At 34.7% G+C, this 72089-nt stretch overlaps 1 protein-coding gene across 1 annotated transcript; it reads left to right on the top strand.

The window, feature by feature from the left end:
* The first annotated feature begins 40130 nt into the window (after positions 1–40130).
* On the top strand, positions 40131–44705 carry LOC141717653 (uncharacterized). Its single transcript, XM_074519820.1, has 5 exons — positions 40131–40302; positions 40350–41118; positions 41328–41549; positions 42558–43101; positions 44667–44705. The coding sequence occupies exons 1-5, from the start codon at positions 40131–40133 to the stop codon at positions 44703–44705; spliced, it is 1746 nt and encodes a 581-aa protein (XP_074375921.1).
* The last annotated feature ends 27384 nt before the right edge of the window (positions 44706–72089 follow it).

Raw genomic sequence — 72089 nt, 5'->3', positions numbered from 1 at the left:
ACTTTCATAGATGTTTGCTTCTGTACCATTTTGCTCCCTTAGTCTGTAAATATATCTGGTTCATTCAGTCATACAAATTCCCATTAAGATATATATATTACACATGATAACAAAAATATTCAACCATTAATAAAAGACTATATAATACACAAAGCTACATCATCAGTCAATAACGACATTAGGTGCAGGGGTTTTAGTAGCAGCATTTTTAATCCAAATTCCCTCAACATTAGGTCCAGCAGTATGAGCGACATCATCAATAGTGACATTAGTTGCATGATTTTAGTGCAGAATGGTGGATGTTCAATGGTCGTGTCTCCTAAGTCATCTTCATTATACAATTCTTGGTAGTCTCGAGTTGTGGAGGATAGTACAACAGACCAGGTAGCATCAACGGGATCTTCAAGGTAAAACACTTGCTTGACTTGATCAACAGAAACATATTTCTCTTTTTTGTGACCTTGTCGACTAAAATCCATAAGTGTGAACCCAGGATTATCAACCCTTATTCCATTATCATTACTTGCCCATTTACACAAAAACAAGGGAGCTTTGAATGCATGGTAGTCTAATTCCTATATCTCTAGTATGATACCGTAAAATGTCAAATTACTTTCTACGGGGTTCAAGTCCTTGGGACTAGACACCTGGACCGCTTTAGCAATCACAGACACCCCGCTGTTTTGAATAACGCGTATGTTATCTCGTTCTATTGTAAAATATCACACTCCGTTCACTAGATAACCTTGATGAATTAGTACTGAAAATGATGGCTTGGCAGCGAGCCATCTTATCGTATCTAAAACACCTTTGTTGTTCTCCCTTAGTTCATCATTCACCTATAAATATGATAAAATTTTAAATCCTAAATAGCTAATAGTCGTCATTACACTAAAGATCAAAGAACCTAATACAACACTGACATTGTTTTGAAACCAATCAGCAAAGAGCCGATTGTGCTCTCTCATGAGCCACTGTAAGCTTTTCATTTTCCCTCGGTGAATTTTTTCAAGATATTCCTTATGCATTCTCAAAAATGCATATGGAATGATATATTAAACACACATTACCGGACTAATTACTAGATAATGAGGAATTGAAAACAACAAAGTGAATAAGCTCACAGAATATAGGGAAATACTTCAGAGTTGTTTATAAGGACATGTAGATGTGCTTCGTCTCGCTCCTTCTCTTCCAATGATTTTATTATTATAACGGATAATGGAACTGATATCTTATTATCTTGGTCCTTTGGAAGATTGGTAGTGGAGTAATTCTGACTAAGAAACTCGGTGTAGAATTCTACGGACTCTTCTCCAAGGTAACTCTCTGCCATAAAATCTTTGGGTTAATAATGGTTTCGAACATAACTCTTTAGTACTTTAATAAACCGTTCAAATGCATACATCCACCTATAAAATACTGTTCCACATAAGCGTAGTTCCTGAACCAATTGGACTACTATATGTACCATTACATAAAAAAAAGACGTATGGAAAACCTTTTCTAGATCGCACAAGGTTAGTATGACATCTGACTGCAGCTTATCCAGTTTTGACACGTCTACTACTTTGTTGCACAAAGCATTAAAAACGAAACACAATCTAATAATTGTGACCCTAACATGCTTCGGAAGAACGAAGCGTATTGCAACCAGGAGTAATTGTTGGAGAAGGATGTGGAAATCATGTGATTTCAACCCGTAAATATTCAAATCAGGCATGGAAACACAATTTTTTATGTTCAATGCATGACCGTATGGAAGTTTCATCGACATTAATGATGACAAGAAAGTCCTTTTTTCTGCCTTTGACAGAGTAAAGGGAGAAGGAGGCAAATAGGATTTCTTTACTCCTACTCGGGGATCCAAATCAGATCTAACTCCCATTTCCATCATATCATGACGGGCTGCCACACTATCTTTTGTCTTATGGCCTATATTTAGTAATGTGCCAATCAGACTATAACATACATTCTTGTCGACATGCATGATATCAATACAGTGCCTAACATGGTGAAATTTCCAGTATTCTAACTCAAAAAATATTGACTTTTTCTTCTATGGACTTTCAACCTTCTTTGCCTTCTTCATTTTCTTCCCAAATACAAATTTGATTTGTTCTTTCTCTGCTAACACTTCTTCTCCGGATAGGGTTCGACACGGCTGCCCAAACTCTTGTTGTCCATTAAAAGCGTCTTTTTGCCTTCTATAAGGATGATATAGAGTCAAATATCAGCGATGCCCTTGGTAGCACATTTTCCTACTATTAGTCAAATATTTAGTTACGGTGTCATCTCCACAAACTGGACAACACTTATAACCCTTATTGACGCAGTCGGATAAATTTCCGTAAGCAGGGAAGTCATTTATCGTCAACATTAAAACCGCTTTTAAAGTGAAAAATGATTTGTTATATGTGTCATACACATTTAGTTCCCCTTCCTCCCAAGATTTTTCAAATCATCAATCATCGGTTGTAAGTAGATGTCGATGTTATTACCAGGCTCATGCGGGCCAGGGACCAATATCGACAACATCATAAATTTTCTTTTCATACATAACCAGGGAGGAAGATTGTAAGTCACCAATATGACTGGCCAACAACTATATCTATTAGATAAGCCATTATTGTTAGGGTTTACACCATACGACGACAAAGCAAAATGAAGGTTTCTCAGTTCACTACCAAAGAAGGGCCACCTATAATCTATATTTTTCCAAGATGGAAAGTCGGCTGGATGTCGCATTTTACCATCTTGGGTCTGCTATTGCGCATGCCAACACATTAGTTCAGCGGTGGAAGGAGATTTAAATATACGTTTAAATCTAGGAATTATTGGAAAATACCACATGACTTTGGCTGGAAGATTAACCCTCTCTGCACCTTTCTTTGTCAACTTCCACCGAGAAACTCGACACTTAGGACACTTGGTTGCATCAGCATGTACACCCATGTATAGTACACAGTCATTCAGACATGAATGGAACTTTATATACTATAGACCTAAATTGAAGAGGTTTTTTTTTGCTTCACATGCATTATAAGGTAACACATTATCTTTGGGAAGTATAGACCCAACAGAAGGAAGGAGGTCAGTGAAGGCACTATTGGTAATACCAAACCTAGATTTCAAGTTATGCAACTTCAACATCGACTCTAACTTAGTACAATCACTACCCTCATATAGAGGTTGCTCATCATCGGCTACGAACCTCCTAAACTAATATGAATAATTACCATATTGACCTGAATTATATGCCGCTTCACAAACATCAACAGTTTCTGAAGCAGCGACATGCTCCTGATCTTGCCCTGACGCTTCATCAGAGGCTTGCTCAAGAGGTGGATCTGGAGCTTGCTCTTCAGGTGGACAACTAGCACTTGAAGATTTAGGACCCGTAGAAGCAGTCTCGCTATACCAAACCCAATGCACATAACCTATACAAAAGCCATTGTCATAGATATGGCCCCTGATTATTTTTACAAAGATTTTTTTAAAATTGGCGCATCGTCCACAAGGGCAAGGAATTTTTTTACGATCTTCAGAATTTTTATCAGCATATATCAAGAAGTTTTCCACCTCCATTTCAAATGCTAAAGAATCCATATCTTGAAAAATCCATGTCTTATCCATCAAATTTACCTACCTGATAGCCACTTTAAATATTAAAAATCTAACACGTACCTATTTATAATTATAATTATTTAATAAAAGGTATATCAAATATGTGTTGGTTATTGTAGGGATTAATTATATAAACTTAGAAAGGTGTAAATACCTTGATATCCTAATAATTTATAGTACTAATTCATTACTCTAAGATCCTACACATATACCCATTTAATTACAAAACTAGACTAAATTTAAAAACTAGACTAAATTAAACCAAGATATTTAAAATAAATTAAACCAAGATATTTGAAAATATCATATAATTAAAAACAAATATTTCCAAAATTCACAGCCCAAACAATTGTTAAATTTCCTTCACATAAATAAAACCCAGTGAGAACTTGAGTATTGAAACAAATTCAGCTAATAAATAAATAAATTAAAACTATCTCTTACTTGTTGTGTCTGTGAGAAGGATAATTATACAAAACAATGATTATTATACAATACAAGTAATAGATAGTTCATGGCTGCCATTGAAAACAATGATTATTATACAAAACAAGAAATGTAGACACTTGTTCATATCAAAATCAGTATTAAATCATATCATAGACTTAGCAGCATATCAAAATCATCATCATTATCAAAGATTTGTTCAAATGTAGCACCCAAAATCCCCCCAAAACACAGTACTATGTATGAACAACCCCATAAAACACATAATTAAAAACACAACAGATAAACAGGATATAAAACAGGATATAAAACCCCCAAAAAGAAATAATCATAAACCCCCCCAAAACATAAAACATTTACATGCACAGAGAAGATAAACAAGATATAAAACGTAAAAAAGAGGGAGATAACCCGTAAAGAATAATATACCTCCAGATACTCTTCAATGTTCCAAAACTCGAGATGCTCCAAAACCTCAATGCTCCAACCTCCAGATGCTCCAAAATGTCTAGCTCCAGATGCTCCAATTTCAAGCTTAATTTTCTCTAATTTGAAGCTCCAAATCTAGAATTAGAATTGGGGCTAAAATTAGGGTTTCGGCGAAAATGAGAGAAAGAGACGGTGAGAAGATGAGAGATGAGATGAGAGGTAAGAAGACTAAGAGAGAAAGAAGGGAGAGATGAGAGAGATATGAGAGGTGAGAGAGATGAGAAAGACGAGAGAGATGAGGGTCGTGGGAGAGATGAGGGTCGCGGGAGAGTTATTTTGGAAAAGGGGGGAATAAGGACAAGTGAAATTTTTGTTAAAATTAAAGGGGGAAAGTGTACTGAAACCGGGGGGGGAAAGACAAGTAATTTTTATTATTTTTTAAAAGGCCATAGACAACGGTTAACAAAATCAACCGATGTCAAAGTTAAAAGCATATTTGTGGCCTTTTTAATTTCTGAACATAGACAACGCCTATTAAGTGAAACCGATGTCAGTATTTGTATTTAACATCGCTTTTTACTAAACCGATATTAAACTGCATTTTAACATCGGGTGCATTACATGCCGATGTCTAAGCACCAATGTTGTATCTACTATTTCTAGTAGTGCAATCAAGTAAAATATGAGAACTTCTTCAAATGATAGCATACATTCCTTCTCTAAGGGCGTGATAAAAGCTTAAGTAATAGTTTGAAGGATTCCTCAACTAAGGGGAGAAATAGCAGGCAGAAGGAAAAAGGTAAAGCACATGTACACCACCTATCAGAAGAAGTGGATTGGTTCATCACTATTCTTCATAAGGGGAGAAGTTGTTTTCCAAAAGGGGAGTACTATTGTTTTTTATCTGCAGATCCTATTGTACGGGAGAGGTGGTAAACGAATGTGATCTCTTTAAGCAGTTGATTCTCATAGGGGGAAGCAAGAGAGATATGTGCTTCTCAGCAGGAAATGTGGTTGTATAAAAGAAGCTGTTAATGATTACTTCAAGACTGAGAAATATTATTTAACAGAGATTTGAAAAATCAAAGAAATGAAGATGAAACTACTTGAAGATCAGTTCAGTGCTAGAGGAACAAGCATCTTTCATTTAAGTTACTCAAGAAATCTGGAAATGCAGAATTTGATCCAAAAAACCAGTAGCATTATTTACAAGTCCTGGTACTTTACTTGTTCCAAGTTGTCAGTTGAGGTATCCTCTCTATTTAATTTGTTTGTTAGGTTTAAAAATCAAATAGGGGAAATTGTTTGTGAGACTGCGTAGCTGTAAGTACAGTTACGTGATAACTCAACACGAGAAAAACACTAGAACAGGACAGGTTATTAATACTACGACTACACAAGAAATCAGAAGAAATGAAGACAAGGCAAATACAAGGAATCAGAAGATTAGAAGAAGGCTTGAAGTCTGTTTATAGGTCACTGAAAGAAGTTCATTAATATGATCATGCCTCAGTGAATAAAAAAGGTTAAAGACTTTCAGGGTTTCAGAAATGATGAAGATTTAGTGTAGTAGTGCCACCGGAAGATTTCAATGTATTGGCATTGATTGAAGAGAGACAGTGTTTGAAGCACATGAATATGAAAATTGAATACAGGGCAAAAGACAAAGGTTAAAGAAGACGGTTGTAGTCTTGAAGTTAAACTCACTGACAGAAGTTCATTTATATGATAAAGCGTCGGTGAAGAACAAAAAATGAAGTATTCAAGATTGTAGTAGCAATGAAGACGTTGTCTAAAGTACCAGAAAGGATTCGAGTGAAAGTATAGTTATTTATTGACAGTCTGTGTTTGAAGCGATAAAGTTGTTGCAAGTTTAACAATGTAATAAAGGCTATAATACGAAGACCTGAATCGGAGTTAGTCGTCTGTAAACCAGACTAGTTGTACTATGCGTCAATAGCTCATGAAAAGAATCTGGGTATTATTTTAGAAGAATTTTTAAGTTGAGTAACGTACTTGAATTGAACGTTTATCTTTTAAAGTACGAGAAGAAGTGCGCAGGGTATGCAGCTAAACAACTAGAGGTAGTGGCCTAGTTTAAAGTTTAATTGTTAAATTAAATAAATTTATCTAATGGAATTTAATATAATTTATTTAATAAAATTAAAATGATTTATTATATAAACTTTAAATAAATTTATTTTATAAATCTAAATTAGTTTATTTATATAAGTTATATTTTAGTTTATTTTATAAATTATTTTAGATACAATTTAAACTTAAAAAGAAAAGAAATTAAAAAAAAAGAAAACAAAATAAAAACAAAACAAAACAAAACAAAAAGAAAACAAAAAGAAAACAATAGAAAGAAAAAGAATAGGAAACAAAGGAAATGGACTCAGGGGTCGCAAGTAAGTTAAATTTGCAAAATAAACTAAGGAAAAGTTCCCCCCTCCCACTGGTCGCAAGGGCCAAAATTAACTAAGTACAAATGAACTTGTACTAGTGTATACAGGGGGTCGCAAGTAATTCGGGACCTAACAAACTGGCATTGTCTGCATTTCTTTGCATATTGATGTGCATCGGCCCGTAGGGTTGGCCAGTAGAAGCATTGTGAGAGAATCTTGAAGGCCAAAGACCTTCCGATAAGGTGTTCTCCACAGATGCCCTCATGGATTATCTCTAGAGCGAGTTTCTGCTCTTCCGTATGAAGAAGTCAGAGAAGTGGGGATGAGGTCGACCTTCTGTAATGTTTTCCATTTATGATGGTATAGCTGGCTGCTCTGTATATGACTTTATGTGCCATTTTTTTACTGAGGGGCAACGTTCCCTTTTTAAGAAGGCCAAAATCGATGTAATCCAAGTTACCACTTGATGAATTTCCATACACTATTTTTTGTCGATCAAAGGGGACCTCACTTTGGTTAGGTAAATAGAAATCGTGAGACTTTGAGTCTCTGCTGATGCCGGACGGGATAGCGTATCGGCTTTGTCGTTGTTTTCCCTAGAAATTTGGCTTAATTTGAACAACTGGAAGGAAAAAGATAGTTCTTTTACCTTGGCGGAATAGGCTCGGGTTCTTGGATCCTTTTTCTCATATTCTCCCGAGAAATATTTCACTACCAACATGGATTCACTGAACGCCCTTAAATGTTTTACTTCTAGGTTCTTCGCCAAGCTCATCCCAGCCAGCAAGGCTTCGTCTTCAGCCTTGTTGTTGGTGAGGGGGAAGGTGAACCGAATGTCCTGACATATCTCAAATTTATTTGGAGATGATAAGATAAGGCATGTCCCACATTTTAACCCTGCTACTGACCCGTCAACAAAAAGTTTCAATTTTCCCATTTTTCGGATATACTGCTCTTCAAGCATTAGGTCCCTTTGCTCCGAGAAGGTGCATTCTACCATGAAATCGGCTAATGTTTGTGCTTTAATGGAAGTTCTCGGAACATATTCCAAATCATATTCCCCCAATTTAATTGACTAGGCGACCACTCACCCTGAGGCTTCGGGTATGGTCAAAATTTTCTTAAGTCGCTGATCGGTCACAAACTGCACTGTTCTCCCTTGAAAGCAGTGTCACATTTTTTGGGTAGCCATGACCAAACCATATGTGAATTTTTCAGCATTGGGGTACCTTGTTTCGACATCTTTTAGCATATGGGACACATAAAAAATAGGATATTGATTACCCTCATGCTCTTTCACCTACACCGCTCCCAAAGTTCCATCTGACACTACGAGGTAGAGTTGTAGTGTTTCTTTTGGGTCCGGCCTCATCAACAGAGGGGCCTTTGTCAGATAATCCTTTACTTGATCAAAAGCCGCTTGTCATTCGGGCCCCCACTCAAAAATTTTCGAGCTTTTCAGCATGGTGAAAAAGTTCAGTGCATTTTCGGCTGACCTCGATATAAAGTGTCGAAGTGCAACCAACTCGGAGGTTAGCTTCTAAATGTCTCTAATGCACTTCGGGGGTTACATGTCTATTACCGCCTTTATCTTTTTTGGGTTGGCTTCTATGCCTCGTTCACTTAACATATAACCCCGAAACTTTCCACTGGCCACGCCGAACGTAAACTTGCTCGGATTGATCTTCATATTGTTCCTTCTCAAAATTTTAAAACACTTTCTGAGATCTTCAGCATGATCTCCAAAGAGCGACTTGACAATCATGCCATCTACATAAAACTCCATGTTCCATTTGATTTGTTCTTTTAAGATTTTGTTGACCATACGCTGAAAGGTCACCCCCGCAATTTTCAGGCCGAAGGTCATTTTGATATAGGAATAAGTTCCCTTCGGCATGATAAAAGCTATCTTCAGGATGTCTTCCGTATTCATGGCTCTTTGATGGTACCTCGAAAAAGCATTGAGTAAGCTAAGATCTTGATAGCCTGTCGTGGCGTCTATCAGCTGGTCAATGCTCGGCAAAGGGGTAGTGTTCCTTCGGACAAGCTTTATTGACGTCGGTGTAATCCACACACATCCTCCATTTGTTATTTGCTTTCTTGACCACCACTACGTTGGCAAGCCAATATGGATACTCAATCTCTTCAACAAACTTAGCTTTTAACAGCTTCTCAACCTCGGCTTCAACAAACTTTTGTCGCTCTGCAGTAAAGGTCCTCTTTCTCTGTCTGACGGGCTTTGCCTCGGGCTTCATATTTAGAAAATGTTTAGTTGTCTTTGGATGTAGCCCTGTCATGACTTAGGGACCACATGCGAAGATGTCATAGTACTGTCTCACTACAACAATAACTTTCTCTTTCATGTCATGTTCCATATTCTTCCCTATACGAACCATCTTTCTGGAACATCGTGCATACAGTTCGGCCTCTTCGACTTAGGTCGCAGGCTCAACAATTGGGCATGATAAGTCAACCCCAAATTTCTCCAACTCAATATTCAGCAATTGTTTGTTCACACTTAGTTCGGCTTCCGAACTCTTTCTTTTCCCATTCGAGTCATTCTCCTCATACTCTTTATCTCTGTCGAGGTCCTCAAGCATAATTATTCTTGCTATTTTCTAGTCACCCCTCATTTCTCCTACCCCATTTTCCATGGGAAAATTAAACTTAAGGTGAGGTTTGGACTCCACATCTTGAAAGGCATACAAGAAAGGTCAGCCGAGGAGTGCATTATACTAGTTATCAACTCTCACAATGTAGAATTTGACCTATTTTTTAGCAATATATGGCATTTTACCGATTAGAATAGGTAAACTGATTGTACCTTAACAAGGGATATGATGTTCGTCGAAGGCCTCGAGAGGTGCCTCACGACACAACTCCATTTCCTGTCCTGCCAAGTTCATCCGGGTGTATCTCCGATGGAATATTATGTTTGTTGAGCTGCCTCCATCCACCATCATCTTCCATATCTTGTTTTTCGCGATTATGGGGTTGATTACCAAGGGATCCTCATGAGGTAATATGACATCCTCATAATCCTCTTCGGTAAAGGAGAGGGGCATCCCCTATCTGGTAGGGCTGAATCGAAACAAGTTGTAAACATGGAGAATATATCTCTTCATGGGGTTCTTACTGTCAAGACCAAGGGCACTTCCTCCCGAGATGGTCTTTACTTCTCCCCGATACCGCTCTTTGGGCCTCGACTTTCCCATGTCAGTCTTTTCCAACTTGTCCCTTAGGTCCCTTACAAACTCATTCAGCTCCCCCGCTTTGATCATTTTCTCTATCAATTTCTTCAAATAGAAACATTCATCGGTGCTATATCCTTTATCCCGGTGATAGTCATAGTACTTATCCGCGTTCTTTTAATTATCATCCATTTTTATTTTTGCAGGGTGGACGAAAGCTGGCTTGCCTTTAATCTCATGGAGAATCTTGGAGATCGGCGCTTTGAGAGGTGTAACGCAGTTAAATCTCCATCCCTTCGCTTTTATATGCCCCTGTCATTCTGCTTTTTACCATCATTCCTATGTTCATCCCTTCGGTCACGGTTGGACCCTCGGGAATACTCATATTGTCCGGCTACCTGTTTCGATCCTCTCTTCGGGGTTCTCTATACCCACCAGGATCTCCATCTTTCTTCGGATGTTCTCACCCTTTCAGATATATATCATTATGGGACTTGGAGGGATAATCATACAGTGAAGATATGAGTTTCTTACCTTTGATCGGATCCATTCCAGTAGTTAAGTATCCCATAGCCTTTGTTTTGTTCATATTGGTGACCATGCATGCTTCCTCTTTGAACCTGGCTAGGTAGTCGCCCAATGACTCGTTTTCCCTTTATCGGTAGTGGATGAGAGTCTCAGTATCCTTCTTTCTTCGGCACAGATGTGAGTAGTGCCTTATGAATTTTCCCTTCAATTATTCATAGAAATGGATCGACCGTGGCCGAAGTGACTTGTACCACATCGAAGCCGTTTCTTTTAAGTATGTCTTGAACATCTTACACAACATCGTCTGGCTGTGACCCATGTCAGTCATTAACAGTTCATATTTTTCACAATGGTCATTGGGATCCCCCTCCCATTGAACTCTGTCACTTTCGGGAACTGTTTATCTTCCCCCGGGAGAGGCGTATATGCCTCTATCTCTTCAGTCACGACTGGTTCGCGGTTGAATTTCCTGTCCGCAAACATGGATTTTTCTAGCCTGGATAACCTAGTGCCGGACACGTCGTCTTCCACATCTCGATTAGAGTCCAATGTCAAAATGAACTTCATTCTCCTCCTACTGTGGTGTGAGTCAGGGCCCTTGGACTCATCTTCCTCAACATAGACAGTTCTCTTCTCGAGAGCCTTTTACCCCTTCGGTTTCCTCAAGCGATGCCCTAAGCGCCTTCTCTTCCAATTTTAACTCCTCCATTCTCAACTTAATAGCCTTAAATTTCAGCACGTCGGCTTCCCGTTTCAGAGCCCTCACCTGTTCAGCCTCATCACCCTCTTTGGATTTTCCCTTTTCCTTGGCCACTTTCTCATCCCTCAGTTTCCTCAATATTGCTTGTTTCTCAGGAGTTGGGATTATTTCAGCTTCCTCATCGAAATCCGTCTCCAGATTCTGAGAGGTGATAACAGATTATAAAGTGTGATTGGATTTTGGATTGATGAAGCCCGGAGGGCCGTGTTCATCATTGTCGTTGGTCATCATTTCAGATCTCAGTACTTAATCTCGTATTTCAACAGACGGTGCCAAATGTTATAACCAAATTCTTGTCGACCTCATCTTCGCCCAGATGAATAGACTTCGGCCTACAAAAAGAAGAATGCGAGGGATGATCCCCCCGATTTACCTCCGGTGTGAGAATAAGTTAATAGGTTTTTGGTATGGATAATTTGGGATACGAGATAGTACTGTAAACTGTGTGTGTTTGGACGTGTATCGGCCGGTGTATATATAACCTGTACATTACCCTTATGTCCCCGGAGTCTTCGGTCAGTTGCGTCTAAGATGGAAGGTGGACGTTGTGATCGACTAGCCACGTCCTCGTTCTAATTGGGCTTAGTTTATGGCATGATTTGGCCCATAACATCCAGCAGTTGTTTATCGGCCCAGATCAGTAAAATGGGTCTGGCGAGTCGGGCCTCCAACAGATACCACAAGAAAAATATCAATAGGCATCAGTTAAAAACCGATATCTATGAAGAAAAAAAGCCTATGTCTTGGTGGGTGACGTTAAAGACCCCCCATTAAACATCGGTTTTAAACTAATGTGAGAGACGATATATAACATGGTTTTTAAAAGAACCTTATATCTATTTCTTGATATTTAATTTTTAATGTATCAAACATTTATATATTGTCATAATATGATATTTTAATCAATTTTTTCCTTCTCACCAGTATAATTTAGTTAAAACCGATGTTACTACTACCTTTGATATCGGCCTGTTTTTATAATAAAATGATGTTACTAATAGTTTTAACAGCAGTTTTATGGAATAAACCGTTATCTAATTTACTCTTTAACATCAGTTCTAAGATCTAAAGCCTTTGTCTATTGTGGTATTTAATATCAATTTTTCTGTACTAATGATGTATATATTAATTTTGACATCAATGTTTAACTAATGTAAATATACTACTGATGTATATGTAGCTCTCCGGACTTCACTTAGTTGTAGGTCTCTGTTCGGTGGCATTTATGACACTTTATAACGCTCTATTAAGCTTTGCATTGGTGTTTTTGTACTCAAGATGTTGGTCTTTTAATGTGTTTTTTAGTATTTTTGCATTTCAGGCATTAATCCGGAATTCATGTGAATTAGCATTGATTTGATGCTAATATGTTGTTAGGATGATTTCCAAGGAATAAAGCTCGTGAAGACCAGCTCATTACAGCAAGAAAAGAAGAAAAAGTAGATTTTCCAGAAGGTCGGCGCGCCTGCGATGTCATAGCGCGCGCCCGCGCCCGAAGTACAGAGACACAGCGCGCCCGAGGTGATCAAGTGCGAGGCCGCGCCGGGTTGGGAAATTTAAATCCTGATTCTATTGAGCTTCTGATTGGAGGAATTCTACTACGCATGGGGCTGCTAGATATAGATAAATAAAGGTCGTTTTTCATAAGGAGCCGTACCGGAGCACAAGGAGAAGCCGTAAGTAGACCGTTTTAGCACAATTCAACGAAGGCGAAGAAGACCTAGTTTATACTTGCGATTCTTTCCTTAAGTTGTAACTTTGAATGCTAATTTTCTTATTCGTGAACCTATACTCTTGTTTTGTACTTGGTTTATTAATTATTCAGTATAAAGACTACGTTGATTATACCATGCTTTCATCGGAATCCACGTTGATGATGAATCCAATTATGGGCTAATCATTATCATGGGGTTCTAGCGGATTTATTTATGGATTTTTTAGTTAATTTATTTCGATGCCTTAGTGTGTGGTGATTGTACGATAACCCAGTATTAGTTGTGCTTATTCATCTTATGAGCGTCGTGAACTTATAAGATGGTGTGTTAATTCTTAATGAAGCGAAAGTGAATTTAAGGGTTTAGAACTTGCCATGCTAGCATAGGTTCATGTATTATTTTTATGCATAATTCGTAGGTAATTTTAACCATCTTACTTTTCCTATGTAATCATGATTAGATAACTTGTGCACTGAACCGTTATGTTGTCAAATTTTATAGACATATATGGTCTGAATATAATTGGTGTCTATTCAGATTCTATCTCTTTTGTGGATGTCTAGTTGTATGTTATCCGTACAACGAAAGTTGGCGTTTAGCAGTTTCGTATTGTCTGATTAGTGTCATCACCACTACATGCTAAGGTTAAGAACGAAAAGGCTATTGAATGAAGTATTTAATGAAGTTAGAATCTCATGTTTGTGTCATTTATTATTCAACTCTCTTCAATTTCTTAGTTAATGTTCTCTAGTATAATTCTCAATAGTTAATTGTAGTATAATTAAAACTCAATTGTTATTCATCTTATCATTGAATAATGGCCATATCATTGTTGCATAAGTGCATAAATCACATAGTTAATTTAACCGGTCTCTGTGGGAACGAACTAGAAATAATTCTATATTACTTACGATCGCATATACTTGCGTGAATTAATACCGCGTGCTTAGCGATTAACAGTCTCATTACCTATTTATTGATGTGCATTTTAAAATATATATGCCAAAAATTTGCCAAATCAATTAATTAATAATACCAATTGTCTATGGACTCTAAACATCAAGTACAATATGTATATCTAATCTGACATTAACTACTAAGATATTAACATGCAATCAAAACATAGAAATTATGCCAATTATGCCAAGATACGGAACCACATCATAATACTCAAAAGGAAAAATGAATTTTTTCGTCACCCAACTAATTGTGTGTTTAAAAACTTACCACTCAACTATAATTTTTTTTGTTTTACTCACTAATGTTAGGTTCAGATTTTTTTTAGTCACTAACGTTATGTTCGGATTTGATTATTAATATTTTGTCATTTTTTTATAGCATTATTAAAATATAGTGATAACTAGTACAAAAAGTGTCATGTGTGTCTTATAAGAAATCTTAAATGTGTTTGAGTTTGCTAGATGCATATGAATGAGTCGTATAATGTCTGAATTATATACGTATGTTATAGGAAGGACGCATATTGTTGTTTTTAACATCTGGTTAGAACAGATGTATATACATTGTAAACAGACGCATAAAATCAGTTCATATACGTTTGTTACTTTTTAGGTGGGGTACTAAGTTCGAAATCAAAATTAATAGGAAGAGGCATCGCAATCCGTACTAAAATTATTGGGAAATTAAAAAAAATAGTATAATCAAATTAGCAAACTCACCATAAAGTACTTATAAAAAAATAAAAAATTACATATCAATATTTTACCAAATGACACTTTCAAAAACCCATTGAAATCATCAATCACAACTCCTTCATGCAACTCTTACCGACCCAAAATCAAAACTATAAACACATCAATTCTAATTGAATTGTGAAAGAAGTATATATATAAACACAAAAATATAATAATGTTGTAATAATGTGAATTTGGTATTAAATCAAACAACTCTCACAAGATATTTATCTTACAAACATAGTTTTTTAACTTATTTTTAAGATTTTTTTTTGTATATAAAAATTTAAACGTTAAATTATTATTTAGAAGAAAAAAAATTAAAAATAATTCATGAAACTACATCTTTTAGGAGCCTTAAAATTCTTGTCAAACTCTCATCACCAAGGTAAACGTGTTGGAGGAATATGGAGTACTATATATAAAAATATAGACATATATCAAATAATTAAAATATTACAGACTGTCACTATAATGCTACCAAAAATTAACATAATGTTAATAATCAAATCCGAACCTAACGTTAGTGACTAAAAACAAATACGAACCTAACATTAACGAGTAAAAAAAATAGTTAAATGATAAGTTCCTAAAAACACTATAAGTTGGGTGACAAAAAAATCCATTTTCCCTACTCAAAAAATTCAGCTTCGGATGCATCTCCACTACCTTGTTGAAGCTTATGATTTGCGTGAGCTGCCCTGAGTACTCCTGATTGGACTCGTAATTTGCAGATTTTGTAGCTATCGAAATTTGGTAAGATAGATCATCAATAATAACTTTTTTAACTATTAGAAATTTGATAAAACATAGTACATGTCGCCATTGGCAAAGACACAGTCTAGATTGTTTACTTAAATAACAGACTGAATTATCAATACCATCATAATATCTACCTAAATCCAAAATGGAACATACTTTAATTTATGGGCACCTCTCAAATAGATCTAGATTGTTTACCTAGATAACAAACTAAATTGTCAACACCATCATAGCATCTACCTAAATCCAAAATAGAACATGCTTTAATTTATGGGCACCTCCCCCATAGATGCTTTAATTTATGGGCACCTCTCCGATAGCTAAGGCTTAATATATATATCATGCAATTACCAGGTTTTTGAACATTGGGAAAAAACCAAAACTAAAATACTTGGTATAATTATTGATGTAAAAAATCTCATTGTGTCCAACAAGGGATAATAAAAACAACCAAGATAAAAAAATCACCTAATTTTTTTTATGGGAATTAAATTTATATTGCTACATATGATCTTTGTTCTCCCCTTTCCATGATTCTTCGAAGCACACAAGCTATTCATACTGTTTTGACTCGCAAAAACCACCCAGTAGTTATGGCTTTATCCTCGAGAAATTGAGCAAATGCGTATCACGATGTAATATTCTATTCAATATCTTGTGCAAAGCCTAAGGCACTTGTTTTTAATGAAATTGATCAATAAAATCAGATGGTGTCTTGGCTCTCATTTCCAAATTAACAAAAACACTTGACGGAAACAATTTTAGCCATTGCAACAAAAAAGAAATGCAATTTAGTGAACTACTCGGATGTATTTCAAATACTGAGAAAAATGTAAACAGTTAAATTAATAAAACTTTCACAATCAGCATAAGAACACCTGAGCTTCAAGCTTATTTGGAATGGTTTCAAATTTTAGCAGATCCGCACCGGATTCTTCCTGAGTATGTACCCTTCTGCGATGAAAGTTCTTCAGATACTCCCGATCTATAGCTTCACTATAGTCCCTACTGCAGATACAACAAACCATCAAAAATAATTGTGAGTGGCTAAATGTAAAGCCTTTAAGATTCTTGGTTTGGTAAAAGGAGAATGACAGTATTTTTTAAGCTATATCCTTTATTATACACTTAATTAATATTGAATTATATTGTAACATTTTATTACTGTCACACTGTCAGTTATGATACAATGATTCATGTTAAAAGATAAGGAACTGAGGTCCTAGGTTATCTTAACAGGTAAAAATGTAACTGTACTAAGACTCATCAACTAAAAAAGCCCCATAGCTCCCCACCGACGCTGCAAAAAGAATATGCTAAGATTCCAGGATTTGTACAATATGCAAGAGGAATCAATGCACCATGCTTTAATATCTTTATATAATTTGAAACAGATAATAGTTATATATCTTCGGGAAATCTAAATTTTAAGTCTAAAAACGGTATCAACTTGTCTCAATTTTCAATAGGTATCAAATAGACCAGGTGACACAGCTACTTATGGTTAAAATTTATCATTTTAATGAATTGGATAATCCTCATTTACTGTGCTATCCAATATTTTTAACATCTCTTTTAGTTTTCTGTTGATTTTGTCTACTAAAAGTAACTGTAGTTAAAGAAATTGGCATCATCTAATTATTCCATAAAGCAGCAATCAAAGCCTGAACAAGATTAATGGCCAGACCTTGCAGTTATGAAGTTCCACTGTCATTCTTAGACAATTATTGACAAAGTACAGAGACAAGAATCTGGGGTCAAACTTCATACCATCTACAATTAGTAACGTATTATCAGCAGAATTACCCTTCTCAATTGTGATAAACCCTATCCTTCCTACTTATTTAGGAGCTTCAAAAATAATCTTTCCTACAATATGATCATTGCCTGCCCTGGCAGAGGCAACATCTGCAATTTCATGCTTCTCAACCTGCAGGGAATGAGAAGATTGTCAGGTGTTATCGGCCAACAGGGAGTAACTCTGTCATCTGCTTCTATCGTGAGAATGGGAAGTTGATATTCTTTATTGTGACAATCTTATTATTCTAAATCACAATCTTATCGGAGGAAGAGCTGTTGCTCCTAGAACCGGCTCCCTGATCTTTCTGTAGAGGACCACTTTAGAGCTGGGGCTTTCTGAAGGAACATTACCCTTGGAACAAGAACCCCAACGGCTTGAACTGGATTGAGACCGCTGGCGGGAAGTCTCGGGCACAGACCCGGAGGCCTGCCTGGATGGGTTCATAACAGGGACCTCCCATGGACAAGAGAAGAGACTCGGATCGATCACGTCCGCATATAAGCTATGAATGTCTTTGGTGCCCCTCGCATCTGGTCTTTATGGTCATCCATCATCTGATTGAACTCTTGAAATGTATGATACACATCCACAAGCTTCCCCCACTCCATCTTCCTTCTCTTCATTTCTTTGGAGTGTTTTTTCTCTAGGTCAACAACCTTGTCTACCTCCTGGTGTGCCGTGGCCTCCCATTCATCTGAGCAAATCTTCATCTTGCTCATGGAGGTCTGCAATGCAGCATAGTCGCTCCCTTTTTTGATACTCTGTGTAGAGAAAGCTGCGAAGTAGAAATTGGCCTGACAAAGAAAATAAAAAGAGAAGTCACAAGTAGGCTAACTCCACGGAAGATAAGGGTTAAGATATTAAGAACATCTAAGACTCAAGAAGGCTGAGTCCCCAACACATAGAGTCCAGGCCGACCAGAACCTTCTTGAAAGAGGGATCCTGCTCGACCAAGACCAGAGGGGGCCGGGTAGGCCACATGGAGGCCTTAGGGCCGACCAGGACCTCTTGTAAGGATAGTCAAGAACCTCCTGAAGGATTCTTCGTGGCCTTCATATGAAAATTTCTTGATAATTTTGAGAGAAGCACACTTGAGAGAAAATTTCTACAAGTCAATTTGTACCTGTTACAAGGCACAAGACCCTAACACCTAGGCTTTGAGCAACTTCCCACCTGAGGATACATAAAGGAGGTCTGGGGTAGTGATACAATTCTTTGACCATTCGAGAGCTAGGGCCGGACTCCAAAATACCGAGTCATTGGTAGATATGCCCATAATGGTTCGAATGGGATTTACACGTTTCCATAAAAATCGTTAACCCTCTTCTTGCTAGAGCCAGAGGTTTCAATGAACACTGGGATCTTGGGAATGCGGTTAGCCTGCTTGGCTGCTTCCTTCGCTATCCTTCCTGTAATCATGTCACTCTTATCAATCATGGCATCCAGAGCCTCGGCAGCTGAAATAAAATAAAAGAAAGGTGGATATAAGAACAAACTTGAACAAAGCTGAGACTGAATAAAAATGAATACCCTCTTTAGAGAGGCTGCTAATGTCAGGCTCGACGAGCTTGGTCTTGGTGACAAACTCCCAGTAAGGGATTCTTCCATCATCGTCGATAAGGAGATCATGATCGTAAAGCTCGGCATCTGTAAGATGAAGGATGTAGTAGGTACTGTCCAGAGGATAGCTGAAATGGCGCCTGAAGTATACCCCCGATTCTCCCTCAGTCCATTCCAAAACTACAAATTTTTTATTCCAACGATGAATAGAGTCATGAAGAGAATGCATGTTCACGATATGAGGAACATGGGGCCGATGTTGTAGAAGAACCCATCCAGGCCTAGTCAAAGAAGATTCCTTGAACATGAAAATACTTCAGAACATTAAGACACTCAGTAGAATACCCATGTCATTACACTTCACGATAAAAACGATATTGAAAGCCCACCCGTTGGGGTAGAGCTGGCACAGGTGAACCTTTAACTTGGCAAGAAGCCTTGGAATGAAGAGGTGTAATGGAAACCTTAGCCTGGACTTCAGAGCTGCCTTGTAAACGTACAATCTGTTGGTGCTCAGGTTGCAGACGCTCTCGTTGGACTTGGCTTTGCAAACCATTATATAGTCAGGCCAGGGGTAACTCAATCGAATTTTGTCGACGTCCTCTTCATCAAGCACACTCTTATGCTTAAATGCATCAAAGTGAATGTTGTTTGGATAGTGATCAGACTACTTGTCTGGCATACTCTTTAAGCTGTTAGAACAACGTTTAAGGGAATAAAGAAAAATGAAGGTTATACCTTTCAATGATCAAATTTTAGCTCTTTTGTGCATGGCTTGCTTAGAGGAGATAGAGGGCTTGCTAGAACCTTAAGACATCTTGAAAAATTAAGAAGTTGAGAGCTTCTAAAGCTTGAGAGAAATTGAGAAGTTGAGAAATAAAAGTGTGAATGAAAAAGAGAACATCTCATCTTCTTTTTTAGAAGAAGAGGTACCTGCTACAACATGTTATAACTCTTCCTGCTTCGCATTAGCAAGAATCTCTCGAAAAAACACCACAGAATGGTAGGAAAACTGATCAAAATGTCTCAGGAAGTGACATAATAAACGAATAAAGTGATGCAGACCGTCACTTATCATATTAGTCCTACAAGAAAATCCTAGTTGAGGCTAAGTGCAAGTCGTTAGTCTTAATCCAACATCAATGGCCATCTATAGACTTAACTCGATTACTGGAGCTTTCTGAGAAGCATGTTTCGTGAAGTACAGAGTGTTCACGAGAACATGAGTAGAATATTCACTGAAAAATAGTAGGTCGTTCGATGTAAGAAGCGGAGAATGTTCACAGGGAATATAAGGAGTTCGGAGGACATTTGCTTCCCGGCCGACCAGGATCACCATTGAGTTGGCTCCATGGCTGACCAAGAATAGAAGGGGTTGAGTAGGCCATATGGAGGCCTTAAGGCCAACAAGAACATCATGTAGGATTAGTCTATGCCCTCCTTAAATTTTCCAGTGGCCCTTTTAGGAAATTTTTTGAAAATTTCTGGAAAATTTGGCTTTCAACGAAAACAAGTTTCGTTATGACTAGAATGTTAACAAGAACAAGGTCCATGAAGACCAGAATGTCCACGTGTACAATTTTCATTAAGACCAGAACGTCCATAAGAACAAGGTCTGTGAAGACTAGAACGTCCATGGTAACAAATTTTATGACAAGTAGGACGTTCACCATAGCAAGTTTGAAGAATGTTTGCCTCTCGGCCGACCAGGACCACCACGGAGGTGGCTCCATGGCCGACCAAAATCAAGTTTGGCCGAGTAGGCTACATGGAAGGCTTGGGGCCAACTAGGACCTCTTGTCAGGATGGTCCAGGACCTCCTCAATGTTTTACGGTGGCCCTCTTAGGAAATTTTTAAAATTTTTTGCAAAATTGAGTGCTCAACGAGAACAAGTTTCGTGAAGACTAGAACATCAACGATTTTTTTCTTTTAGGAGGGTTAAAACATCCACGAGAACACGATCCATGAAGACTAGAACATCAATGTGAACAAGTCCCGTGAAGTACAGAACTTTCACCAGAACGGGTATAGAACGTCAAGCCGACCAGGAGAAGCCGAGCAGGCTACATGGGGAGGTGAGGTCGACGAGGACCTCCTGGGATGATGGTCCATGGGGTTTTGTAGGTTTCCCATTGACCCTCTTGCGCAAATATTTGATATTTTTTGTAAAAATTGGTAAAAATTCGATTTTCTTTTAATATTTTCAGATTTTTAAACTTAGCCATGATTAGGGCCGATTAGTGTATACTACAAGTAATTAACCTAAATGAGGGGTAATTAGTGGATCTTGTGGTACAATTAATCCCGATTAGGGCCGTTTAACTTATTCACGCACATGATTAGTGTGACTTAGGGATAATTAGCGTCTCGTGCATACTAATTAGTCCTGATTAACATGAATTAGCCCCAATTAGGGCATATTAGCCTCAATTAAGGCCAATTAGCGTATTATAGCTTAAAATTAAGCTACTTTAAGCCTAATAAGAAGCTTATACATAGAAATTAGCCTTGATTAGGCCCGATTAGCCTTGATTAGGGCCTGATAACATCTTTGGCCTTATAATTAACCTTGACGAGGGTTAAAGGGTGATAGACACTCGTTTTTTAGTCCCGATTAGGACCGTTTAGTGTCAAGCACTTTCAATTAACATGTGCAATGGCCTTAAGTGTGTGTACTCAAACTATATAAGTCGGTGTAACCATGTAGGTCGCTCCACACTTTGCGATTAAATGACGATACCCATGAAGGGCCAATATCCATGAAGGGCCGATACCTGGGAAAGGTCGAAAGTACCCCGAGTCACGAATAGACTATTATTACTTCCACGAAAACTCAAGTAGTATTCCGGGAAGTTGGGGGCAAATCATATAGATAGAAAATACATTCTAAACACACATCAAATATCGCATTAATTGCGCATGGAATTCTTGTCCAAAGCTCAATACAAACCAGGTTGGTCTTGGCTCGTAACAGACTAAAGGCGGCCCAAGCGGTCAAGGCCCAATAACAGAGATTGTTAAGGTCCACGAACATGAGCTTTTCATGGAATAGGCCCAATACGGCTAGAAGAGCAGACACATGTGTCCAACACAGACACATATTCCTACAAGAATGATCTAGAATTCCTTCCCTTAAAGGAGTCCTAATTATCATCTAAGTAGGAGATTTGTCCACCAAATCTCCGAACATAAGTCTAAACCTAAACTCATCTCTATATAAAGGGCTCGACCCCTCAATGTAGAACTACAACTTTGGCTTGATTCTCTACAACGTAGAGATACGTAGGCATTTTACGAGGACACTTAGTCCCCACTGCGAGAATAACCATTAAAACTCGAAATTTACAAATCTTAGCATTAATTATCAATGCACCCTAGTTTTTATTCCACAACAATAAAGTTTTTGGGTTATTATCCTTTCTTATGAAAAGGAAATTTTAAACTAAATATATGTCAAAAATATATAAAATAAATTGGATTTGAATTGCATGTCTTACCGTTCAAGTAAGTTCAAACTTGAACTATACTAAGCGCTTTTTGTACCATTCGAATTTAAACATGAATTTGAACTCGAACTCTATTTTTTTTATCAAGGAACTTCAACTCGAATTTAAGCTATAAATAAAAAAAATAAACTCTTATTTTTATAAAATATAGACATAATTATCTTCTTCATTTACCACATTTTATTTTCTATTTTTCTTAAAACTTTGTGTATAACTCAAATCCATATAAACATACCTAACTAAATAAAAGTAAACCAAATCGATTATTAATAGAAAACAAAATCAAAAAATGAAAAGCCTAGTTGATTTAATGGGTACACATCTCTAGTACTAAATAAAACTCAATCGAATTGAAATAAATAAATTATACTATTTTTGTAACTTATATGATTTGTTTAAAATTTCTTAATTAAATTATTAATTTGTAATTTCGGCCAAAGTGTAATATTTTGTATAGTACGTGAGTTTAGCGTGGGGAGTAGTTTATCAGTGTAGTTCTATAGTTTTATAACATAATTGACACATGTTCACAGATATTATAGCAACGGTAATTGAATCGGGATAGGCAATAACTTGTGTTGTTTAGTTCATGTAAAATTGCTCTCTTCACGGTTATTACTTTTTTGTTTTACTGTTTTACTTAGCTATCATCCACATTTCATTACAATAACATAAACATTAGATAAACATTGTATGACTCCGTTTGGGATTGCTGTTAAAATTTGCTATACTGTTAAAAAAAGTGATGTTAGAAAAATCAGATGACTATTTGCTAATATTTTTAATATGTATATGTTTTGATGTAAAAAAATTTAAAATAATGTTTTTGATGAGGTTAGATGTTCGAAATCAGCATCTGCTTCCGAAAAAGCTGAAAAATAGTTTTTTGGAAAAACATGGGGGACCTTATTTTCTCTAATAACAGTTTTTACGCCAAAATCATTTTTAAGAAAATCAGCTTTTAAATTTTACGAAACAGGTTTTTCGCAAAAAACTGTTATTGTTGTTTGCAACAGCAATATCAAACAAACATATGCCTAGGTAGCTAATAGTCCCGAAGATAATGAGATATATGAACTTGGAAAAATTCAAATTAGAACAACATATGAATCCTAAACATGTTTAAGAACATGAATCAAGAATTAAAATCATCTTTGACATAAATCAAATCTAGCATGAAATGCCAAAAAAATAATTTCAACCATTATTCCTAAAAAAATATAAAAAGAAACTGTATTTGACTATTTTTTGATTACTTGAAATTAAGTTTACAAGATTTTTTTCGATGAATGAGGAGGTCATGACTCGTATATTAAACAAAAATAGAGGGAATGTACATGGGTGATCCTTCTCAAAAATTCTAACGAACAAATCTCCAAAAGAACTTAAGAACTTAAGAAAACGATTAAAATAAAAATAAAAAGAAACAAAAAACACAAGAAACTCAAACCCAACTAGCAAGCCCAATAAAGGGATACTAGGAAAAACCAATAAGAGGCCCAAGCAAAGCCCATAAAAAACTAAGCCTAACCAGGCCCAGCCTAAAAAACCAGCTTTGCGGAATTAAATCAGAAAATCCAAAACTACTTCTGGCCTTTACCACCTGTCTGAGGTGCTTCATGAATTAAATTATCCAAGTAAACCTTCCAGACAAAACCAGCAGAAAAAAGAATAATCTTCCTGCTATCAAATCTGAAAAAAACTAAGAGCAAATTCATCCCTTCCCATAAGCAGCACGCGAGCAACAACAAAGAGGCTTCCCCAGACATAAACCAGAACTCGGGACTTAAGCACCCTCGCACCTGGCAAAGACTATAGAGCTGGAGAAGACACAACACACACACAGACTGCATCCACACGATCCAATAAACCATAGCAGCACAGCTCAAATCCAGCTGGACCCCTTCAAAAATGCGGGCCCAGACAAGAAAATAGACAACCCCCCACTTCACGGGAACCTCCAGGGTGACAAATGCAGCTCTAAAACCAGAAAACCTATGCAAATGAACAACAGCCTCCCCCAGAACCTGAGTATACCACCTACTATCTCCACTCACAGACGATACCCCCCCAGGACTATCCCTAACAAAACCAGCCACCCCAAACAGCAAACCCAACTCCTGACAAAAAACCCAGAACAACCTCAACCTAACAACCTCACTACCCAGACAATAAAACCTCTCCCCTTCAACAAAGAAAATCAGATCCAGCTCAAGAAAAAGAAAATCAGCAGCCACGAAAAACTATTTGCACAGAAAAAGGACTTTCGAATACAAAACTCTTTATCCTGAACTCTCCCTCTGCCCCACTCACACAAAAAACCCAAGCCTCCACACAACAACATCACAAAACCATTAACTCTTCCCCTCAATCTCCCATCAACCCTAAAAGCTCTACCCAAACTCCAAACTCCTCTCCCAAACACAATCACGCACTCAAACCCACACACCCCCAAAAACCCCCAACACCCAAACACCCAGACCCCCAAGCACACCTTAACACACTCACACATACTAACACACTGACATACAGTACACACACTCACACACACACCCACACACACACGGCTCCATTCTGGACACCACAAAGAAGGGCAGACCAGCAAATAGCAGCATACTCCCCTCCCAAACTGACAACTTCGCACAACAGGTGAACAGCCCCTGACCAAAAAGATTTGGCCGATTAAAGGAAGCTCCAAATAAAAAACCCCACCAAAAACCTATAGAGGACCCCAGGAAAACAAGAAAATTTCTGAGAAGAGATGCACCCTCCAAAGTCCCACACTTCAACAGCCCATAGGCCCTCCACTTCTTCCCAACTTCCAGCAACAAAAAGAATCCAACCCTAGCTACAAGCTTTCCAATGATTTAACAAAATACAACACCTCTTGGTTGAGGACATACACCAAAATTCAAGAAATAATAGCACTACACAAATCCCAAACTCATAATCAACTAAATCCCAGACCTCCTCCGACTTAAAATCCCAGACTGTCCAACCCAAAAACCAAACCATATAAATCACCCAGATATATATTAAAACTAACTCTGGATCCAAGAGAACCCTGCAACAATACCCCAACTCAACATCTCATCTCACACATGTAGAAAATTAGACACCGATAAACCCATAAGCTTCTTACGAACATAATCCTCCACATCATTGATTATCTGCTAGGGCCTCTTTCTTTTGTTCAGGAACAATCTACGATCATGTTCCTGCCAAATGTGAAAAATGATGGCTTCCAAGACTAATTTATTAATTAACACATGCAAAGATTTCCCTCTCCACTGGACAGTGGCATCTTGAATGAAGTCCAATAAGCTTCCTTGATAACCTGTGTAGCACCCTTTAGCCTGAAAGGCTGCCATAATTCTATGACAAAATTCACAGGAGGGATACAAATGGTCCCTGGAGTCTCGATAAACTGAACAAAAACTGCACACATCTAGCTGCTGAATTTGTCAGTCCTTTATTCATTCCTGAGTTAGCAATATATCTCGAATAGCTAACCACAACGTAAGACTATGTTTCGGAATGCTCTTCGAGAACCAGGCGAACGACCACCACAGAACATGACTCATTATGGGTCTGAGATCTTCCCAAACCGGATGAATCCAGAAATTCTTATTCTTCCCAGATATCGACTTCCATTCTACTATATCTCTAGCATCAGATAACTGAATTCTCACTTCATGTAACACAGGAAATTTCCTAAGCAATTCTATAGGCCATTCCCAAGCTCCATTTCTCTAAAAATCAGCAACTTTCGCCAATATACTAGACCCCATATTCCTTATGTCCCTGTAACTGCAACCATTTAATAAAGGTTGATCAAACACCCAATTGTCAAAGCAAAAATTAGTTGTCTGACCATTACCAACTGCAACACGAATAAAAGGACGCACTTCCTCTCTAATTTCGAGAATACTCTTCCAACTCAAAGATGAATCCCAGGCTACTTTAATGTCCCAAAAGCTCATATTCCTGATTTGATATTCATTCACCCATTTCACCCACAATGAGTCTTAAGAAGCAACAATATTTTAGACATGATAAGACAACAAAGTTTTATTCCAACAGCGCAACGATTTAATCCCCAGACCTCCCTCCTGTTTTGGAACACACACATCCTTCCACGCAACCTTGGCCTTACCTTTAGTAGAAGATTTACCCCCCAAATAAAACTTCTAATCATTTTCTCCACCTGTTTCCTGACTGACAGAGGGATAAAAAACATAGAACTCCAATATACCTGAAGCGACAATAAAACTGAAGTAGAGAGTTGAACCCTCCTGTCAAAATTAAGCTAATTATTCTCCCAAGACACAATACGATCCCCAACTTTATGGATCAAAGGCTTACAGTCCCTCACCAACAATCTAGTCGAAATCAAAGGAACCCCCAAATACCTTATAGGAAGAGCTTCGACATTGAACTTTAGAATGTATTTGATTAAAGACTTAGTTTCCACGTTGACATTATCAAAAAACACGTTGCTTTTCTCTTTATTTGGCCAAAGCCCAGAGCATCTCCCAAACTCATCCATAGAGTCATTCAACAGCTGAATAGAATAAGGATCTGCAGCACAAAACAAAAACAGATCATCAGCAAAGGACCAGAGTAAATAAATACGGGGATTTACACCCTACATTCCTGAGACGAGCTTGGTTATTTGCTGATTTGGGACCCAATTTCTATATATTAACAAAACTTTTCATCTCCTGACCATCTCTGATCACCACACCATTACTCACATAACTAAATTTGTTATTAAATACAGCACCCCCTTTCTTAAATTTCTTATCACCTCTAAACTCATCCACCACACTCTCCTTACCTTCCGTTGCACAAACTAAAATTCGGAATCATTCCCTACTTGCTCTGACTGCTTCGCAACATCAACACTCTTAATCGGCAGCTCCTGGGCTTTAGTAGTTGGCACCACAGGACAATTATGGACAGAGTGTCCAAATTTAAAGCATTGACTATACCACGATGGCTTCCTTGGATATTCCACACGCAAACAAACCTCTACTGGTTTTGTTGCCCAAATCACCAGGGATAATAACAAACAATTTATCTGGTAAAGGCCTTTGGGCATGGACCTCAATCAACAGCTTCGCAAAACTCAGCCTACCTGTATCAACATTACACATTTATTCCATTAATGAGTCCGCCATAAGGATATTTCCTACACCATTGCCTATGGGACTCAGACCCTCCCTATTCCAGTATTGCAGCGGTATGTTATCGATTTTAACCCAAAGAGGAATGAGTTTAGGCACATTTTTCCACAAAGCAATTTATGGATACCATCTCTGCAAAATCAGAGGCTTCTCTTCAACCATACAGACTCCTTCCTCAAAAATAGCCAACAAATCCTGCTCGTTCGAGAACTTGAAAAAGAAGAACCCATCATCATTCATGATAACATCGAGTAACCCTCTCCTAGCCCATTTTATTTTCACATTATACTGCAAATCATGAAATACTACACGCTTCTCAAAAAAATAACCTACCAGACATTTGTCCCAAGCTTTCCTACCCTGAACATCTACTTGCAAAGGTGGCTTTATAATCACCCTTCCATCAATGAACTCATGGATATGATACTTAAAATTAATACGTTTATCTTCCTCTTTTTTCCTCAGAATATCATACCACATCTTACAAGACCCTTGTACCTTCTTCCCAGTATCCTTAGTAACAGGCCTCGACTACTACTCCTTCTCGGAAACTCCCAGGACAAATTCAGGCTTACCCAGACCTTAAATCTTAAAACCAGCATCAATTCCAGTCATATGTCCAGAAAATACGAAACCCTCCTGTGATGCCCTCAATCTCGGGGTTAGAAATTAGGACCCACCCACTATTAAACTAACATTAAAATAACATAAACCCCGATTAACTACTAACAGGATCTAAACAGGATTAAGTGTGAGACAAGACAAAACTATCAACCAACGTATTATCACACTATAAGAAAAATGCAATCAGACAACACCGATCAGACAACACTCGACCAAAAAAGTGTTGCCCGAATTTTTCATACAACGGTTTTTCTGCAACCAAAAAACTGGTGTTGTGTGACGTTGATTACTACAAGCAATTAAAAAATGTTGTCTAGTAAAACAAATCAGACAAGTGTTTTCAAAATTAAGGTGTTGTGCGAATGGGAAGGCTTTAGCATTAATACAATGCTTTAAAATCCATTGTCTAGTTGATGGAGACAAACAATCCTTTCTAAAGTGATGTTGTGCAAATGAGTAAGTTTGCACAACGAGTTTTAGAATGCATTGTCTGAAAATGATTGAGATAACGTCTAGTTTAACAGTTGTGGAAATGAGACAAGTGTTTTTTCTATTGGTTATTTAAGCTTGAATCGCACAATATACAAATTAGGTGTTGTCTAAATGATACCTCATAGACAAGTGTTTTACCTATATTGTATACCACCTATATCAGACAATGGTCAAATTCTTAAAACAATTGTCTTTCTTACCAAATTTAAAAACATGTTGCATAACAAAATGTTCAAATAAACAGTTGTCTGATTTATTACAATAAAAATAGTAAACAATTTAAAAAACAATTCCAAACAATTAATTTTAAATTTTTTTAAAACTACAAATTCTAATTAAATCCACTTTCATCCAGATTAAATATTTAAATTTTATATTTCAAAATAGTTTAATTATCTACTTTATAATTAACAAAAAAAATAATCACAAGTACTTCAAATTTATATTGTTAATTGTTCAATTCAAACAAGTGTTTTTCGACAAAACACGTTGTATTAATCTAACTTATACAAGTTTTTTTAAAATAAAACACTTGTAACAGTCAGACAACCGTTATCGATATTTATAATCTGTTGTAAAATTTATAATACTGCAACAATCTTAAAGAAAAAATCGTTGTACAATTCCAACAACGGTATTTCCTAAAAAACGCTTATGTAAAGTAACTTACCACAACAAGATTTTAGGAAAAACCGTTGTCTATACTTTTACTAGTTTTTCTTTTTTTTTCGGAATAATTATATGCCACCGTTTATTAATTTATACGAGTAACCAATAACTTACACCAAATTAATTTGTGTTTATTAAGATTTGAAATCACCTTTTTCATAGAATTTTGAATTCTTTTACCTATTAGTATTAGACGTTAGACGAATATTCATAGCGTCAACAGATAATCACATTGATGACGACATAACGTGTAGATTAAGTTAAAAATGTAACTCATAATATCTATTTGTTGGTTTTGTGGACTTCGTACGGACGTTAATAGCGTTAACTTACGAATATTACTCATAATAACATAAAGCAGCACATAATCTATATACTAACTTACAGATATAACTCATAATAACGATATTAGGATTTAGTTGACATTATCTACGAATGTTAATAGTGCTACTTTTCAGATATAACTCGTTATAATATTATTCGGCGTATCATATGTGTGCTAACCGATAAATATACCTAATAATTACACTTCAAATTTACATTGTTAATTGTTCAATTCACACAAGTGTTTTTCGAAAAAGCACGTTGTATTAATCTACCTTATACAAGTATTTTTAAAATAAAACACTTGTAACATTCAGACAACCGTTATCGATATTTATAATCTGTTGTAAAATTTATAATACTACAACAATCTTAAAGAAAAAACCGTTGTAGAATTCCAACAATGGTATTTTCGGAAAAACACTTATGTAAAGTAACTTACCACAACATGATTTTAGAAAAAACCGTTGTCTATACTTTTACTAGTTTTTAATTTTTTTTCGGAATAATTATATGCCACCGTTTATTAATTTATACGAGTAACCAATAACTTACACCAAATTAATTTTTGTTTATTCAGATTTGAAATCATCTTTTTCATATATTTTTTGAATTCTTTTACCTATTCGGATTAGACGTTACACGAATATTAATAGCGTCAACTAGATTATCACATCGATGAGGACATAACATGTAGATTAAGTTAAAAATATAACTCGTAATATCTATTTGTTGTTTTTGTAGACTTCATACAGACGTTAATGGCGTTAACTTACGAATATTACTCATAACAACATAAAGCAGCACATAATCTATATACTAACTTACAGATATAAGTCATAGTAACGATATCCGGATTTAGTTGACATTATATACGAATGTTAATAGTGCTACTTTTCAGATATAACTCGTTATAATATTATTCGGCATATCATATGTGTGCTAACCTACAAATATACCTAATAATTACACTTCAAATTTACATTGTTAATTGTTCAATTCAAACAAGTGTTTTTCGAAAAAGCACGTTGTATTAATCTACCTTATACAAATATTTTTAAAATAAAACACTTGTAACATTCAGACAACCGTTATCGATATTTATAATCTGTTGTAAAATTTATAATACTACAACAATCTTAAAGAAAAAACCGTTGTAGAATTCCAACAACGGTATTTCCTCAAAAACACTTATGTAAAGTAACTTACCACAACATGATTTTAGAAAAAATCGTTGTCTATACTTTTACTAGTTTTTAAGAAAATTTCGGAATAATTATATGCCACCGTTTATTAATTTATACGAGTAACCGATAACTTACACCAAATTAATTTGTGTTTATTAAGATTTGAAATCATCTTTTTCATAGATTTTTGAATTCTTTTACCTATTTGGATTAGACGTTACACGAATATTAATAGCGTCAACTAGATTATCACATTGATGAGGACATAACATGTAGATTAAGTTAAAAATATAACTCATAATATCTATTTGTTGGTTTTGTAGATTTCATACAGACGTTAATGGCGTTAACTTACGAATATTACTCATAATAACATATAACAAAAAATAGTTTCATACATATTAAATTGTTGTACGGATATTGATATATATTGATTTTATTCATGTAAAAAAATAATTTAAATTTTTTAAATATATCTTGCATGAAATTATAACAAAAATCTAGTAGAAGGCGTACTTTCTCAAACGAGGTTCCTTCACGATATATCGATTTACAGGATTAATTTTTTAAAATGATTTTTTGACGATCCAACCGTACGAATGTTAAGATATATCGATTTTAGTCATAAGAAAAAATTATTAAAAATTTTGAAATTCATTTTGCATGTCAGGATTAGAAAAATCTAGTAAAAGTACCCCTCCCGACAACGAGACTCGTTCCCGATTTACAGGATTAATTTTTTAAAATGATTTTTCGACGATCCAACCATACAGATGTTAAGATATATCGATTTTAGTCATAAGAAAAAATTATTAAAAAATTTGAAATTAATTTTGCATGTCAGGAGTAGAAAAATCTGGTAAAATTACCCCTCCCGACAACTAGACTCGTTCCCGATTTACAGGATTAATTTTTTAAAATTATTTTTCGATGATCCAACCGTACGGATGTTAAGATATATCGATTTTAGTCATAAGAAAAAATTATTAAAAAAATTGAAATTCATTTTGCATGTCAGGATTAGAAAAATCAGGTAAAAGTGCCCCTCTCGACAACGAGACTCGTTCCCGATTTACAGGATTAATTTTTTAAAATGATTTTTCGACGATCCAACCATACGGATGTTAAAATATATCGATTTTAGTCATAAGAAAAAATTATTAAAAAATTTAAAATTCATTTTGCATGTCAGGATTAGAAAAATCTGGTAAAAGTACCCCTTCCGATAACGAGACTCGTTCCCGATTTACAGGATTAATTTTTTAAAATGATTTTTCGACGATCCAACCATACGGATGTTAAGATATATCAATTTTAGTCATAAGAAAAAATTATTAAAAAATTTGAAATTCATTTTGCATGTCGGGATTAGAAAAATCCGGTAAAAGTACCCCTCCCGACAACGAGACTCGTTCCCGATTTACAAGATTAATTTTTCAAATGATTTTTTCGACGATCCAACCGTACGGATTTTAGGATATATCAATTTTAGTCATATGAAAAAAATATTAAAAAAATTGAAATTCATTTTGCATGTCAGGATTAGAAAAATCCGGTAAAAGTACCCCTCCCAACAACGAGACTCGTTCCCGATTTACAAGATTAATTTTTAAAATGATTTTTTTGAAGATCCAACCGTACGGATGTTAAGATATATCAATTTTAGTTATATAAAAAAATTATTGAGATATTTTCCTATCAACATGGTAATTTTTTTAAATGATATTTTCGAAGATCCAACTGTATTGAGATATATCGATTGTAATCATATAAAAAATTATTCAAAAAATTTTAAATTTATCTTGTATGATTTTATAATGAAAATCGAATAGAATTGCAACTCCGAAAATTAAGAATCTTTCTTGATTAAATAATTAATTTCTTAAAATCTTTCTTGGTTAAATTTTCATTTTTCACACAATTTTTGGTTTTGCCCCCCTTTAATTTTCATTTCCCCCTCCCTTCTAATTTTCATTCCCCCCATTACCTCTCCCCTTCCCCTTTATTAGATCTGAGCGGTTCTCTCTCCCCTTCCCACGACTCTTCTCTCTCCTCTCTCTACCTGGTTTTGCTTAAAATCACATGGATTATGTGTATATTATGATGGGTTTAGGTTTTTGAGTTTTCAAACCCTAACCATCTCAATCACCCAATCTTGCTTCTCTTTCACAAAATTACCTATGAATTCAGCTCAACTATTTAGATTCACTTCCATTAATAGGTGGAGCTTCTCAAGTAAAAAAATGAAGGTTGGAATTTCTAATCTCTATGATTTTCAAGTTCAAAGCGACAATTTTGAGGAATATTTTTTGGAGTTCTGATTTGACCTTTCAAGCTCAGGGCATGACTGATGAGTAGTTGTTTATCATTTGCAAGGTTAGGTTCTATGTTTGTTATGCTTAATTTACTCCATGGGTTTCGTCTTTTGAGGCCTTGGAGAAGAAAGAGAATGAGATTTTCCCTGTCCAAGATGGTACAGGTAAAATTCTCAAGCACACTGAGGGCCTGGTTTCAATTAGAAAAGAACCGCTTAAAGAACCGCTCATGTACAGCATATGCGAAGGCAGACATTAGAAAAGGTGGACGTGGATGCTACTTATGGTTAATGACTTGATCGACATCGAAGGATACTCTGAAGATGGGCCAGATATTTATATAAGAATGGCAGCATCTGAATTAGGTAACTCCCTGCTCTGTATATTAAGGGTCTTCACTTTTTACTGATAACAGTGAAGTTTCTTGAAGTTTTCTTTTAACTATCTGGCTGCACAGAGAAAACAGGGGGAACCAGATTACACAGGCAAGTATGGATAATTGTAGTCTCTGTAGTACTATTTGTACTACTTGCTGTGATACTTGTGTTCTTATTAAAGGATAAAAGGCTGAAGAGAGAAGGTACAAATTTTAATTAAAATTACTTTAAAAAGTCGAAAATACATTCAAAGAATGAACTGACTTTTGGCCAGTAAAGAACTAAACTACCTTCTGTATTAATCTTATTCTTTTTTGCAGAAAGGTTGAAATTCAGTTCAGAAAGTATTGCCCTAACCAAGATTGAGAGCGAAGAGTTGGAACTGCCACTAATTAGCTTTGATTAACTGAAAAGGCGACAAATTCGTTCTCCCACAACAATAAGCTTGGAGGGGGAGGTTTTGGACCTGTCTTCAAGGTAATAATATGAAACATAAACAACATATGAAGGATTCATGTTAACTGATATTCATCCATTAGTTTTATATTACTTGGATATACAGATTATTAAGTATGAGGTGAATGCTGATAATGAATGCACAGGCCGACGAGAGTGATTGCAAAAGAATAATAGATTTAGAATACCACCTCAATGCTCTGTTTCTTTTGATATATGGTTACTGCTGTATGTTTTTTCTTTTGAAATTCTAGTGTTTTCTGGTTGCAAGTGCTAGAAAAATTAGGGATTGTAATGGATACTTAATGTGATTGTGAGGCATTCTTTTTAAAGCACTCGTTATAACCAGGGAAATCAGTTATAATGGGCATACACTAAATGAGTTTGTTGCCCAAAGGACTTCTGCATATGTCAGTCAACGGGATCGGCACACTGCTGAAATGACAGTGAGGGAGACTCTTGAACTTTCAGGACGGTGTCAAGGATTTGGATTCAAGCAAGGTAAGCCCAAAGAAAATGGTGTAGATTTTGAATATATATTTATCTTTTATCTGTCGATTAGTTTCATTTTGTAAATTTTAGATCATGAATCTAACCATATAGAATTTGATACAGATATGCTAATGGAACTTTTGAGAAGAGAAAAGGATCTTGGAATAGAACTTGATGATGATCTTGATACTTTCGTGAAGGTTTGTATTAGCGGTCGAAAGTTTCTTAATTAGATACTGTAGTTTCTTGTTTAAGTATATACGGTTTCTCTGACACGGTGACACCACTGTATTATTTCTTCTAGTCAATTGCATTGGGAGACCAGAGAACAGGTCTAGTTGTGGATTACATTATGAAGGTAAGTAAGCGTGAATCATTTTGTTTTATATACATGCATAGATTAACCAAGTTATCAAGAACTAGATATTGGACTCAAACTGCATTCAATCACTGACTAGACTGCTGTTTGGTTAGTGACTGAACTAATGACTTCTATGCTAACAGTTACGAGAAATTATAGCAACCATTGTTAGTTTCCAGAAAACAGTTTGTAGAGCCGTGTTTAAGGGTTTTTGAAACTATTTTTAGGTAATCAGCTAGCTACAAAGCAGCTGAACTATTTACGAAAAAAGAAGCATAATTATGGATTACTTTACAAATCTATGTGCCCTGGTTTACAAATTGCCTTCTGTATATGTTTGTGGCCTCCTTTTATTTAGAAATTTTGAGAACCTAGCATGTAGTTTGTCAATCTTATTTTAAGTGAATTTTATGTGTACTTCGACTTTCTCTACAGATTGTCGGGATAGATGATTTGAAAAAGGAGGTTGACAAAAGAGGAAAAGATGAAGCTGTTACAAGCAGGACCTCCCATTCTTCACCAAGATCAACTGCGAGGAAAGGTGGTATCTTTAGAAAGCAGGATATTGACAATCTCTTCATGGAAGTGAGCCAGGTGACACTATGGGCATTTGTTTATTTTCTATTATGTCTTGGTTTGATTTCACATTATATTAAGAGATCCAGTTCTTTGTTTTTCTTATAATGCAGGAAGGAAAAGAATATTAACTTAAGAGTGGTTGTCGATTTATTTTGAAGATTGTTTGTTTTCTCCAGATTGGGAAATTGCCTATCACATGCTGTAATGATATTGCAAGGACAACATAGCTCTTGCGGAAGACGTGAAGAGAAGCTGAAAAGGCCAAGTGAGCTCTGAGTAGCCAACATCAAATCCTTGTAGACTCTATATTTTCTTTAATTTGTAGTAGAAATCTTAGACCCATGAAAGCAGTGATATCAATATGCTTTTAGCTTTTGTATAACTATGTTGTTGTGATTTTCGATCACAGATTAACTTTAGAACTTTTGTTTAGATTTGCAAAGTTAATTTCATTTGATTACTTGTTATATTTTGTGTAAGACAACGCTTTTAAGAACCAAGCTTCATTAAAATATCATGTCTTTAATACTAAAACAATGCTTTCGAACACAAAACTTTGGTGCAAAATTAACTCTCACAACACTAGTAAACCATTGTCTATATAATATTAAGATATTGTATCAAAGGTATTCATGCAATACATTTGGACAAATAAACAGTTGTACGTATCTGATCATGCCATACATTAAAATCCAAAATTGTTGTGTGTAGAAATTTATTACAAGAGTTCTACGAGCTCAATTTCATTTTTGTTGTCTATCTGAATACACAACAACGTTTATACAACAATAAGTGTTGTAGGATTGGTTTTAATGTTATACCTTACACAACGGTTTTCTGAGTTTGTGAGAACACTTGAGTAATGTCGCTTGTTACGACGAAAACAAGCAAAAAACGTTGTATTTTCTGGATGTAATACAACGGGCTTAATCCATAATCATTGTCTGTATAATCTCAGACAATGTTTTTTAGCCGTTGTCTGATCCAACTAACAGACGGCGGCTCAATAGTCAACGGAAAAATAGGGTATCAGACAACGGACATAAACCGTTGTTGAAGCTTATTTTCCTTGTAGTGTTATTACATCCCAAAATATATTATCAAATTTACATAATCGATTCCGACTTGGAACTGATAGATAACCCAATGTATCTTTACAAACTCTCCAGCTAAAGCGCTTACTCACACAACCTATACGACCTGCTCTGGCATTCTGATGCCTACGACACGGTAGGGACCACCAGGTACGCTCTTACGAGCAGTGCACCTAAGTCTGGTCATGTTCTCGCTTAACTGCTCTAATATACATGATTTTTAGATAATAATAATAATAATAATAATAATAATAATAATAATAGGTGATGAATTTGATTTAAGTTAGAATAAGAACTATAAAAGAATTTGTTTGAGTTAATAATAATTAGATTAGAAAAAGGAGTCTTTGTAAAATTATAAATATCCAGCACCCCTATTAAAACAAACACATACATTATCATAAAAACCTAAAGCTAAGTGGTCGCGGAGAGACTAGAGGAGGGATAGAATCGAAAGAGAGGACTCCAGTCAAGGGTTTTGTTCAAGTTTGCCATAAAGGTATTTTCATACACGTATAATGGTTAATTAAAATAGTAAGCAATAGGCTACCAAGTTATTTTTTTTATCTAATAATTGTTCATATTTTGTCGTCTATGTCATCAGAATTAAGCACTCTGTTCAAGTCACCATACATGCATATATAATAACTAATGTGTCTTTTGTGTTTTTTTGTGCTGTATGGTTACTTAATTATGTATATATATTGCTTACTTTGGACGTGGTTCTTAAATAAAATATTATTATTTTATTCTTCTTTTGAAGATCTTTTATCATGTTTTGGTTTCAAGATTTATAGTATTAGAATAATTTTACATAGGTACCATTATTTAATTACATATTTGATGGTTTTACTCATTCAAGCTTATATTCAATAATTTAAAATGTTATAACTTGGCATAATAATTCAGTGATATGCTGTTATAAACATAAATTATGTTTTTGATTATAAATTAGAATGAATTATATAGCTACTTTAATCTGATGGATCAAACTTTGTAGTACAATTTATTTGGATATAATTATTACATTACGTTAATATTACATATATATTTACATATGTTGATATTTAAAAATACATTGATAGCCATATGTGGGGCTAAGTTTAGCTTTTGTGTTTGTCTTGTTAATGTCACTGGATGAGTTTGGTCGCCAAGTTCTGTGCATGCCAGTAAAAATAAAAAAAACAAAAAAAAAGTATTAGTAATGTTTTGGCATAACACGAGTAGTTTAAATATAAGAATATGGTGTACATCAAGTTAGTGACATAATATGTTTATCATGGCGAGACTAATGAAATATTAAAAATAAAACAATTTTTGTATTTAGATCGTGGGCGGGAAAATTAAAAGATCATTTGCAAATTAGGCGTTAGTAGGTTTAGTTGCGATTTCTGAGGTACGGATTCTATCCCCTTTTTATTCAGCGCTACTCATCTTAGAATTGAATATCTCTGATTCACTCAATTTCATATTTTATTTGCTCCGTTAATATTATCCGATCATTTTTAAATTTGATTTGGAAAATTTTAGATATCTGTTTATGCGATTTTCAAAAATTATTTATGACACCCTTTGTTTTGGAAATCTGAATTACTTGTATCAGGTGATTTTAAATTTTGCGAGAATATTTTATTTTGAACCCTTAGTGATTTAGGGTATACCGAGTTAACTAGCTGTAGGGGTACTACATCCATGTCATTGCGGCACCAGTGACATGACACTTCCGTGACCGTGTGATTGGTCACAGCGTATCCTTCTGTTAGCTCGTGGGAGGAGCTTTTGCGTATTTGATATTTATTCAGGATTCGTGGGTGCACCCAAAGTTTGATTTGTGATTTGATTTATGGTGACGCTGTATATGCCGTACACGTTATCCATTCTATTGCACACATTAGGTACCCTATGATATGTGTATTTGTATCTGTTCTGATCTCGGTATGAAATATCCTAACCCCTCGTTGTTCCAGCCTTACTTATTTTTAAAATTTTTGTTTTATTATAAATTGATGATTATTTATATCTGATCTCTTGTTTTACAAATTGTAATTTCAAATCCGTACTGGGCATTTGGCTCATGCCGTATTCTTTTTCTGGCAGGTGCTTAGGGGGATCTGGGACTGTGTGATGGAGAGCTTCCCTTTATTTCGTTCTTAGGATTTCAGACTTCTATCATTATTTAGACTTAATTTCTTATTAGAGATTTCAACATTTATATTATTGGTTTAGACATTTCGGAGATTTAATATTATTTTGGAGATTTTAGACTGTTAAATTATTGTTAGAAATATATTAGTGCTCTTTTTGCAGGTTTTTGGATTTTAAGTAATATCTCCCTTTTAAATTTAAGAAGGGGGTGTTACAGAGATGGTATCAGAGCTTAGGTTCTTTCTTGTAGAAAACCTACTTAGGTTGACCTGTGAGTTTGGGTAGACGATAGGATGGGTGTTCTATTTTAATTTCGTTTCATTCTGCTTTATCATTTGAAATCTGTTTGTAACTGCTTCGTCATATTTGCTCTCGTATTCTTCATTTGTCCGCTATCTTATATTGTAGATGCCTCCTAGACGTGATGCTTTTCATATTGACCCCGCTCAGCTTATTGAGATGATAGGGCAAGCAGTGGCTCAGGCTGTACAGCAGGCTTTGGCAAACCAAGGAAATCAGAATGGAGAGGGAAATTAAAATGGACACGGAAATTGGAATGGCAATGGGAATCAGAATCAGAATGGTCAGGGCCATCAGCTGGAGCCGTTTGTATGGTTGGAGAGGTTTGTGAAGTAGAAACCCGACTCTTTTAGTGCAGCACCGACTCCCATTGATGCTAAAAATTGGATTGTTCATCTCGAGAAGATTTTTGATGCACTGAGTTGTGATGAGATTCAGAAGGTCAGGTTAGCTGTGTATAAGTTGGAGGGCGATGCTCAGAGGTGCTGGAGAGGAGTGAAAGCTACTAAAGGGGAGCAGTATGCAGAGGCTTTGGAATGGCAGGGATTGAAGGAAGTATTCTATGAGCAGTACTTCTCTAATGCTGATAGGGAGGCTTATTTGAGGGAGTTTCATTCTATTATGCAGCACCAGGATGAGAGCATTACTGATTATATGGCGAGGTTTATAAGGTTGGCTGGATTTGCTGGGACAGTTGCAGGGACTGCTGCGCAGCAGGCTGATAAATTTAAATGGGGGTTGAAGTCTCATCTGAGGGGTTCCATAATTTCTTTTAAATTTGACAATGTGGCAGAGGCGGCTGATGCAGCAAAGGATGTTGAGAAGGAGCGCATAAATTTCAGGACTTCCAGGTCTAACAGTGGTAGTAAGAGGACTAGGGATGATCAGGGTTTTGCACAGGGTAGACAGTGGTATGGAGGTCAGAATGGTCATGGCGCGGACAGAATCAGAATAGGGGTGGTCAGTCATTCCACGGCCGGAATCAGTATGTAGGTCAGAATCAGAATCAGCAGTTTCAACGACAGAAGCATCCTAGACAGTGGCAGAATCGTCAGCAGGGGCAGAGCCGTTACTCAGTGTATGGGGGAAACCCCAATATGATTCCAGTGGCTCCTTGTGCTACATGTGGTGGACATCATCCAGGTAGAGCTTGTTACAGACAAATTGGGGCTTGTTTCTTGTGTGGTAGCATGTCCCATAGGGCAAAGGATTGCACAATGTCACGCAACCCTGGTGGAGGAGGAGCTGGCAGTGGTAGTGACAGTGAAAGTCAGCAAAATCCTACAGCCAGAGTGTTTGCATTGACGGCAAATCAGCAGCAGCTAATTCAGGTACCATTTCAGGAACACTTCTTGTCGGTAGACGTGATGCTTATGTATTATTTGATACTGGTTCGACCCATTCTGGTGTGTCTTTATCGTTTGTTCATCATCTTGACGTTGCACCTTCATTATTATATCCTCATATGTCTATTTCTACCCCGATGCGGAATTCTGTTGTTATTTCTGATGTGTATCGAGAGTGTCCGATAGCTGTTGGAGATAGAAATTATAAGGTTAACTTGCTTCCGATGGAGATGCATGACTTTGATGTTATCTTGGGTATGGATTGGTTGAGTGAACATCGTGCCACAATTGATTGTCAAGGAAAAAGGGTGATCTTTGGGGATGTAGATAAACCAGAATTTGTATACCAAGGGTCTCAGCCGAAGGGGGATGTTAAGTTAATTTCTGCTCTAAAGGCGAGTAAATTGTTGTTCAAGGGCTGTGATGGCTACCTTGCTTTCGTGAAGGATACATCGAAGGATGAACCTCGCATCGAGGATTATCCAGTTGTGAGGGAGTATGAAGATGTGTTCCCCGATGAGCTAGCAGGTTTGCCACCACATAGAGAGGTGAAGTTTACTATTGAACTTGTTCCAGATGCCGAGCCTATTTCTAAGGCGCCTTATCGAATGGCACCACTTGAGTTGCAAGAATTGAAGGAGCAGTTGCAAGAATTGTTGGATAGAGGATTTATTAGGCCAAGTGTGTCTCCTTGGGGCGCTCCTGTGCGGTTTGTGATGAAGAAGGATGGTTCCATGAGGTTGTGCATTGACTACATGGAGTTGAATAAGGTGACTGTCAGAAACAGGTATCCTTTGCCACTCATTGATGACTTGTTTAATCAGTTACAAGGGGCGAAGTACTTTTCGAAGATAGATTTGAGATCTGGTTACCATCAGTTACGAGATTTTCCAAGTGTGAATTCTGGTTGGAGGAAGTGGCATTCTTAGGGCATATTGTATCTGGTAGGGGCATTGAGTTGGATCCTGCGAAAGTCGAGGCTATTACTAATTGGCACAGGCCTAGCAATGTGATGGAGGTGAGGAGTTTCTTGGGTCTGGTAGGTTACTACAGGCATTTTGTGGAAGGTTTCTCTTCCATAGCTTTGCCATTGACTCAGCTAATGAGGAAGGGAATTAAGTTCGAGTGGAATGATGATCGTGAGAAGAGTTTTCAAGAGTTAAAGAAGAGGTTGGTGTCAGCTCCAATACTTGTGTTGCCATCAGGGAGTGGAGGTTTGCAGGTTTATAGTGATGCTTCTAAGAGAGGATTGGGGTGTGTTCTTATGCAGCATGGTAAAGTGATTTCTTACGCCTCTAGGAAACTTAAACCTTATGAGGTGAACTATCCTACCCATGACTTGGAGTTAGCGGATGTGGTGTTTGCTTTGAAGATCTGGAGACACTATCTTTATGGAGAGACTTGTGACATCTTTACTGATCACAAGATTCTCAAATACATCTTTACTCAGAAGGAGCTTAATATGAGGCAGCGGAGGTGGCTTGAACTTCTTAAGGATTATGATGCAAATATTCATTACCATCCAGGGAAGGCGAATGTAGTGGCAAATGCTCTTAGTAGGAAGAACTTGGGGAGTGTTGCATCTCTCATTACTCAGCCGCACCTTATTTCAGATTTAGAGCGCTTGAATGTTGAGTTGTATGTTAGAGGATCAAGTGGTAGCATTGCAAATTTGAAAGTGGAACCGAATCTTGTTTCAAGGGTTAAGGAAGCTCGGAAGGATGATACAGGTTTGAAAGCTATTAGATCTGTGGTGGCAGGTGGCAAGCAAAAACACTTTCATATTGATGATGAGGGCGTGATATGGTTGGGTGGAAAATTGTGCATGCCCGCAGACCCGACGATTCATGAGGAAATTTTGAAGGAGGCTCATAGTTCTTCATTTTCTATTCATCCAGGTTCCACTAAGATGTATAGGGATTTGAAGAAGCACTTTTGGTGGAGTGGAATGAAGGGAGATATAGCAGAATTTGTGGGGAAATGTCTTACATGTCAACAAGTGAAGATAGACCATCAGAGGCCTAGTGGATTATTGCAGCAACTAGATATTCCAGTTTGGAAGTGGGAAAACATTACTATGGAATTTGTGACTCATTTGCCGAGAACTTTCAAGAAGAATGATGTCATATGGGTGGTGGTTGATAGACTTACTAAGTCTGCTCACTTCTTACCTATTAGAGAGACTACTCCTGTTCATGAGTTGGCAGAGATTTTTCAGCAAGATATTGTTAGACTTCATGGTGTGCCTGTGTCGATAGTTTCTGATAGGGATATGAGATTTATATCACAGTTTTGGAAGGGTTTCCAACAAGCTTGGGGTACAAGGCTTAATTTTAGTACATCTTATCATCCACAGACCGATGGACAATCAGAGAGGACGATTCAAACATTGGAAGATATGTTGAGGGCTTGTGCTTTGGAGTGGACATGTGATTGGGATAAATATCTGTATCTTGTCGAGTTTGCGTACAATAATAGCTGGCACGCGAGTATTGGTATGCCACCATTTGAGGCTTTATATAGTAGGAGGTGTAGAGCACCATCTTGTTGGGATGCGGTTGGAGAAAGAGTCATTGAAGGACCAGAGCTAGTTAGAATCACTAATGAGAAGGTGGAGAAAGTTAAAGAAAGTTTAAAGGAAGCTCGATCTCGTCAAAAGAGTTATGCGGATCAACATCGGAAGTTTGGTGGATTTGAGCCAGGTGATCATGTGTTTTTGAAGGTGTCTCCATGTAAGGGTGTGAAGCGTTTTGGTATGAAGGGAAAGCTTAGTCCGAGTTATGTTGGACCTTTTGATGTTATGGAGAAAGTGGGGGAAGTGTCTTATAGAGTTGCGTTGCCGCCACAACTATCTTATGTACATAATGTGTTTCATGTGTCTGTTTTGAGGGGCTATAAATATCATCCGTTACACGTAGTTCAATATCCATTACATAAGATTAGAGAGGATCTTTCTTGTGAGGAATAAGCTGAGGCTATCTTAGCTCGAGAGGAGCGAGTTTTGAGAAAGAACACCATTCCATTTGTGAAAGTTTTGTTGGAAAAATCATTCGGAAAGAGAGGCTACTTGGGAATTAGAGGAATCTATTCGTGAAAAATATCCGTATTTATTCAATCCAGGTACGACTATTTAGTTTCGTTGATTCCGGGGACGGAATCCCATTTTAAGGGGGTATATATGTAATATACATGATTTTTAGATAATAATAATAATAATAATAATAGGTGATGAATTTGATTTAAGTTAGAATAAGAATTATAAAAGAATTTGTTTGAGTTAATAATAATTAGATTAGAAAAAGGAGTCTTTGTAAAATTATAAATATCCAGCACCCCTATTAAAACAAACACATACATTATCATAAAAACCTAAAGCTAAGTGGTCGCGGAGAGACTAGAGGAGGGATAGAATCGAAACAGAGGACTCCAGTTAAGGGTTTTGTTCAAGTTTGCCATAAAGATATTTTCATACACGTATAATAGTTAATTAAAATAGTAAGCAGTAGGCTACCAAGTTATTTTTTTTATCTAATAATTGTTCATATTTTGTGGTCTATGTCATCAGAATTAAGCACTCTGTTCAAGTCACCATACATGCATATATAATAACTAATGTGTCTTTGTGTTTTTTTGTGCTTTATGGTTACTTAATTATGTATCTATATTGCTTACTTTGGACGTGGTTCTTAAATAAAATATTATTATTTTATTCTTCTTTTGAAGATCTTTTATGTTGTTTTGGTTTCAAGATTTATAGTATTAGAATAATTTTACATAGATACCATTATTTAATTACATATTTGATGGTTTTACTCATTCAAGCTTATATTTAATAATTTAAAATGTTATAACTTGGCATAATAATTCAGTGATATGCTGTTATAAACATAAATTATGTTTTTGATTATAAATTAGAATGAATTATATAGCTACTTTAATTTGATGGATCAAACTTTGTAGTACAATTTATTTGGATATAATTATTATGTTACGTTAATATTACATATATATTTACATATGTTGATATTTAAAAATACATTGATAGCCATATGTGGGGCTAAGTTTAGCTTTTGTGTTTGTCTTGTTAATGTCACTGGATGAGTTTGGTCGCCAAGTTCTGTGCATGCCCGTAAAAACAAAAAAAACAAAAAAAAAGTATTAGTAATGTTTTGGCATAACACGAATAGTTTAAATATAAGAATATGGTGTACATCAAGTTAATGACATAATATGTTTATCATGGCGAGACTAATGAAATATTAATAATAAAACAATTTTTGTATTTAGATCGTGGGCGGGAAAATTAGCAGATCATTTGCAAATTAGGCGTTAGTAGCTTTAGTTGCGATTTCTGAGGTACGGATTCTATCCCCTTTTTATTCAGCGCTACTCATCTTAGAATTGAATATCTCTGATTCACTCAATTTCATATTTTATTTGCTCCGTTAATATTATCTGATCATTTTGCCTTCCGAAAATTATTTTAAAATTTGATTTGGAAAATTTAGATATCTGTTTATGCGATTTTCAAAAATTATTTATGACACCCTTTGTTTTGGAAATCTGAATTACTTATATCAGGTGATTTTAAATTTTGCGAGAATATTTTATTTTGAACCCTTAGTGATTTAGGGTATACCGAGTTAACCAGCTGTAGGGGTACTACAGCCATGTCATTCCGGCACCAGTGACATGACACTTCTGTGACAGTGTGATTGGTCACGGCGTATCCTTCTGTTAGCTCTTGGGAGGAGCTTTTGCGCATTTGATATTTGTTCAGGATACGTGGGTGCACCCAAAGTTTGATTTATGATTTGATTTATGGTGACGTTGTATATGCCGTACACGTTATCCATTCTGTTGCACAATTTATGTACCCTATGATGTGTGTATTTGTATCTGTTCTGATCTCGGTATGAAATATCCTAACCCCTCATTGTTTCAGCCTTACTTATTTTTAAAATTGTTGTTTTATTATAAATTGCTGATTATTTATATCTGATCTCTTGTTTTATAAATTGTAATTTCAAATCCGTACTGGGCATTTGGCTCATGCCGTATTCTTTTTCTGGCAGGTGCTTAGGGGGATCTGGGACTGTGTGATCGAGAGCTTCCCTTTATTTCGTTATTAGGATTTCAGACTTCTATCATTATTTAGACTTAATTTCTTATTAGAGATTTCAGCATTTATATTATTGGTTTAGACATTTTAGAGATTTAATATTATTTTGGAGATTTTAGACTGTTAAATTATTGTTAGAAATATATTAGTGCTCTTTTTACAGGTTTTTGGATTTTAAGTAATATCTCCCTTCTAAATTTAAGAAGGGGGTGTTACAACTGCCATGGCTAGAATAAGGCAAATTATATGAGCATAAAAAGCTCAGCAAGTAACTATATGACAGTTCTATGGTGTAATAATAACAATTATCCATAATCACTTTTAAGGCATTCTACTTTAAATCTCTAGGTGGCAGATTTCTTTCTTTGGGCTATGAAAGGGTTATGAAGCAAGATTTGGGTTTTCAGGAATCAAGGCTTAAGATAGAGTGAAAGCCAACATTCATCAGAAATCATTAATAGGATTTCAAGGATCTTTCAAGTGGAAAGCAAGAACCTATTCAACTCTGGGAATCAATTATATGATTGATAACAATATCAGAATAAGAATCATGGTTCTCAAAGTTGTATGCTTAACAATAACACAATCAACTATTCTTGAATCATTTCAAATCATTTCATCTTCAAAGGAGCAATTGCTAAGGCAATGTATTCAATATCTTTTTATCAAATGAAAGGGAACCCTAGATTGAACTACTTTAACTTTCATAAATAATAATACGGGTGATCAACCCGTACCGACCTCCATCTAGTCGTTAAGATACCTATGGCATACTTTCAGGCTTAAACTGGACTTGCCCCGCTAGTCTCTTTTATGACTAGACTAGTCCTACTAGTCACTTACCTCTCAATCCAATCCATCAAGAACTCATTTGGAAAACCTTGTGTTGGAAAAGAAAGGTTTTACTAAGTTCATTTTATCATTACCAAGAATATGAAATCATTCGGACTCTTTCAAGTCGAAACTCATTCTTAAGTTCAATTTATAAATCAAGGAAAGTGCATGAATCAAACGTAAACAGAGATCAATACCAAGGAACTAGATCAAATGACAAACATGGATCAATACCATGGAAATGGATCAAGTGATAAACATGGATCAATACCAAGGAACTGGATCAAATTATGCATATGGTATACAAGTTAGGGAATCAAAACAGTTCTAAGGATCATTACAGGATAAGGTAAATAAAGGAATGAAGGAACATTACACAAGGGAGTTCATAAAGGTTCTTATATGCTTTACAAGAATTCAGGGTATCCAAAGGAAGTAATAGGTAATCAGGATATGAATCAACATGGTTACTGTAAGGGTTTAAACAATAATCATATCAAGTCATTACAAGAACAATATTAGGGTGTTTCAAGGGATCAATGATAGATATAGCACAAGTATCAACATCCGGGTTTAAGAATCAATACCAGGTTATCACAAGGGACAATAACAAGGCTTCTCAAGAATCAATAACAGGATCACAAGGAACAATAACATGGTTTCTTAAGAGCAATAACAGGTATATCACAATTGCAATAAAGCCTCTAGTTAATCATGACATCAATAATTTCCTCTCTATAATCAATTTATACAAGTAGGCAGAGTTACTTGCCTGGATTCGCTTTCCTGTTTTACGGGGTTTGAGCTATTGCCACCTAGAATACCTTTCACTTTCCTAGCTTGAATGCCTTCACGATCCGAATCTACAATCCGAAATCAAACCCTAATTAGATTCCCACTCGACATTCCCGGAACATTTAACACTTAACCCAATCCGCTCTTTCGCTTACTTTAAACTTAAGAGTATAAGCACTGAATACTCATATAGCACTTAATAGTGTGTACTTATATACTTAAACTCCATACTTTATCAAATAATCTCAATATGTATGAATCGACAACAAAGCAACTCAATCCTTTTGAAATCCATGAACCATTCGGCTTTTTCACCAAAATACAAACAATAAATCAAATTTTTACAAGCAAAACCTTAATTTTTTACATGCAACACAACAAATTGATATTTTTTCTCGAATAAAGCATTAATTTTATAGATGAAAGTACAAGGATCATCTATAAAGTTTAGTTCAAACCTAAATTCATCCTTTTAAACAAATATCCTTTGTAAACTTAAATCAAAATCAATACCCCCTTTTTTAAATAGTAAAAATTCGAACTTAAACAATTTAATCAAATCAAAAGATTTTTTAAATACTTAAACCATAATCAACCTAAGCACACAATCGTTCTTCTCCTTTTAATTCACAAAATTCGAACCCAACATAGCACTAAACAATCCAAAATCAAATGCAACAAGTCTAATGCTATCATTCATACTAAAAATTATTTAAACTGAGAATCTCATTCATAAAATCAAGTAAACAATTTGATTATAAACAGTAACTAAAAACAACTAGCATGCAAGCCACAAAAATAAATTTATTCCCCTTTTAATCACAAAACCCATTCGGGTTTTTCAAATACACACACATGCACACACCATTTTTGACATGCAACCTTTAACTCACATATTTATCTAACCAAAATCCATTATTTAATCATTCTACTCAAGATCAAACCAAGTAATAGCTTGAATACACAAAATCTTTTATGCATGCAAAGAATTTTCTTAGAAATAAGATTTTATAGTCCATACCAAATTTAATACTAAATATAAGCAAGTAAATCATGAATCACCAATAAAAATTCATTTGGAAATCAAAACCCCATTTTATTTTTCCAAAAATTCAAACTACACCAAGTCAAAACCAAAGAAAACACAACATATAACACACTACACTTCTCCTATGATCATACCCTAAGAAATTGAGCTTTTCTTAGATATAATCAAGAGAAGTTGATTTTGAAACTAGCTTAAATAGTTACATGCAAATGGTATATGAGTTGAAGATCGAAAATGATGACTATAGGTAGCAAGATCTTTGAATTTGGATTAAGTTTTGATGTCGCATGCAAGAGAGAGAAAGAGAGAGAATGAGAGAGCGGAAAGAGAAAGAAGAGAAATAAGAGAGAAAAGAGCGAGAAGGAAAAGAGGAAAGAAATAAAGAGTGGTTTGGTGGAGAGAAGAAAAATAGGGAGGGGTGGGGTTTTATAGCCAAACTGGCAGGGGTGTTTTGGTCTTTTGTCAACCCAACTCTAGAATCTTCTTTTTATTTAACTCAAAATGAATTTGAATATTATATAGCTCTCCCAGGAAAGATGGGAATGTAATGAATAATAATTCTAGAACATATATCTCGAAATTAGCTATCCAACCATATTTTTAAAATAATCTTTGAGCGTATAATGTATTTTCTATGAATTTTACAAGATTACGCTGAAAATAGAATTATAACTCGATAAAATCATTTTAAGATACACCGATCACCAAATAATTTTATCTATCATTTTTATAAAGTCTCTAAGACTATCTTGGACATAATAAAATAAATTTCACGTCTCGACCATTCTCAAATAATTTCATAAAAATATATAATGGTTCAATAAACCTTAATTAAATCAAATCAATTCCATAAAATCATTTAAAGTCATCCAGATCACGTAATCATGCATATAGATAATTAATTAAACACATATAATCACACATTACAACTCATATTCGATCACAACATTTCCCTTTTACTATTATTTCCCTTTTTCACGTAACGGGTCGCGTCCTGTGTCCGTCATATATCAAACTGGAATATTATATTCATTTAACCTTTCCACTTCACATAATAACACATAATTCACTTAACCACACTTTTATTCACATAATTTAGAATTATAACATAAAAGTATACTTTATTCACCTAATCACGTCGTGAATTTCTCAGTCGCTAGAATCTACCCCCTCGAAAGGATTTTGTCCTTAGAATCTAGTCTAAGCAAATAGATGGGGATAATTCTCTTGCATTTTACTCTCTAATTCCCAAGTTGACTCTTCTACTTTATGATTTCTCCATAACTCTAACTAAAGATACAACTTTATTTCTGATCGCTTTCTCTTTACGATCTAAAATTTGCACTGGTTGTTGCACAGAAGACAAATCTTGTTGTATTTCCACTGGTTCCAATTCAATCACATGGCTTGCATCAGCATTATATTTCTTTAGAAGAGAACATGAACCATGTTATAAAGATGTTGCATCTGTGGAGGTAACTCTAACTCATAAGCCACTTTCCTTACTTGTCTTAGCACTTCGAATGGCCCAACATACCTGGGACTCAGCTTACCTTTCTTCCTGAATCTGGATAAAACTTTCCACGGAGATATCTTTAACAACACTTTGTCTCCGGGCTCGAATTGCATAACTTTTCGATCTCGATCTGCGTATTTTTTTGTCGGTCTTGAGCATCAATCAATCTTTTACGAATCACTTCCACTTTCTCTTTCGTTTGTTGAACTAGCTCTGGTCCAATCAGTTTGCGCTCCCCAAACTCCTCCCAATATGTAGGGGATCTACATTTTCTTCCATATAACACTTCATAAGGCGGCATGCCAATACTCGCGTGATAACCGTTGTTGTAGGAAAACTCAATCAATGGTATATGATCGTACCAATTTCCTTTCAAATCTAATGCACAGGTTCACAACATATCCTCAATCGTTTAAATTGTCCTTTCACTTTGTCTGTTGGTCTGCGGATGATACGTTGTGCTCATTTTTAATTTAGTTCCCAAACGATCATGAAATTGTCGCCAAAATCTCGAGTAAAAATCTCGGATCTCTATCGGATATGATAGACATCGGAACTCCGTGATGCATCACAATCTCGTCCAAATACAATTTGACCAACTTTTTCAATGAAAATCTTTCGTTGATAGGCAAGAAATGTGTTGACTTCATCAATCGATCAACTATCACCCAAATCGCATCATAAAGTCCATCGCGATATGTTCCCACTTTCATTTAGGTATGTCCAGTGCTTGAAGCAATCCACTTGGTCGCTGATATTCCTCTTTTACTCTTTTTCACGTATAGCATTTACTTATCCATCCCGCAATTTCCTTTTTCATGTTTGGCCTGTTGGGTTTTGAGCAAATAAATGCAACGGAAACAGTAATTAAAAACGAGAAAAATCAGAAATTTCGAAACTCACCGCAGGATGCATGTGAAAAACATATATTTAATTCGTAGATCAGATTGTTTACCTTAAGAAACTTTACCAATTGATTGAATAAAAGAGATCCAAAACTTGTTCAATCACCACGCATCCCGCTCTCACGATCTACGCTGTATCGATATCCACACGAATGCTTGAACTCAAGGATTGAATGTGTACTAGCATAAACTCGTTTCTTCTTGCTCTCTCCATCTTCTCCCTTGGTGGCTAGGGTTTTAGTAAAAGTCTTGCTTACAAAATCAACCACACAAGAGATATTATATAGAGAGTAGAAAAATAAATTATAACTCTTAACTAATTAGGAGTTATTAATAATTCGAAATTCCTATTTATATTATAATTAAGTCTCACTTAATTATTTAACAAAAAAATTCATAATTAATATTAGTAAATTTGAATATCAATATTTAACTAATTAATTAAGTCATACTTAATTAATATTATAAATAATTCGAATTACTTTAATATAATTTAAATCTAATTTAAATTAAATAATCCTTCAAGCATTCTTAGTGTGTGACCCTATAGGTTAATATTACTTTGGCAACGAATTTTTAATCTAATTTAAAATCGTAAATAATGAGCGGTATCTAGTAATACATCATTGTTATCCAAGTAATAATAATTGAATCAGTGATCGATTAAACCTTTCATGAATAATGTACAATATAATATAATCCCTTTCAACACATATTATAGATTAAACTAGAGGCATGTAATGTGTCATCCTCATCAATGTTTAATCCAGGTTTCCTTGATCAATGAGTAGTCTATCATATCAAATCAACATTTGAGCGTGACCACGAATTTCGTAGTCTAGCTCACAAAAGAGGCCAATAATATCATTCCTAAAATAGGAGGGTTAAATCCCATCTAGATCATTCATATTTCTCATACGATTCATAATATACCCAATGTCCACTTTTATCATTACCCGGTCAAGGATAACTTTTAATGGAATCAATATATATTAATTCTCGTATAGAAATATAATGACTTCAGGTCTAAGGACCATTACATCATTATCACTGTGAGAATTACTTATGACGCAACAGACATGTAGAATCTCACATCGGGTCTGTCCAGCACCATGTACATATACATCTGCCTGTGTCTTTAACTTTAGTATCACTATACCTATGATCAATGATATGTGATCATCACTCAACAAAAACATTAGTCTTAATGCATTATTATTGTCCCTTAATAATAATACTCGACTAGGAACCTTTAGGAATATTGATACTATTCTCGTAATCTCATTTTTAAGTCACGTACTTAGAGATATAGAATTGTATATCATATTCTAAGGACATTTATTAATCTAACATTTATATCGTAGTAAATTAAGAATTAATAAATTATAAAGGGAATAATCGATAGAACATAAACTTTAATAATCTTAATATCTTAAACTAAAACATCATAGTGTTGTCTCTAGGGCACAAACACTAACAATCGCCCACTGGCACTAGAGTCGATCACCCATGTATCTAATACTCATGGAACTAGTATGACCATCGTACTTATGCTGCGACAAAGCCTTAGTCAGTGGGTCTGCAACACTGTCATTACTATACACTTTACATTTATATCTCTTTAATCATTAATCTCATTAATAAGGCGATATTGCCTAAGGACATGCCTAAATAGTCTCCATGTCCGTTTCAAAAAAAATATCAATATATTCGGCTTCCAAAGAATCATCAATGTTCTTGATGTGAACTATTCAAGCTAACATCAATTATATTTAGACAAAACACAAAATAGACATAACACTACAAGGAAAACAAGCTTCAACAACGGTTTATGTCCATTGTCTGATACCCTATTTTTTCGTTGATTATTGAGTCGCCGTGTGTTAGTTGGATCAGACAATGGCTGAAAAACATTGTCTGGGATTATACAGACAATGATTATGGATTAAGCCCGTTGTATTACATCCAGAAAAGACAATGGTTTATGCTTGTTTTCGTTGTAACAAGTGACATTACTCAAGGGTTCTCACAAACTCGAGAAACCGTTGTGTAGGGTATAACATTAAAACCAATCATACAACACTTATTGTTGTATAAACGTTGTTGTGTATCCAGATAGAAAACAAAAATGAAATTGAGCTCGTAGAACTCTTGTAATAAATTTCTACACACAACAGTTTTGGATTTTAATGTATGGCGTGATCAGATACATACAACTGTTTATTTGTCCAAACGTATTGCATGAATACCTTTGATACAATATCTTAATATTATATAGACAATGGTTTACTAGTGTTGTGAGAGTTAATTTTGAACCAAAGTTTTGTGTTCGAAAGCATTGTTTTAGTATTAAAGACATAATATTTTAATGAAGCTTGGTTCTTAAAAGCGTTGTCTTACACAAAATATAACAAGTAATCAAATGAAATTAACTTTGCAAATCTAAACAAAAGTTCTAAAGTTAATCCATGATCGAAAGTCACAACATATTTATACAAAAGCTAAAAGCATACTGATATCACTGCCTTCACAAGTTTAAGATTTCTACTACAAATTAAAGAATATATAGAGTCTACAAGGATTTGATGTTAGCTACTCAGAGCTCACTTGGCCTTTTCAGCTTCTCTTCACGTCTTCCAAAAGAGCTATGTTGTCCTTGCAATATCATTACAGCATGTGATAGGCAATTTCCCAATCTGGGGAAAACAATCTTTAAAATAAATCGACAACCACTCTTAAGTTAATATTCTTTTCCTTCCTGCATTATAAGAAAAACAAAGAACTGGATCTCTAAATATAAAGTGAAATCAAACCAAGACATAATAGAAAATAAACAAATGCCCATAGTGTCACCTGGCTCACTTCCATGAAGAGACTGTCAATGTCCTGCTTTCTAAAGATACCACCTTTCCTCACAGTTTCTCTTGGTGAAGATTTGAAGGTCCTGCTTGTAACAGCTTCATCTTTTCCTCTTTTGTCAACCTCCTTTTTCAAATCCTCTATCCCAACAATCTGTAGAGAAATCGAAGTACACATAAAACTCACTTAAAATAAGATTGACAAACTACATGCTAGGTTTTCAAAATTTCCAAATAAAAGGAGGCCACAAACATATATAGAAGGCAATTTGTAAACCAGGGCACATAGATTTGTAAAGTAATCCATGAAAGGGAACACATCAAAGTTAATTCTATAATTACCTCATATATCCCATTTAAACTCAAACAACAGTAATTTTCACACACACAAGAATCTTGACTATACGACAAATAAGAGAACTAAAAGGATCATCTGCCCCATAAAATGGTAATATGATACCGCGTGTCAAATTAAAAACTCAGGTATATCTCAAACATGAAATTAAACCCTGTGTGTCTGTACACTAATTCTACTCCATGGACATTTTACCAGAACACTAAAGGCAACAGTTTAGGTATATGAGTTGCATTGTTTGGAGGTCTAGTTAATATGTTATGAATTTTGTTTAATCATGGACCAATATCACGTTGGATCTTTCATAATATGGTTGCCTTGCTTTGACAGAAACAATGCCAGTCACATATAAACTCTTATCCTGTGTTCTCCACTACTTCAGTTTTACCATTTTATTAGTTACTAAAATATAACTGGTATTCAAGTAACCATAGACAGACATCTTCTAACATTCAACCAACCAAATAAACCTCCCTAAAACTGAAATAAACACGGGTCAGAGACTCGATCTCTTGTCAATTTCAAAGGTAACACCAGCAAATATGCACTGATGAAAAATGACAATGATAAAAATTACCATTACAGGATTGTAGGATAGACGATTTATGCACAGACTTTCAACCACCGGAACAATTGCTACCAAAATTCCCTGGTTATAACGAGTGCTTCAAAAAGAATGCCTCACAATGACATTAAGTATCCATTGCAATCCCTAATTTTTGTAGCACTTGCAACCAGAAAACACTAACATTTCAAAAGAAAAAACATACAGCAGTAGATGAAAAGAAAATATAACCATATATCAAAAGAAACTGAGCTTAATGAACATCTAGTTTACTTTTCTGTGTGGATTTTTTGTTTCGACTCCTTTAGCATTTCTACTTAAGAAGCTCCACCTATTATAGGAAGTGAATCTAAATAGTTGAGCTGAATTCATAGGCAATTTTTTGAAAGAGAAACAAGATTGGGTGATTGAGATGGTTAGGGTTTGAAAACTCAAAAACCTAAACCCAACATAATACACAATTAATCCATGTGATTTTAAGCAAAACCAGGTAGAGAGAGGAGAGAGAAGAGTCCTGGGAGAGAGATGGAAGAGTGGGGGGGGGAACGGGCCAGATCTAAGAAAGGGGAAGGGGAGTGGTAAGGGGGGAAATGTAAATTAGAAGGGAGGGGGAAATGAAAATTAAACGGGGAAAACCAAAAATTGTGTGAAAAATGAAAAAATCATAAATTATTTTTTTCTTTATATATTATAATTAAATACTTATTTTTATTTTACTTTATATTAATAGAATAATTATTATTTTAAATAATTTCACATAATTTTTTATATAAAATCATTTGAAAAAAATTTGAAAACTTTAAATTATTTTTCTACATAACTAAAGTTAATATATATTAACATTGTGCAAGATGATCCTAAAAACATTTTTTAAGATATTAATTATTTAATCAAGAAATATTCTTATTTTTCAGAGTTGCACTTCGATTCGATTTTCATTAAAAAATCATACAAGATAAATTTAAAATTTTTTGAATAATTTTTTATATGATTACAATCGATATATCCCAATACAGTTGGATCTTCGAAAATATCATTTAAAAAAATTACCACGTTGATAGGAAAATATCTCAATAATTTTTTCATATAACTAAAATTGACATATGTACGGTTGGATCGTCAAAAAAATCATTTTAAAAATTAATCTTGTAAATCAGGAACGAGTCTGGTTGTTGGAAGGGGTACATTTACTGGATTTTTCTAATCCTGACGTGCAAGATGAATTTCAAATTTGTTAATAATTTTTTCATATGACTAAAATTGATATATCTTAACATCCGTACGGTTGGATCGTCGAAAAAATTATTTTAGAAAATAATCTTGTAAATCGGGAACGAGTCTCGTTGTCGGGAGGAGTACTTTTACTGGATTTTTCTAATCCTGACTTGCAAGATGAATTTCAAACTTGTTAATAATTTTTTTTTATGACTAAAATTGACATATCTTAATATCCGTACGATTTGATCTTCAAAAAAATCATTTTAAAAATTAATCTTGTAAATCGGGAAATAGTCTCGTTGTCGGGAGGGGTACTTTTACTGGATTTTTCTAAATCTGACTTGCAAGATGAATTTCAATTTTTTTAATAATTTTTTCATATGACTAAAATTTATATATCCTAACATTCGTACGGTTGGATCGTCGAAAAAATCATTTGAAAAATTAATCTTGTAAATCGGGAACGAGTCTCATTTTCGGGGGGGGGGGGGGGGGGTACTTTTACTGGATTTTTCTAATCCTGACGTGCAAGATGAATTTCAAATTTTTTAATAATTTTTTTATATGACTAAAATTAATATATCTTAACATCCGTATGGTTGGATCGTCGAAAAAATCATTTTAAAAATTAATTTTGTAAATCGGGAAAGAGTCTCGTTGTCGTGAGGGGTACTTTACCTGGATTTTTCTAAATCTGACTTGCAAGATGAATTTCAAAATTTTTAATAATTTTTTCATATGACTAAAATTGATATATCCTAACATTGGTACGGTTGGATCGTCGAAAAAATCATTTTAAAAATTAATCTTGTAAATTAGGAAAGAGTCTCGTTGTCAAGAAGGGTACTTTTACTGAATTTTCTAATCGTGACATGCAAGATGAATTTCAAATTTTTTAATAATTTTTTTATATGAATAAAATTGATATATCTTAACATCCGTACTGTTGGATCATCAAAAAAATCATTTTAAAAATTAATTCTATAAATCGGGAACGAATCCCTTGTTCACATCCGAGATGAATTTAAATTTTTTTAATACCTTTTTCATGTGACTAAAATAAGTATATCTTCACATCCGTATGGTTGGATAGTCAAAAAAATTATTTAAAAAATTTATCTTGCTCATCGGGAACGAATCCCGTATTGGGAAGTAGTGCTTTTACAAGAATATTCTAATCCTGGCATTCTAGATGAATTTGAAATTTTTTAATACTTTTTTCATGTGACTAAAATAAGTATTTCTTAATATCCGTACGGTTGGATCCTCTAAAAAATCATTTAAAAAATTTATCTTTTTCATCGGGTATGAAAAAAAATCTAGTACGAGGCAACATCCAACGGTTTTCTATGAAAGAGCCTTGTCTGAAATAAATTGTCACAACAGTTTTTTTGAAAAAAACCGTTGTCTTAAATGATCAACTTTTTTAAATCTTACGGCTGCTAATAAATCTACTTTTAATCAACGGCTCTAATTACACCAACTCAACAATCCAAGTGAATATTTTTTCACCAATCACATGTTGCCACCTCATCACAAGCAACGCTACAGAAATTTTAAGAATCAAACTTACAGACAACGGTTTCTTATGAAAAAAGGTTGTCTTAGATGAACATTGACAACATATATTTGAACAAAAGCTGTTGTGTAAGCGTAACAGCGTTTTTTAATCTAATGGCTGATATTAAATATACTTTCAATCAACTGCTCTTATTACACCAACACAGCAATCCAAGTGAATGTTTTTTTACTAATCACATGGTGCCACCTCATCACAAACAAGTGTGAAAAAATCATTTAAAAAATTTATCTTGTTCATCAAGAACGAATCCCGTGTTGGGAAGAAGTGCTTGTACCAGGTTTTTCTAATCCTGACATTTGAGATGAATTTGAAATTTTTTAATACTTTTTTCATGTGACTTAAATAAGTATTTCTTACATCCGTACGGTTGGATCGTCTAAAAAATTATTTAAAAAATATTTTTTCATCGGGTATGAAAAAAAATCTAGTACGAGGCAAGATCCAACGGTTTTCTATGAAAAAGTCTTGTCTGAAATAAATAGTGACAACAGTTTTTTTGGAAAAAACCGTTGTCTTAGATGATCATATTTTTTAAATCTTACGGCTGATAATAAATCTACTTTTAATCAACTGCTCTAATTACACCAACTCAACAATCCAAGTGAATATTTTTTCACTAATCACATGATGCCACCTCATCACAAGCAATGCTTCAAAAATTTTAAGAATCAGACTTACAGACAACGGTTTCTTATGAAAAAAGGTTGTCTTAGATGAACATTGACAACAATTATTTGAACAAAAGCTGTTGTGTAAGCGTAACAGCGTTTTTTAATCTAATGGCTGATATTAAATATACTTTCAATCAACTGCACTTATTACACCAACTCAGCAATCCAAGTGAATGTTTTTTCACCAATCACATGGTGCCACCTCATCACAAACAAGTGTGAAAAAATCATTTAAAAAAATTATCTTGTTTATCAAGAACGAATCTCGTGTTGGGAAAAAGTGCTTTTACCAAATTTTTCTAATCTTGACATTCGAGATGAATTTGAAATTTTTTAATACTTTTTTCATGTGAATAAAATAAGTATATCTTGACATTCGTACGGTTGGATCGTTGAAAAAATCATTTTAAAAATTTATCTTGTTCATCGGGAACGAATCTCGTGTTGGGAAGTAGCGCTTTTACCAGATTTTTCTAAACCTGACATTCGAGATGAATTTGAAATTTTTTAATACTTTTTTCATGTGACTAAAATAAGTATATCTTCACATCCGTATGGTTGCATCATCGAAAAAATCATTTAAAAAAATTATTTTGTTCATCGGGAACGAATCCCGTGTTGGGAAGTAGTGCTTTTACCAGATTTTTCTAATCTTGACATTCGAGATGAATTTAAAATTTTTTAATACTTTTTTCATGTGACTAAAATAAGTATTTCTTAACATCCGTATGGTTGGATCATCTAATAAATCATTTTCTTGTTCATTGGGTATGAAAAAAAATCTAAGACGAGGCAACATCCAACGGTTTTCTATGAAAAAGTCTTGTCTGAAATAAAGAGTGAAAAAACCGTTGTCTTAGATGATCAAATTTTTTAAATTTTACGGCTGATAATAAATCTACTTTTAGTCAACTGCTCTAATTACACCAACTCAACAATCCAAGTGAATATTTTTTCACTAATCACATGAGGTCACCTCATCACAAGCAATGCTTCAAAAATTTTAAGAATCAGACTTACATACAACGGTTTCTTATGAAAAAAGGTTGTCTTAGATGAACATTGACAACATTTATTTGAACAAAAGCTGTTGTGTAAGCGTAGCAGCGTTTTTTAATCTAATGGCTGATATTAAATATACTTTCAATCAACTGCTCTTATTACAACAACTCAGCAATCCAAGTGAATGTTGTTTCACCAATCACATGGTGCCACCTCATCACAAACAAGTGTGAAAAAATTATTTAAAAAAATTATCTTGTTCATCAAGAACGAATCCCGTGTTGGGAAAAAGTGCTTTTACCAGATTTTTCTAATCTTGACATTCGAGATGAATTTGAAATTTTTTAATACTTTTTTCATGTGACTAAAATAAGTATATCTTAACATCCTTACGGTTGGATCGTTGAAAAAATCATTTAAAAAATTTATCTTGTTCATCGGGAACGAATCTCGTGTTTGGAAGTAGCGCTTTTACCAGATTTTTCTAAACCTGACATTCAAGATGAATTTGAAATTTTTTAATACTTTTTTCATGTGACTAAAATAAGTATATATTCACATCTGTATGGTTGCATCATCGAAAAAATCATTTAAAAAAATTATTTTGTTCATCGGGAACGAATCCCGTGTTGGGAAGCAGTGCTTTTACCAGATTTTTCTAATCTTGACATTCGAGATGAATTTGAAATTTTTTAATACTTTTTTCATGTTACTAAAATAAGTATTTCTTAACATCCGTATGGTTGGATCATCTAATAAATCATTTAAAAAATTATCTTGTTCATCGGGTATGAAAAAAAATCTAATACGAGGCAACATCCAACGGTTTTCTATGAAAAAGTCTTGTCTGAAATAAATAGTGAAAAAACCGTTGTCTTAGATGATCAAATTTTTTAAATCTTACGGCTGATAATAAATCTACTTTTAATCAACTGCTCTAATTACACCAACTCAACAATCCAAGTGAATATTTTTTCACTAATCACATGATGCCACCTCATCACAAGCAATGCTTCAAAAATTTTAAGAATCAGACTTACAGACAACGGTTTCTTATGAAAAAATGTTGTCTTAGATGAATATTGACAACATTTATTTGAACAAAAGCTGTTATCTAAGCGTAGCAGCATTTTTTAATCTAATGGCTGATATTAAATATACTTTCAATCAACTGCTCTTATTACAACAACTCAGCAATCCAAGTGAATGTTTTTTCACCAATCACATGGTGCCACCTCATCACAAACAAGTGTGAAAAAATCATTTAAAAAAATTATCTTGTTCATCAAGAACGAATCCCGTGTTGGGAAAAAGTGCTTTTACCAGATTTTTCTAATCTTGAAATTCGAGATGAATTTGAATTTTTTTAATACTTTTTTCATGTGACTAGAATAAGTATATCTTAACATCCGTAAGGTTGGTTCGTTGAAAAAATCATTTAAAAAATTTATCTTGTTCATCGGGAATGAATCTCGTGTTGGGAAGTAGCGCTTTTACCAGATTTTTCTAAACCTGACATTCGAGATGAATTTGAAATTTTTTAAAACTTTTTTCATGTGACTAAAATAAGTATATCTTCACATCCGTAGGGTTGGATCATCGAAAAAATCATTTAAAAAAATTATTTTGTTCATCAGGAACGAATCCCGTGTTGGGAAGTAGTGCTTTTACCAGATTTTTCTAATCTTGACATTCGAGATGAATTTGAAATTTTTTAATACTTTTTTCAGGTGACTAAAATAAGTATTTCTTAACATCCGTATGGTTGGATCATCTAATAAATCATTTAAAAAAATTATCTTGTTCATCGGGTATGAAAAAAAATCTAATACGAGGCAACATCCAACGGTTTTCTATGAAAAAGTCTTGTCTGAAATAAATAGTGACAACGATTTTTTTGAAAAAAACCGTTATCTTAGATGATCAAATTTTTTAAATCTTACGGCTGATAATAAATCTACTTTTAATCAACTGCTCTAATTACACCAACTCAATAATCCAAGTGAATATTTTTTCAACAATCACATGATGCCACCTCATCACAAGCAATGCTTCAAAAATTTTAAGAATCAGACTTACAGACAATGGTTTCTTATGAAAAAAGGTTGTCTTAGATGAACATTGACAACATTTATTTGAATAAAAGCTGTTGTGTAAGCGTAGCAGCGTTTTTTAATCTAAGGGCTGATATTAAATATACTTTCAATCAACTGCTCTTATTACACCAACTCAGCAATCCAAGTGAATGTTTTTTCATCAATCACATGGTGCCACCTCATCACAAACAATTGTGAAAAAATCATTTAAAAAAATTATCTTGTTAATCAAGAACAAATCCCATGTTTGGAAAAAGTGCTTTTACCAGATTTTTCTAATCTTGACATTCGAGATGAATTTGAAATTTTTTAATACTTTTTTCATGTGACTAAAATAAGTATATCTTAACATCCGTATGGTTGGATCTTTGAAAAAATCATTTAAAAAATTTATCTTGTTCATCAGGAACGAATCTCGTGTTGGGAAGACGCTTTTACCAGATTTTTCTAAACCTAACATTCGAGATAAATTTGAATTTTTTTAATACTTTTTTCATGTGACTAAAATAAGTATATCTTCACATTCGTATGGTTGGATCATCGAAAAAATCATTTAAAAAATTTATTTTGTTCATAGGGAATGAATCTCGTGTTGGGAAGTAGTGCTTTTACCAGATTTTTCTAATCTTGACATTCGAGAAGAATTTGGAATTTTTTAATACTTTATCATGTGACTAAAATAAGTATTTCTTAACATCGGTACGGTTGGATAATCTAATAAATCATTTAAAAAAATTATCTTGTTCATCGCGTATGAAAAAAAATCTAATACGAGGCAACATCCAACAGTTTTCAATGAAAAAGTCTTGTGTGAAATAAATAGTGACAACAGTTTTTTTTGAAAAAAACCGTTGTTTTAGATGATCAACTTTTTTAAATCTTACGGCTGATATTAAATCAACTTTTAATCAACGGCTCTAATTATACCAACTCAACAATCCAGGTGAATGTTTTTTCACCAATCACATGGTGCCACCTCATCACAAGCAACGCTTCAGAAATTTCCAGAATCAGACTTACAGACAACAGTTTTCTATGAAAAAAGGTTGTCTTAGATGAACATTGACAACATTTATTTGAACAAAAGCTGTTGTGTAAGGGTAACATCGTTTTTTAATCTAATGGCTGATATTAAATATACTTTGAATCAAATCCTCTTATTACACCAACTCAGCAATCCAAGTGAATATTTTTTCACCAATCACGTGGTGCCACCTCATCTCCTCTCAATGAACGTCTCTCATTACACCAGCTCACCAATACAAGTGACAATGGTTTTATGAACAAAACGCTTATGTGATGTCGTGACATACAACAGAAGAAAAATACTTGTATGTCAAGTGATATTCAGAAAACACAATGGAAGTACGTTGTTTGATTCCAGCTTAACTAATCTATTGAGAAAACACTTGTCTCATTCCAACAACGTTGTTTCACAACGTTGTCTCCATTACTTTCAGATAATGAAAAATTAAACTGTTGTATAAAACTACCTTATTTGCACAACGTAGCTTCAGAAAGGCTTGTCTGTGTCGATTACCTAGACAGTAGTTTTTAAAGCATTGTAGGAATGATGAAATCTTTTGATTTAAACAACACCTTAGCTCATAAAACTGTTGTCTGATATGATATGCTAGACAAGAGTTTTAAACCTATTGTAGTAAAGGGATTGACACAACACCCATTTTCTGGTTTTTAAAAAACTGTTGTGTAAAATTTCTGGGCAATATTTTTTTGGTCAAGCGTTGTCTGATGGGTGTTGTCTGATGGCATTTTTCTTGTAGTGTAAACTCGTAATCATCCTTGTCTGTCCAAAAATTAGGGTTAAGAAACTAGTATCAATATAACCCTTTACAACCAGTTCCCTATCTTCTACATACACCAAAAATAAATCTTCAGTCCTCTTTAAGTACTTGAGAATATTCTTGAAAATTATCCAGTGACCCTCACCTGGATTAGACTGATATCTGTTCGTCATTCTCAAAAAATACGAAACATCAGGATAAATAAATATCATTGTACACATTATAGATTCAATTGCTAAAACATATGGAGCTTTCTCAAATGACCCTTATCATCTAATGATTTAGGGGCAGTTATGTTTTGAGATCACTATCCCATGAGACATTGAAACATATCACTTCTTTATCTCCTACATCCTAAAATGATTCAATATTTTATCAATGTATGTACTCCGACTAGCTCGATGAATCTTTTCAATCTATCTTTATAGATCTTGATCCCTAATATATAGGTAGCATCACTCAAGTTTTTCACCGAGATACTATTTTTGAACCAAGTCTTAATAGCCTATAGAGAAGGTATGTTTTCCTTATTTGTTATACGTCATCTACATATAATACTAGGAATGTCACATGGCTCTCACTAACCTTTTTGCAAACAAATGGTTCATCTTCGTTTTGAATAAAGCCAAATACTTTGACCATTTTATCAAAATGAATATTCATTCTCCTTGAGGCTTGCTTCAATCTATAAATAAATAGAAGCAATTACAAACTATCTTAGCAAACTTTGGATCGACAAAATCCTCAAGTTGTATCATATATACATTCTCTTCAAGGCTCCCATATATAAAAGCAGTTTTGACATCCATTTTCCAAATATCATATTCAAAGTAAGCAAATATTGCAAACAAAATCCTGATGGATTTGACCATAGTAACCGCTGAAAAAATCTCATCATAGTCTATACCATGAATTTGTTTGAAACTTTTTACCACTAGTCGCGTCTTATAGGTCTGTACTTTACCATTCATGTTGGTTTTCTTCTTGAAAACCCACTTGCACCCTATAGGTTTTACCCCTTTGAGTGGATCAACTAAAGTCAATACTTTATTTTGATACATAGATTTCATCCCAGATTTCTTGGCCTCCAGCCATCTCTCGGAGTCTGGACTGTTCATAGCATCTTGGTAGGTGTCAGGCTTATCCTTATACGTAAGCATCACATCACCATCTTCAGTCAAAAGAAATCCATAATTTCTCCCGGACTCATGGTGAATCCTACTAGATCTACAAATAACCTGTCTTTCCTAAATAGTATTACTTTTAACATTTTAATGTACATCCTAATCTTATTCCAACTTTGGTTCAATGTTATCATGTGGTTCTCGATCTTTATCGAGATGTATTATCCTCCCACTGATTTTCTTAGAAAGTAGTTATCCCTCAAAAAATACAGCGGCCCATGCAACAAATACTTTGTTCTCGAAAGGATTATAAAACTATACCCTAGTCTCACTTGGATATCCTAGAAAATAGCATCAATCTAATTTTGGTCCAAGCTTGTCAGAGGCTAAACATTTTACAAACGCTTCACGTCCCCAAATTTTTATAAATGACATGCTATGACATTCATCACTCTATATCTCATACCGAGTATTTTCAACCGCTTTAGTCGGAACTTGGTTAAGTGTATATACAGCCGTTTCTAGAGCATAACCTTAGAAACTGAATGGAAGATCCGCTTGACACATCAGCGATCGCACTATGTCCAACAAGGTACGATTTCTCCTCTCAGAATCTCTATTCCAGTGAGGTGTTCCAGAAGTAGTAAGTTATGATACACTATCACACTCCTTTAAGAAACTTTTGAAATTGAGGTTTAAGTATTCTCCTCCATGATCTGATCGTAAAACTTTTATACTTTTCCCTTGTTTTCTTTTCTACTTCAGCCTTATGTTCTTTGAACATTTCAAAAGAATCAGATTTGTTCTTCACAAGAACCACATATCCATATCTACTGAAATTATCAGTAAATGTTATGAAGTAGTATAAGCCCCCTTACCATCATACGCATTCGACCACGTACATTATTATGTATAAGTCATAATCATTCGGTGGCCCTTTCACCTGATCAGGTAGAAGAAGTTTTAGTCATTTTGCTAATGAGACAAAGTTCGCATCTTCCGTTTGATTAAAAATCAAACTTATCCAAGTATCCATCTATATGTAACTCAGAAATACGTTTCTCATTAATATGGCTTAACAACAATGGTAGAGGTAATGTTTGATTTGAGTCATCTTAGAATATATAAATTGTTAACTAATTGTGCAATATTATAAGCCTTATCATAAAATGAATAAACAACTATTATTTATTTAAATAAATTGAAAACCTTTCTTGTCCTGACAAGAAATTGACTTAATGTATCCGCTAAAGCAGGCACGTAATAACAATTTATCAAGTCCTGAATCTCGCCTTATGGGAAAAATTAGGTATCGAGTTCCTTCAACTAGAGCAACAACTTTTGCTCCACAACCCTATACCTAAAGCTTGAACATTACTAGTCTTCTTCTTTAGATCTTCCAAATAAGCTCGACAATTTAACTTCCATTCATCCAGTTATTTCCACAAAATTGAAAATCATCTCCTTTAGAACACCACTATCAGGCTTCAAAAGCCCTTTGGGATTGGACTTTGGTTTGGCACCGAATAAGATCAAATCTTCTCCTTACATGTCCAATTTCTTTCCCATTTGCATTCCATGTGTACATCATCAATATGGACGTAATTCATGCCTTTACCATGTTACTTTCAGCAGTTCTAAACATGCCAAACAACTCAGTGAGTGTTCTGTCTATCTCATTCCCTTTCTTCTTAACAAACCGAGAATAGAAATTGTTCAAAGATTGTTTAATCAAATAAAGCTAAGTCTCTAGACCATTCTTGAAACCCAAAAATATCAAGGTACATATACCTATCATCTTTAGAACATATGGTCCAACCGAATATCATTCTCCCATTAATGCAAAAGTATGGTGCCTTACTATTGTCAAATCTTTCTAACGAGCCTATCCTTCAAACATCCTTCGAAGATGCTCAATCATATCAGGAGCATCATTATGCTCTTGTTGCTTCTAAACCTCAACACTCATAATTACAAGCATGAGCCATAAAATATCAGTTGCATAATCAATTTGCTTCTGGTAAGCATTTTGTTCAGCACATATTTCATTCTCATCTAGAAGATATAAGGGAGGGATTTGAGTGACATCCTTGAACCCGAGGACAATCCTCAAGTTCCCATGTCAGTCGAGGAATTTATGTCACGTCAGCTTATCCTTCTCAAGGACTATTACATAGAGAAGTTATTTGTGTTATTTGTCATTTGATATCTATAATATTAAAGTGCATAAAATGACTTAGTCTACAGATGATCATTAAATACATTCAAGTGATTATTCACATATATATATATTCACAATATATATATCTCCAACTATTTTTATCAAATCAATAGCCCTAACTATTAATTCGGAAAAAATATCTTATATACCCTTTCTAGTGAGCCACGATCCATATTTCACCATGCGATAGGTTAGCATTGGCTTTTCTCCTAAAACATGATTATTTAGGTCATCAACATTTGTCAGTTATTTCAACTATATAACTCTTGGATAGCTTGATGGAACAACATTTGTTCATATTAATCTAATAAATATCTCCAAACTCAATGCCTCTAAGTTCACAATCCTATTGTAGTAACTTAGTTAAGTCAAACCCAATAGTCAAAAAGTATCAATATACTTCAACACATCTCCCACAATAGATAGGAGTACTTCGCTTTGGCGAACCCACTCCTTATCGATCTAGGGGTTAACGCATTGGACTCATTGGAAGGCATCTGATCAACTTAATATTAACTTTAGGGTTTTAATTTTAAAACGATCATGATCCCATCATAAAGAGATTCCAAATTTTTTCTTGAATAAAATACATCAAATTAATATTCGTCAATAGTTTGATTTCCAGGTAGTGAGGCAGTCGCAACGGTCTCGCTTAAAACCCACAACCTTACAAGTTTAATGAACTCGCTTTTGACAAAATCGCCCCATATTAGAAACAAAGAAAATTTGTATTTTATTCAGTGTTTCATAAACACGAGAATCTCATAATTGTTTGTTCATTTTAAAATCTTGAATCGTTACAGATTTTATCTTATTTAGAAAGCATGGCATGGGTGTCGCATCTAATACATACATCCTTAATCTAATTAAGCATGCATCTTTATAAACTACTCTACACATACATTCATCATATGCGCATATATATGTAAAGTGCAATAAATAAACATGGTTGGTTATGGCTTCATCTTATGTGATCTTTATCAATCTAATGACAAAGATCTAGGTCAATCTAAGGTGGAAAATAAATACAGGCTAACTATTACATGGCTTCTTTCTTGTATTGCTTCCTTGGATGGCCTCCGTGTGGGATTATCCTTGATCTTCAAATCTTCATGTCTTCATGTACATTACAAGAATGAAATATGAAAACTAATCTAATGAACTTATAAGAAGAACTCAAGTTATATTCGAGATATAATAATTACAAGATTAAACGACATGCAAGCCATATTTGAAAAACCAAAACCATTAACCTAAGGTCATAAGACATAATCATCCACCATGTTCAATTAACACAAAATAACATGTTAAAACACATAATTTGATCTTAACATATCAAACCCATCATGATCTAATCATAAAAAACAAATATTGAAAAAATCAGAAAATTTGAAATTAAATCTGATAACATTAAATCGCAGATTACAGGGCCTAAACGACGTTAAACGCCTTACAGACCAGTCGATGATAGCTTTAGCTAAGTTACGTTCAGACGCTTGATTCCATACGAAATAAAGTATTCGTTTGCCAAAATCGGACACCAGATACATATTTTAGCAAATATGTTGCATCCGATTCAGAATCGTATTAAATACGATTCTTATATTATAAACAAACACAAAACATGTATATATCAGTATATATACATATTATATAATAATTATATGATCATATAACTCTCATGAATATCATATATTCAAAACATATAATTACATACGCATATATAAACATAACAACATGTAAAACATACAAACTCACATACATAACAGTCATGGAATATTATATACATGTTATCATCATAAAACCAGTAAAGACATAAATGAATTAAACACTTTGCGCAAGTAGCTCCAATGCTATTGTTGGGTTTCGAGCACATAAACGCAACGGAAAAAATAAATAAAAACGTGAAAAATCAGAATTTTCGAAACCCACCGCAGGATCAATGTGAAAAACATATATTTAAATCGTAGATCAGATTGTTTACCTTAAGAAACTTTACCAATTGCTTGACTAATGGAGATCCAAAGCTTGTTCAATCACCACGCATCCCACTCTCGCGATCTACGCTCTATCGGTATCCACACGAATGCTTGGACTCAAGGATTGAATGTGTACTAGCACAAACTCGTTTCTTCTTACTCAATTCATCTTCTCCCTAGGTGACTAGGGTTTTAGTAAGAGTCTTGCTTACAAAATCAGGTACACAATAGATATTTTAAAGAGAGTAGAAAAACGAATTATAACTCTTAACTAATTAGGAGTTATTATTAATTCAAAATTTCTATTTGTATTTTAATTAAGTCTCACTTATTTATTTAACAAATAAATTTCATAGTTAATATTAGTAAATTCGAATATCAATATTTATCTAATTAATTAATTCATACTTAATTAATATTATAAATAATTCGAAATACTTTAATATAATTTAAATCCAATTTAAATTAAATAATCCTTCAAGCATTCTTAGTGTGTGACCCTATAGGTTATTATTACATTGGCAACGAATTTTAAATCTAATTTAAAATCGTAAATAATGAGCGACATCTAGTAATACATCATTGTTATCCAAGTAATAATAATTGTATCAGTGATCGATTAAACCTTTCGTGAATAATGTACAATATAATATAATCCCTTTAATCACATTTTATAGATTAAACTAGAGGCATGTAATTGTCATTCTCATCAATGTTTAATCCAGGTTTCCTTGCTCAATGAGTAGTCTATCATATCAAATCAACATTTGAGCGTGGCCACAAATTTCGTAGTTTAGCTCAGACAAGAGGCCAATAATATCACTCCTAAAATAGGAGGGTTAAATCCCATCTAGATCATTCATATTTCTCATACGATTTATAATATACTCAATGTTCACTTTTATCATTACCCCGTCAAGGATAACTTTTAATGAAACTAATGTATATTAATTCTCGTATAGAAATATAATGACTTCAGGTCTAAGGACCATTACATCATTATCATTGTGAGAATTACTTATGACACAACATACATGTAGAATCTCACATCGGGTCTGTCCAGCACCATGTACATATACATCTGCATGTGTCTTTGACTTTAGTATCACTGTACCTATGATCAATGAGATGTGATCATCGGTGAACAAACACAGTAGTCTTAATGCATTATTATTGTCCCTTAATAATAATACTCGACTAGGGACCTTTAAGAATATTAATACTATTCTCATAATCTCATTTCTAAGTCATGTACTTAGAGATATAGAATTGCATATCATATTCCAAAGACATTTATTAATCTAACATTTATATCACAGTAAATTAAGAATTAATAAATTATAAAGGGAATAATGGATAGAACATAAACATTAATAATCCTAATGTCTTAAACTAAAACAACATAGTGTTTTCTCTAGAGCACAAACACTAACATGGCCACCAATAATTTTCTTTTATGTCCTTGTACATCTTTGTACTTCCAGGGTGAATTGAAAATCTTGAGTTATGCGCTTCGTGCAAAATCTCATGCTTTAGTTTCACAATATTAGGTATCCAAATGCGTGAGTTAACGCAATACATTCCTTTTTCATCCTTTTTGAACTTTAACTTCTTCTCCCATCAACTTATCCTTCTCGTGGTTCATTACTTGTTCTTGACAACATCGAATTTTTTCCAAATTTTCTAGTTGAAATGACATTGCATACATGGCTCCTTTTCCTAATTCTAGAATTTCCAACTTCTTAAAATCCTTGATCAATTTATCTGATGAAGTTAACATATTCAATCTTTCTTTGTGGCTTAAAGAATCTGTTACCACATTCGCTTTTTTGGGGTTAACTTATCGTACATTCGTAATCTTTGATTAATTCTAACCACCTTCTTTGTTTCATATTCAACTCCTTCTGAGTAAAAATATACTTTAAACTCTTATGATCCGTATAGATCTCACACTTTTCTCCATATAAGTAATTCCTCCAAATTTTAAGAGCAAACACAATCGCTGCGAATTCCAAATCATGTGTGGGATACTTCTGTTCATGTGGCTTTAGTTGCCTTGACGCATATGCTATTACTTTACCGTGTTGCATTAACACACATCCTAACCCTTTGTACGAAGTATCTCTAAAGATCACAAAATCTCATTTTTCATCTGGTAACACTAAGACTGGGGCAGTTACCAATCTCTTCTTCAACTCTTGAAAACTTTTTTCACGTTTATCAGTCCACACAAACTTCTCGTTCCTCCTAGTCATCTTAGTTAATGGAACAACAATCCTAGAGAAATCTTGCATAAATCTTCTATAGTATCCTGCTAATCCCAGAAAATTCTGACCTCCGTAGGAGTCTTGGGTCTTTCCAAATTCATCAAAGCTTCTATCTTGGTTGGGTCCACTTTAATTTCTTCACTATTGACTACATGTCCAAGAAACTGAACTTTTTCCAACCAAAACTTGGCATATAACTTTACTTTTCTCAAGATCTCTAAAGAAATCCTCAAATGCTCCATATGATCTTCCTCCGTCTTGGAGTATATCAAAATATCTCAATAAATACTATAACGAACGTGTCCAAATACTGGTTGAACACTCTATTCATAAGATCCATAAATGCAGCTGGCGCGTTCGTCAACCCAAATGCCATTTCTAAAAACTTTTAGTGTTCATATCTCATTCGAAATGCCGTCTTGGGTATATCTTCCGCTTTAATCTTCAGCTGATGATACACAGATCTTAAATCAATATTCTTGGAAAAACAAGTAGCTTCTTTTAACTGATCAAACAAGTCGTCAATTCACGGCAGAGGGTACTTATTCTTAATCGTCAACTTATTCAATTCGCGATAGTCAATGCACAGCCTCATACTTCCGTCTTTCTTTTTTACAAATAACACTGGTGCACCCCACGGGGATACACTTGGGCGTATTACTCCTTTATCCAACAATTCCTGTAATTGCATCGCTAATTCTTTCATCTCAACTGGTGCCATTCTATAGGGTACTTTCGATACTGGTTTCATTCGAGGAGCCAAATCAATCATAAACTTGATCTCTCGATCTGGAGGTAGTCCAGGTAATTCATCTGGAAACACATCAGGAAAAACTTTTACTATTGGAATATCCTCAATCCTTACGGATTCTTTCTCTATATCTTTGACATGAGCCAAATAAGTTTCACATCCTTCACATAGAAATCTCCTAGTCTGAATAGCCGTTAGAAACTTCTTCTCTTGTCTTTTTCCCTTGAAAATTACTTCAACTTCATCCTTGGTCTGTAACTTCACTTTCTTTCTTTTACACTCAATTTGTGCCTCGTGCTTTGGCAACCAATCTATCCCTAAGATAACGTCAAATTCTCCTAACTTAAAAGAAATTAAGTCAGTAAAAAAGTGTCAACCTTCTATAATCAAATCGCAATTGGGGAAAATCCTATTAGCAGAAACTCTCTCTTGATTTGCTACTTCTATAATCAAATTGGATTCAAGAAGGTACGCAACACAATTTAATCTATCAATAATACTTTCTGCAATAAAAGATCTAGTTGCTCGAAAATGCATTAACACTTTAGCTTCTACTGAATTTATAAGGATCATACCTGCCACCACATCTACATCTTGCACAATATCTTTCATTTTCATGTTGATGGTTCTAGCTCTGGGATGAGCTGTTGGTGCTGGGAGAAGCGGTGGTTCAGTAATTATGAGAACATTTGCCTTTTGAGCAGGCTCCTTATGACTTCTAGCCATATAGACCACCTTTCCACACTTAAAACAAGTTAATTCTGGCTTCCTTCCTCCACTTGGGCACTCTGATGAATAATTTCCTTTCTGATTACACCTAAAACAGGTCACATCTAGCTTGTTACATCTTCCCGGGTGTCTCTTCTCACAAACATTACACTCTTGTATCTGGGGTCTACTGTCCTTCACTAGTTGTCCCGTCTTCTGGAAATGATTCTTCTCGTTTCCATTCCCGAGTTTAAACTTTTGAAACTTTTAATTCTGACCTCCACCATT

The sequence above is a fragment of the Apium graveolens genome, chromosome 1 (assembly GCF_009905375.1).
Source record: "Apium graveolens cultivar Ventura chromosome 1, ASM990537v1, whole genome shotgun sequence".
Lineage (NCBI taxonomy): Eukaryota > Viridiplantae > Streptophyta > Magnoliopsida > Apiales > Apiaceae > Apium > Apium graveolens.
The sequence above is the reverse complement of the archived record's forward strand: the minus strand, read 5'-3'. Positions and strand labels throughout refer to the sequence as shown.

Coding starts and splice junctions, on each gene's coding strand:
- LOC141717653 (XM_074519820.1), top strand. CDS start 40,131: ATGATTCCAGTGGCTCCTTGTGCTACATGTGGTGGACATCATCCAGGT. Junction 40,303..40,349: donor CAGTGGTAGTGACAGTGAAA/GTCAGCAAAATC, acceptor ACGGCAAATCAG/CAGCAGCTAATTCAGGTACC. Junction 41,550..42,557: donor TTTCAAGAGTTAAAGAAGAG/GTTGGTGTCAGC, acceptor CTTACCTATTAG/AGAGACTACTCCTGTTCATG.